This window comes from Heterocephalus glaber, unplaced genomic scaffold, assembly GCF_053883595.1.
Source record: "Heterocephalus glaber isolate CG9 unplaced genomic scaffold, H.glaber_assembly_v1.0 deba00000676, whole genome shotgun sequence".
Classification (NCBI taxonomy): Eukaryota; Metazoa; Chordata; class Mammalia; order Rodentia; family Bathyergidae; genus Heterocephalus; species Heterocephalus glaber.
Window position 1 is genome coordinate 7,315,287 of NW_028258156.1, and position 72,089 is coordinate 7,387,375.

At 40.6% G+C, this 72,089-nt stretch overlaps 1 long non-coding RNA gene and 2 pseudogenes across 4 annotated transcripts; 2 read left to right on the forward strand and 1 right to left on the reverse strand.

Annotated features, from left to right (window-relative positions):
• The first annotated feature begins 3,233 nt into the window (after nucleotides 1-3,233).
• LOC101698047 (ras-related protein Rab-18-like) lies at nucleotides 3,234-3,851 on the forward strand (annotated as a pseudogene).
• Nucleotides 3,852-13,080: 9,229 nt separating this feature from the next.
• LOC147829240 (uncharacterized) lies at nucleotides 13,081-24,370 on the forward strand. 4 transcript variants are annotated; one of them, XR_015449351.1, is made up of 4 exons: nucleotides 13,081-13,342; nucleotides 15,504-15,650; nucleotides 16,513-16,646; nucleotides 21,458-24,370. It is a non-coding gene; the product is annotated as an uncharacterized LOC147829240 (long non-coding RNA). The 4 variants fall into 4 exon arrangements; XR_015449349.1 differs by having other exon boundaries at nucleotides 13,085-13,342; nucleotides 16,517-16,646; nucleotides 21,470-24,370; XR_015449348.1 differs by having other exon boundaries at nucleotides 13,086-13,342; nucleotides 21,470-24,370.
• A 26,459-nt stretch (nucleotides 24,371-50,829) lies between these two features.
• Nucleotides 50,830-52,820, reverse strand: LOC101700843 (COMM domain-containing protein 3 pseudogene; annotated as a pseudogene).
• Nucleotides 52,821-72,089: the final 19,269 nt, after the last annotated feature.

The window sequence follows — 72,089 nt, forward strand, 5'->3', positions numbered from 1 at the left end:
CTATGGTTGTTCTAGAAGTTGAACCCCTGAATAATGTTAACAGACAACAGTTATACATTATATAGAGAAATTTAAAATCAAGATCCACACATAGTATTTTAGCATGACAATTATGATGACATTATCTTTGTAACACACTTAAATATCCATCTTAGTATGGAATAATCTTCTAGTCAAACACCTCCATCTGATAACAAGACATTAAATGACACAAAGAAAACTCTAATTTGTTATCCTTTAACAGGGTGTCATTTAAAGTGGACATACATATCAGCCTACAGATGTACCTTAGAAGTTTATAATGTCTAGCCTCTAATTTTAGTGTATGACATTGTTTGGACTGTGTGGTGTTTGAGCATCCCTAAGTGTTGTGACACATATAATATATACCTCATATAAAAACTATTATTTAGGGCTGGGGATTTAGCTCAGTGGTTTTGCCACCTGCTGTGCAGGCACAAGAACCTGAGTTCAATCCCTGGTACCAAGAAAACCCCACAAAACTATTATTTAACTGTTGATCTCATGCTGGCTTGCATGTACCTCTTATCACAAGTAGCTGGAGTGAAAAAGAAAGGTAGATACCTGAGTCAAAAAAGGTTATTACCATAAACAATATCTTAAAAGACCTATACATCCAGAAAGCATGAATGTATTTAGTACACCATGAAAGAACAATCCATATCACGGTAATATGGAACCCTTTGTCCTTTAATTTAGTTTTGCACCAAGAGTATCTTACTAATAAAACCTTATTGTTTTATTATTGTAAGAAAACAGACTTTTGACAATGACCAATGTAAATATGTCACAATAATATGTCTAGCAGTGTTTATTAGGCTATATTTTCCATAAGACTATGGAAATTGGGCTGGAGATTTAGCTCAGTGGTTCCACTGCCTGCTTTGCAAACTCAAGGACCCAAGTTTGATCCCCAGTACCAAAAAAAAAAAAAAAAAAAAGACTATGGAAATTATTGGGGTCTCCTTTGTGAACAAAGACTGGAATAAATATTTTCAGGCAGCTGCTCCTTTATTTACCAAAGGGAGTCCTGTCCAGTAGCTTTCTTAAGCCCAAGGGTCTTTATTTAATTATCTTAACAAATTTTTAGAAGACCTATGAGAACCAGATCATAATAATTAACACTTTATTTTTGACCATTGAAAGAGTCCTGAGTTATTATACACAGACAACAATATATTGTATTTGTAGAGTCAGTCTTGACACATTATTTTGATCAGCTAGCCTCTTGGGTGGAAGCATGTCTTTAACTCTAATGACATTTATCTATAAGCCAACTTAAGTTATAGGCAAACATCTTTAAAAATACAAAAGGGCAAAAGGAAGAAACAATTGTTGAGCTCAAACAAAATAGCTGTATATAGCTAATTGAAGAGACAGACAAACACACATAAGATGACTTGTTTATAAACCAGAGTTCACTCAGATGTATTTGGCCGAATCAAATTATAACAAGTCTCTAATAAGTTTTAGGTTTGTAACTATAAATAAGATTAGTCAGTACTTTGTAGGTCAGTTAATTGAGATCTCTTATAATAGGAATCAGAAGAAATAAAAAATCTTTTTCACTTGTGAAAGCAAAGACCATTTTAAAGATGGGCCCTAGGTTGTCCATTCATCTGATTGGAATATCTAGTTATATAGGCTTTTCATTGTTGTTTTGATGGCCATAGTTGTTGGATAGTCATACTTGATAGCCCATACTGTTGTTTTGGTAGCCAAATGTCTGTCCCTCTAAAGGGACAGACTGTTAAAGGCAATTTTCGCTATTTCCAGGCAGCGTGCTCAGGCCGGGTTTGGATGTAGAAGAGACTAGGTGACACTCTTTTGAGTTAAGTATGAATTCCAAACAGTGCTGCAGATGTCTACCTAAGACAGTTTTTTTCCCATTTTGAAAAGAAACCAGGGGAAAGAAGGTGTCTCTGTCTATCCCTCTTGTTCTGTGCCCAATCTAAGGTGTCTCTTAGACTTCACCCCATCCAGTGCTAGTGGTGCCAAACTGGAAGTTGGAAGAAGTGACCAGAGCCAGGTTAGCTGCTCTTATTGTGCAACTGGACCCTCTTCCTTGTGATCCTGTGACCCTCTGACAATACTTAGCCATAGGATTTCCTTTTTCAGACCCTCAGCATATCTCTGAGAATAGTGGCAGGGCTGGCAAGATGTTCTGGAGAAAAATCACGAAGAGAGAGGCAGTGCTCTGGGGACTGGGGCTGTGTCTCTTCTTTAATACCTGTTTCTGCTTGAAACTGTTATTAAACTCATAAGGTTCCCTAGGAATTTTTTTATTTTATAAACCAGTCAGCATCATTCTTGAGGAAAGTAAGAGGAATTAATCTCCAATCCTATCTATGGACTGAAAGACAGATAAATTTGAACTAAAATCTTTATATTTATTTTTTGAAAGTTTTAGAATTAAACCTAGACCAGTTTTTGATATATCTTTTCTTTCTTTCTTTTTGGTACTGGGGATCAAAGTCAGGACCTTGCACTTGCAAGGCAGGCAGCAGCACCACTGAGCTAAATCCCCAGCCTTAGGCCAGTTTTTGAATATGGCCTAGAGATAAATGGAGGCCAGCTTTACTCTGGCAGGGCACCAAGGAGGGGAAACTCACCATCCTGGAAGCTTTATCTTGAAATCTAGTAGCCACAGAGGAGGGAAGTGCCTTGAACTAAACACAGTTGAAAACTGTGCTATATTTTAGGGGCAAGGCAGTGGAGAAGGGACAGAAGAGTGACTCTAAGTATGGCACAGGAACTAAATCTTAACCATCTCAGGTATAGAAAGACAATGAAGATCAAGAACTTTCCCAGGTTGGGTTTACAATCCTTAGCAAAACATATCTCCAGAGACAAAAGCTATGATTGACTCCAACTACATTTCCAAGAAGAAAATTAAACCAATAATCAAAGAACTTGAATGGCTGCTTTTTTATCTATTGAAAGAGAGTAAGAGAGAATGGAAGTGTTCTAACCATATTGGTTAGGGCTTATTTTTAAATAATTACTCTGAATCTATAATATCTAATTCATGATTTAAATACCCTACAGGTTGTTGAGCAGGTGTCTGATCTTGTATAACTGTAGACTTGTTCTTTAGATCTAGAAACTGTTTAACCCCTATCTGTTAGAAAATTCAGCAGGGCTGCCCTCCTGGGGAAGGGTTGAGAGGTGCACATGGCATCCAGCTGGGTTTAGGGTGGAGCGGGGTCAGGATGGATGAGGATGTGTTGATCACTCTGAAGATCCTTATTATTGGCAAGAGTGGGGCGGGCAAGTCCAGCCTGCTCTTGAGGTTCATAGATGATACATTTGAACCAGAACTTGCACCAGTGATAGGTGTTGACTTCAAGGTAAAAACAGTTTCAGTGAATGGAAAGAAAGCTAAACTTGCAATATGGGATACTGCTGGTTGAGAGATTTTGAACATTAACTCCCACTACTATAGAGGTACACAGGATGTTATATTATTTTATATTGTCACTAGAAGAGACACATTTGTTAAACTGGATAATTGGCTAAATGAATTAGAAACATACTGTACAAGAAATGACATAGTAAGCATGCTAGTTGGAAACAAAATCCATAAGGAAAATTGTGAAGTTGATAGAAATGAAGGCCTGAAATTTGCATGAAAGCATTCCATGTTATGTGTAGAGACAAGTGCAAAAACCTGTGATAGAGTACAATGTGCCTTTGTGGAACTTGTTGAAAAGATCATTCAGATGCCTGGACTATGGGAAAGTGAGACTCAGAATGAAGGAATCAAACTGTCACACGTGGAAGAAAATCAGAGAGGAGGAGCCAGTGGTGGTTATTGTTTTGTGTTATAAATTCTGGGAAATTCCATCTCTTGCATATTTGATGAGATAGTGACATTTTTCTGTATATAAACTCTAACTGCTATTTTAGGGATCTTGCACATAATTGTTTTGTACCATGGCAGTAAATATTTTCAATAAATTCCACACATCAGCTTTCCCAGGTAAAATGTTATGGTACACATGCACAGCTTGTACTCTACAGTTTTTTATGTAACATAATATTTGATTTTATGATTTACATTTATCATGTAATTAAAAAAAATACCCATCTAGTATATGTTACTACAAAGTCTGCTTTTGGTCTCTTTTGCTTAAATACTCCTATTAATTAATGAATGACTTGGTATGTAGAACTCCTAAAACCACTGGGAGGTAAACAGATACTGCCAAACCTGTCAGATTTCCTTTGAGGAGTAACACAGCATGACTTCAGCACTTCCCATGTCCGAGAGTCTCTTTTACTACTAAGCAAAATCTCCATACAGACTGTAGCTCATACCACTTCATAATTAAATTTCTATTTGTTCTGATGATGCTTCCAAAATAGTGTTGGTATATTAATTACTTTTTAACTCATCTCATTGATTAGGTTGTTTGTAGTTTAGATCCTGTGATAGGTACACCGGATTCAGGTTCCTTTGTGCAGTGTTTTTAGTTACATGGTGTTCAACAGAATGGCAATAAGGTTTTCCCTCATTTTAGTTTTAGAAGGATATGAATAGTGTTGATTGAAACTTAGTCCTTACCACTTATAAAACCAACATCTTTTTTCATAAATGTTGGTTGTGTTTGTCCAGGTACCATCATTGCAACTTGTGTAATGTTTATGAATATCTGTATCTTATGGTTTTCATACATGGCTAGTTGATGTTCAAAAACCCATTTCTGTGTTTTGAGGGGTGGAAAAGAAAACTAAATGACAATTTAGAAAGGCATATTCCTTCCAGATTCTAACGTGTGGTAAAATACTGTTGCAATGAAAATTTTGATAATTTACTGTAACAAGTAACCATTAGTTTATCAAAACTAACTTTTACACTAACAAATCTTTGCCACAGTATTGTTTTCTAATTTTTTGCTATAGTACATTTTATGTTTTTTCACTCTTGTTCTTTAATTTACTTTGATCTCTGCTGTTTTAAGTCTATATGTAAATAATTCTTCAAAGCTTGTCACTATAATACCCTTCAGTAGGATTCCTATACTAATTTCTTGGCAGTTTATTCTCTATGTATAATTGCAAATGACAAACATTTTTGTGGACCTTTGCAATATGTGTGAAAATGATTCTACTTCAAGTTAGGTTCTTTATGAAATATACATTTTCACATATGAAAACCTCATGTTCTACTTGGTTATCCTTATTAGTCTATACTCCATATAAGTAAAGGTTTTATTGTGTACTAATTCTGCAATGTGACTGAAAGGTAGCTAACATGTGCTTACGATTTGTCCTGTTGCATTAAACTTTACATTTGTTAAAAAAGGGGGGGGGCAGTGAGCATTTAGCTCAATGGTGCTGTGCCTGACTTGTAAGTGCAATGTCCTGAGTTCAATCCCTGGTACCAAAAAACAAAAAAAACCCTTTATGTTTGTGTATTTATGTAGAGTACTCAGGACCTTTCTCTTGCAAGGCTGGTGGTGGAACCATGAGCTAAATCCCTGGCTTATGCAGATTGTTTTGACAAAAATTTTCTATTATTTTTTGCTCCTTTGGCTGTACAGTAATCTTTCTGTACATTGAATCATTGTCTTGATTTGGTCAGGATTGGGTACATACAGATCACTTGAATATAATTTTAAGAATTATGTTTGATTTATATTGTAACCTTTCATAGTTTTTTAATAAATATAGCCTTCTGTCCCTAAAAGAAAAAAAATTCCACAGAACACAAGTGCCTTGGCTAGAGAGCTCTTCTGAGGGGGCACATGACAGCGTGCCATTTACATATTGCAACCCTGTGACTTGGGAGAAACTATAGTATTTCCTTTTATCAAATCAAGAGCTATGGATGCCTTCATCTTTTCCTGATAAATAGTTGACAATTTAAAATGACTGAAGGGCTTAATTCTCATCTTTTTTAGACCTTTAAGAATACATGTCTGAGGGGCAACCCAATTTCCAGGTTCCCTCCTGTTCCTCTCAGGCAGGAACTGTTTAACCCTCAATAAATATTTCCTAATCTTAAAAAAAAAAAAAAAAAAGGATACATGTCTGAAAATTCTTAGGCCACTGAGAGGAAAGGACATACGAATTCAAATATTCCCACATTTGTCATTTACTTCCTGTAATGGGTATTGTCTTTGAGGGACCTGAACAACTTAGTGAAAGATGGATATAGCCTCATAGAGGTTTTAATTATGGCTGGCCTAGAAACCCCACCCTCAGCACCTGGTGGTCCAGGCTTAGAGTTATCTTGGAAACTGTTCTCAGGTTCTAAACAGCATAGAGTAGCCTCAGGCTCAGTGGCACTGAAAGCCTTAAGGGGGAGGTGTCTCTTTTTTTTTTCTTTTTTCCTGTGGCCCACATTTACATTTGAACATGAGCAAGGATTACTTTTTAATGTAAAGAAAGTCTGAACATAAGGAATTTTGAGCATTTTTTCTTACAGTATAATTCTAGTTGTGAAATAGCATCATAATCAATACTTTTCTCGGTATTTTATTTTGGGTCTAGGAGGTGGGCACACCATGCACAGGTATAAAAAAATACTAAATTGGGCTGGGGATTTAGCTCAGTGCTTCCGGCACCTGCGTGGAAGGCTTAAGGTCCTGAGTTCGATACCCTGTACCAAAAAAAAATACTAAATTGCTCTTTCTCAGCATGTGAGGGTGGAACATCTTCCAATGTTTAAGAATACATTACAGAAGAGCAAGAGGTTAAACCAGAGAGAAACAAAACAGTGTCTTATAAGTCTCTGCTCAATTCTTATGCCTCCAAGATATTCCCCAAGGTTCTTCCCTCCAGGGCAGGTAACTACCTCTGGAAAATAAAACCAGACTGGACTATCTACCCTTCTACCAGCACAGAATCTTATCTTCCCAGAAAACTCATGTCCTTACTCCCATAGGTACTTCTACAGCACAAGTCACAGTTGATTTTAGCCATAACAATCATGTTTAGAGAAGGAAACATTGCTAGCAAACCAAGATATTTAAACCATTACTTTCTAAATTTTTGAAAGAAAGTGAGAAAAATAGGTCAGTGGTCAAATTAGAGCACTTTTTGACTGCAAAAGAAATCACCTCTAGAGACAGGTAGATCAGATTCTTCCCTGGGCCCTAGAGAAGAGAAGCCTGTGAGACATTGTTGTCTATCTACTCACTTAGGGAACATTCCTTAGCAGCAAGATGAGGCTACTGCTTTAAAGTCCATTTTATTTTATTTATTTCTTTATTTAGGCACTGGGGATCGAACTTGGGACCTTGTACTTGCAAGGCAGGCGCCAGAACCACTGAGCTAAATTCCTGGTTAAAGTCCATTTTAAATTCACCAAGCATTGATCCCAGGCTCCTAGGGCAGAGAAGCTGAGCCGGTCCCAGCACCCAGAAGGAAGCTCCCTTGCTGCCATCCCAAGCTCCTAGGGCAGAGAAGCTGAGCCAGTCCCAGAACCCAGAAGGAAGCTCCCTTGCTGCCATCCCAAGCTCCTAGGGCAGAGAAGCTGAGCTGGTCCCAGAACCTGGAAGGAAGCTCCCCTGCCTCCAACCCAGGCTCCTAGGGCAGAGAAGCTGAGAAACTCCCAGAACCCGGAAGGAAGATCCCCTGCTGCCATCCCAAGCTCCTAGGGCAGAGAAGGTGAGCCACATGGGTGCCAGAAGCACCCCCCCCACACACACACACTGTGGAAATGAGAAGGCACATAAACAAGCCTGAAAAACAGACTTCTGGATCACCTACAGCAACCCCAAAGGGAAACAAGATGGAACAATCTGATACTCAACTACCTGGACTCTCTGAACTGGTAACAAAGAGGATCTGATCTGGGAAAGATGAAATCAGAAATAATTACTCAGATAACAGCAAAGATTTTGCTCATGGTGCAAGACATGATTAATAAATCTAGAGAGGACACAGATTAAAAAAATAGAGGATCTGAGGAACATGATAGAATTCCAACATAGGAAACAAAAGGAATCCATAAAACAGATGCAAACAGATTTCCAGGAGATTAAAAACTCCATAAAAAAAAACACAACTCCATCAAAAGTCTGCACAGCAGAGTGAACCAATGTGAGGATAGAATTTCAGATATAGAAGAAAAGATTGCAATCAGTGACCAGGAAAAGAAAAATTGCTTTAAAATTGTAAAGGAACATGAGAAATCAATCCATTAGCTGCTAGGCGATGCAAAGAAGAATAACATGAGACTGATTGGAGTCAATGAAGAAAGAGGAGAGAGTGCAGATGACATAAAAAAACTCTTCACAGAATTGATGGCAGAAAACTTCCCAAGGAGGAGGAAAGAACTTGACATACAGATACGTGAAGCATATAGGACTCCAAATAGCCTTGATCAAAAAAAATCTACACATAGGCATATAATAGTTAGGATTCCAGAAATCCAACAGAAGAACAAAAATCTACAAGCAGTGAGAGAAAAGAAACAAATCACATACAAAGGAAAGCCCATCAGAATCACAGCAGACTTCTCAATGCAAACCCCCAAGGCAAGAAAAGCTTGGAGTGATGTATTTCAAGCCCTAAAGGAAAACAGCCTCCAACCCAGATTGATGTACCCTGCAAAACTATCTTTCAAAATTGATGGAGAAATAAGACACTTTTATGATAAAGAGCACCTCAGGAACTTCATGAATATCAAACCGGTGCTCCAAAAATTTTAGACAATACCCTAGGAAAAGACAATGAGGATCACAACCCCAGGAAACCCAGCAGGATGAATCCATTGGGTGTGACAAATTAAATGCAAAGGGGGAGAATCCAACAAAAAGAAAATGTCATGACAAGGCTTTTAAAACTTTTAACTTCGTCTCCCTAATGAGTGTATAATTCAATCTTGTTATTGTACTGATTAGTATTTTTCTGATTCCAGAGTTGCACACATTTCCTTGTGCTCTACTGGCTATTTATCATCTTCTTATGTCTACTTTTTTTTTTTTGGTACTGGGGATCGAACTTGGAACCTTGCGCTTGTAAGGCAGGAGCCAGAACCACTGAGCTAAATCCCTGGCCCTTATGCCTATTTTTTAATTGGGTTGTCTATTAATGAGCTCTAAGAATTCTTTATGTATTCTGGTCATAGGTTATATGCATTGTAAATATGGATTGTTTAAGGACTACTTTTCATTTTAATGATGTCATTTAAAGTTCTAAATTTTGATGGAATGTCATTTATCAATTTTTTTCTTTTATACATCATGTCTTTTGTATACTAGGTCTTCCCTACCCTGAATTCATAAATATTTTCCCTTATAATTTCTTCTTAAAGTTTTATACTTTTAGGCTTTTATATTTAGGTTCATAGATCCCTTCAAGTTATTTTCATGTATGGAAAAAAAGGGTTGAGGTTAATTTTTTATATACGGATACCAGGTGTTCTAGTGCCATTTGCTGAAAACACTATCTCTTCCTCGGCTCCTGAATTGAGTTTATATTGTATAAAATGCTAATGTTAAATAATCTTTCAAAACTCAGTGGACCATATATGTGTGGTTCTAGTTCTAGATTCTCTGTTTTATTCCAATGATCTATATGTCTTTCCTTACACCAACACTGCCTTGATTACTGTAGCTTTAGAAGAAGTCTTAAAATTAGGTACTAAATGTCTTACACTGTTTTGTTTTGTTTTTAACTCTTCTAGGTCCTTTGTACTACTACATAACTTTTAAATTTCAATATCCAATTCTTCATTTATAGCAAGTATACACAGACCTGAATTTTTATGTATACCTTGTGTTTTCTAATCCTGCTAAATTCAAATACAAGTTCTAGGGGCTCCTAGAGATCTCTTAGTATTTTCTCTGTAGATGATCAATTCATCTACATATGAAGATTTTGCTTCTACCTTGCCAATCCTGTCCTAATTGTGCCATTTTGTTGCCAGACTATTTTGGTGGGGACTAGGTTTCAAAGTTTAATGGACAGATAAAGAGTAAGCATATCTGCCCTTGTTCCCCACCTTAAGGAGAAAGCATTGTCTCTTCTCCATTCATGCAAGGCGTTCTCCTGGAAGTATGGAGTACATGTCTTTAATCTGTCGAGAAGGTTCTCTTCTACTTCTAGTCTCCTGATAGCTTTTACCATGAACAGCTGTAGAATTTAGTCCAATACTTTTGCTCCAACTAGTGACAGGATCATATGGCTTTTTCCTTTCCTCTGTTAAAATGATGACTTTTGGGGGTGGATCTTCCAATGCTGAACCAACACTGCCATTCCTATAACAAAACTACTTTCTGCATACTGCCAGATCTGACTTCCAATAGTTTGTTTTGTTAAACAAATTTCTATCTATGTTCATACTTTTTGCTTCTATTATTTTTATCCAGTTTTAGGATTAGCACAATGTTGAGTTCCTAAAATGAGGGGAGAAGTGTTCCTTCTTTTTTCTGCTTTAATTGTTTGATATAATTTATCAGTTAAAATGTATATGAGCCTGCTGTTGTCATATAGGTAGGTTTTCAAGCTAGGAATATACTTTCTTTAATAGGTGCTATTCAAATTTTATATTTCCTCCAGAGTTAGTTTCATTAATTTGTCCTCCAAGGTACTTCTTAGAAGTTGTCAAATTTATTTCAAAACAGATTTTTGAAATATGCTTTCTATATCCTTTTAAATTCTGTAAAATCTGTGGTAATGTCTCCTACATCTTGATATTGTAATTTTAAAAATGTATAATTGATATTGTGTAACAGGAAGAAAAGGTCTAAAGGTGCAGGGGAAGTGGGAGGGGTAGGGGAAAGGAAAAAAGGGAAAAGAAAAAATATGAGAAAAGGAAAAAAATGGAAACAGAGTCTTTGCAAATAGAGAACGGTGGAGGGGGTGAATGGAGGGCAGGGGAAGGGGAAAAAAATAAGAATCAAGATACTCATGTAATGGTACAAGATCCCAATGATGAATGTAACTGTATTTTATACTGAAAATGTACCAATAAACTTAATGGGAAAAAATAAAAAATAAAAAAATAAAAAAATTTACCAAGCATTTAAAACTCACAGGTCCACCTAATAGCCACAATTTGCATGTGAATAAAGGCACCTTTATCAGTTTCTTACTAGCAGAGAGAAAAAATCCAAATAAAAATTAAGTCGTGTTTAAACACTCCCTGCCACCACCACCAAAATAAATAAATCACCACATAGCATTCTACAAGTCTACTGTGATAGCCAACCTGGCTCCATTTGTGTACCTGACTCCATTTGTGTAAAGCTGAGTGATTTTGGGTGGTCACCTTCCCCTCCCTTCCCCTTTCGAGTCCCTTCAGTTAATGCATAAAAGACCACCACATCCTGTGTGAGTCTGCAACTATGTGTTATCTTTACTAAGTGTAAGTGGAAGACCTCCCACCCGTGTGACATTTATTTTTAATTAAACTGTGTGAAACTGCCCCTGACGCCCACTGACTTTGCAAAGTTCTGCTCCTATGAAGTTGTGCTTGTGCTCCTTCTCTCCCTGAGCCCTCCCCAAACAGAAGAGCCCTTAAAAGGACCCTGCAAACCACCTTTCCTTCATCCAGAGTCTTTTTAGCAAGAGCCACTCTGGAATGCTGGCTATGATAATAAAGGATTCCCTTTTTTTTTTTTTTTTTTTTTGCTACTGGGGATTGAACTCGGGTCCTTGAGCCTGCACAGCAGGCAGGGAACCCACTGAGCTAAATCCCTGGCCCAAGGATTCCATTTAATTCAGAGTGTGGCGCATCTCTATAGTTCCAACTTGCCTGGCTTTACAATATATTGGAGGCCCCAGTGAGATGGCCACAACAGGTGGACTGGCCTCACTGGTCCCTCCCATCTGCTGTCTGCAGCAGCAACTACAGGGGAGGTGCCCTCACTGCTGACACCGAGGTGACTGCAGAGACACCTTAGACACCCTCCAAATTTTCTGGAGTCTATCTGGTCTCCTCTGAAGGTAAGGATCCTCCTGGTTCTGGTGGGGAACAGTAGTCCTTGACAAAGGCATTCCCCGGGGCCCCTCCTAAGGTCAGGATGCTGACTGAGGTGGCCCTCTGGTCTGGTCTGGTTGCAAGTCAGCTAATCTGAGAACCCCACCCTCAATGGGCTTGGAATGTTTTAGCCTCTGAATGAATGAGTAAATGTTCACAGACAGTGTAAACTATAGACTGTTCATCAGTGTCCCAAGACAAAGAGGGGAAATTCTCTCCCTTCGGAGTTACAGGATCTGAATGAAGTCATATTTTGATTCTGTGGATGCATCTAAGAAAGGCCAAGTGGGTGCTCTTGCAATGAGATAAATACACCCTGAAGCCTGGATGGTACTTAAAGTGGCTGAGAGGCCAAGGCCAGTCGATGGACTGAGTGGTTCCTCCCCCTTTGTCTGTCACAACATCGTTCAAGGGTACACAACATAAACACCAGGGGATTTTCTCTATGTCTGGATGCCCCCATTGTCCCCAAACACTCAGACCTGTCTTCTTTCTCTGAACTGTGGCTGATCTCTTCCTACTGGGACTCCCCACACTGCTTTCCTGCCGGTTGCCCATCAGTGACAAGTCCCCTCTTCTTTCTTTTCTTTTTTTTTTTTTTGGTACCGGGATCGAACTCAGGTTCTGGCACTTGCACAGCAGGCAGCGAAACCACTGAGCTAAATCCCCGACCCCTGAGCTAAATCCCCCGCCCTGTCCCCTCTTCTTTCTAAAGATCTCCACTGACTCCCTCAGGCTGGGAATTTCCACTCTACTCTCAGGTCTTTCTTGTTTTTTTTTTTGTACCTGGGATCGAACTCGGGTCCTTCTGCTTGCAAGGCAGGAGGCAGAACCACTGAGCTAAATCCCTGGCCTTCAGTTCTCTCTTATTCTCCCTCTGAGTGTCCTTTCTGTGCCCCTTCTTTTGCCTCATCTTCCACCCTACATGGTTTCATCAGGGCCCTGTTGTTTTCCTCCCAGGTTATCGTCATTCCTCTAAATGGCATTCTGACCCCTCCCTGACCCTCTGGGCCCTTCCAGATTTTGGCTCAAAAATCCCTTTCTTCTCTGTACCAGCCCCTCTCCCCACTCCTCTCAGCTGAGGCTCTCCTGGCTTGTTGAAGCAGCTGCCAAGCCTATGGGTCTGAAAGGAGCCACAGCTGCTGAGCCACGTTGCTAGTTTTAAGCATCTGGGGCTCTCCAGGGTGAATGGCTCTGGCCCATACAAGCTGGGCTCCCGGGACTCGGTTCCCAGGCCCTCTGTGGTGCACCAGAGGAAGAGAGGGATCCTAGGTGCCAGGGCAAAAAGGGACTTGCTGCCAAAATTTCTCTGGCCCTCTCCATCTGTTCTATCCATCTACCTGTCCCCTTCCCAGGGGAACGTGGAAGGGACTTTTCCTGCAGGTACAGAGAACAAAGGAAGAAAGGGGAAGCCAAACTTGGTGGCCACTGGCTTCCCAGTGAGGTCAGCTTTTCTGCTGCCAGCTTGGGAGGCTTGGAGGTCTGAGGTCAGAGCTGCTGCTGCTGGCTGCCTGTGCCTGGGGTAGTGGTGCTGTCTGCCAGGGCCTCAAGGAGCAATGTGTGACCCTGGTCCTGGTGACTGTTGGGGCAGGGCTAGTTGCTGTGATGATGAGAAACACTTTAAAATTTTAACAGCTAGAACAAGTTATAAAAAGTTTATAATAAATAAGATGAAAATATTAAAAAGGCTACAAAGTAAAAGAGATATACTTTTGATATAAAAAGATTTTGTATGTTTATCTTATTAGAAGGATAAAGGGAGATGTACAAGACCAGAAGGCTTATGTATATAGAGAAGATATACAAAAGTAATTATCAGAGCTGGGGTTTTAGCTCAGTGGTGCCTCGCTTGCCTTGCAGGTGAAAAGTCCTGAGCTTGATCCTTGGTACCAAAAGAGAGTAATTATCAAGGATATATATGTTTGCTTGCTGGTTCCAAGTTTGTTATAAAAGGTTTGCATTTACAGGCATAAAGTGCTTTTATTCCTTTTGATTCTGATTATATCTCTGTTAATTGACCTACAGAAGTTTTTGATTAGTCTTAATTAAAAGGGATGTTATAATTCAAATTGGCAAAATATATGAGTGCAGTCTAGTTTTATAAATATGTTTGTCTGTCTTATAGATAAATGTTATTAAAGACTTACCTTCCTTTTCTCCCAGGTTGCTAACTGATCAAAATGATGTCAAAGGTTAATTTTGATTGTAATGCATATTGCTGTCTACATTCAGTAACTCAATATATATATTCTTACTGGTTACAGATAATTGCTAATTATTATAATCTGGTTTTTACAGGGTAAAACCCCCCAGTTATTTCTGGTCTTTGTTCACTAATAGGAGCCCCAATAATTTTCATTATTGGGTCTTATGGAAAGACATACCCCCAATAAACATTGCTTAAATATGTTATTATAAAATGTTTGTATTGGTTCTCATCAAAGGGTTAAGTTCTAAATATGTTATTATGATATGTTTATATTGGTCATCTTCCAAAACAAAATTTTCAGGAGGAAAAAAACCAAGATGCTTTTAAAAGATGCTTTTGGTACCAAGCTACATTATAGGGCATAAGGTTTCATATAATTGTAATAATTATTATTGCTACTTTTCTGGTGTACAAAATGTGTTCATGTCTTCTGACTGTATAGGTCTTCTAACATTTTGTTTATGGTAATAATCTCCTTATTATCCAGGTATTAGCATTTCTCTTGTGCTCCAGCTACTTATGGTAAGATGTACATATCAAGCCAACCTGAGATAATCAAATAATAGTATTTCTTAAAAACTTATGTAATGGGTATGTTGTTATGTGTCACCATACTTGGGATGCTTAGGTGCTAAGAGGTCCAAATGATGTCACTCGCTAAAATTAAGGGCTAAACGTTATAAACTTCTAAGGTACCTTTATAGGCCATGTCCCCTTTAGGTAACATCCTATTAAAGGATAACAAATAAGGGTTTTCTGTGTGATTATTTTTTTGGTACCGGGGATCAAACTCAGGTCCTTGCACATGTGAGGCAGGCAGCAGAACCAATGAACTAAATCCCTGGCCCCTCTATGTGATATTTAATGTCTTGTAATCAAATAGAGGTGTTTGAACAAAACCTACTTCATGCTAAGATGAACATTAAATGTGTTACAAGGATAATGTCATCATGATTGTCATACTAAAATACTACGTGTGGCTCTTGATATTAAGGTTTTCTATGTAATGTATAACTGTTGTCTGTTAACATTTTACAGGGATTCAACTACTTTGCCATGGTTGATAAAAATAATAGTCCTTGGGCTGGGGATTTAGCTCAGTGGTTCCAGCGCCTGCCTCACAAGTGCAAGGTCCTGAGTTCAATCCCTGGTACCAAAAAAAAAAAAACACACACACACACAAATACCAGTCCTTAACTATACTATATATTTCAAAAGTGTTTAATGTCCAACAAAATTATAATAGTGACCTTCTCTTCTGGGTGTTCAATAACTAAAGTTTAGAGACCAAAACTAAAAGGTAACCAGGCTAAAAGACAACCAATGTCTTGGCAGCCATCAGAAGGGACCCAACTCTGGGAAGCCCAAAGGGCAGATGCCTAAAAACCAGGAGGACACCCACCATTGGACAACAATCAATTTGTCTACTGCAAGGAGAAAGGACACTGGAAAAATGAATGCCCCCATAGACCTTCTACCAAGGTACTGTCCCTCCCCACATCTGGGGAAAGGGAAGATTCAGACTGGGGGGGCTGGGGCCCCTTCTCTCTTGGCCCCCCGGGAGCCCATGGTAAATGCTAAAATAGGGACCCAACTGGTTTGCTTCCTGGTGGACCCTGGCACTGAGAGATGAACAATGTTAAACCCCCCAAGCTTTCTTCACAAACTATTCCCATCTAGGGGGCCCAGGAGCAGTCTAGAACTGCCCACAAACAAGGGAACGAACAGTGAGCTTGGGACCAAAACAAGCTACCCACTCTTTCTTGGTGATACCAGACTGCCAATTCCCCTCGCTAGGATGAGAATTCCTTTATGAGCTGAGGGCCACTATCTTCTTCACTTGGCCCAAGCTCAGATGTTATTCTGTTCTTAACTACTACTCTATGTGAGGAGCATCTCCTCTTGGGAAAGAGAGCCCAGAAGAAACGAGCCCTGAGGGCTCATTTTGGACAGACACGGGGCTGAGTTCCCAAGGTGTGGGCGGATACTAATCCACCGTGTTTGGCTGAACTCTTGTGGACAGCCATGCCTGTTTGAGTTTGACAATATCCCGTCTCTCAGAAAGCCAGACAGGGGATAGCCCCTCACATCAAGAGGTTGCTAGACTCTGGAATATTGACTCCCTGTCAGTCTCCATGGAACATTCTGCTCCTGTCTATACAGAAACCAGGGGCATCAGATTACAGGCCAGTCCGGGACTTGAGAGAAGTTAATTGGTGAGTGGTAATTCTGCACTCCACTGTCCCTAAATTGCATACTCTCTTGAGTTTGCTGTCTCCTGAGCACCAAGTGTATACTGTGCTAGATTTAAAAGATGCCTTTTTCCGTCTGCCTCTTGCCCCAGCTAGCCAGGCCATCTTTGCCTTCAAGTGGATTGATCTGACTTCCGATGATTCCTGTCAACTCTCCTGGACCTGGCTGCCTCAAGGATTCAAGAACACACCCACTTGGTTTGGTGAGGCCTTTCAGAAGGACTTGGTGAGTGTTTTATCCCATCACCCTAAACCTCACCCTACTTCAATATGTGGATGATTTGTTGCTAGCTGCTGCCAGTCTTTCAGAATGCCTACAGGGAATATGAGAGCTTCTCCAGTTACTAGAGGAGTCGGGCTATCCTGTCTTGGCCAAAAAGGCACAACTCTGTGCCTCCAGAGTATCATACCTGGAGTATGAGTTCTCAGAGGGAAAAAGAACTCTGTCTCAGGCCAGAAAATGGACCATGTCAACTACCAGGAAACGGGTATGAGAATTCCTGGGCATAACTGGATACTGTTGCCTGGGTTTAGATACCCAGGTTTGCTGGGATAGTGCAGCCCCTCCATTCTGCTACAGGAGGAGACCAACCCCTAGAATGGGGAATGAAAGAAGTAAAGGTGTTCCAGGATCTAGAACAAGCACTGGTATTAGCCCCAGTTCTGACAGTGCCTGATGCCACCAAGCCTTTTCATCTATTTGTCCATGAGGTGAGAGGAATTGCCAAAGGTGTCCTAACACAGTCCTTAGGGCCTGGAGGTGCCCTGTATCCTAACTCTCTAAAAGATTAGATCCTGTGGCTTCAGGATGGCCTTCGTGCCTTGGGAAGTAGCTGCCACTGCTTTGTTAGTCAAGGAGGCTGATAGACTGACCCTGAGGCAAGACTTGGTCCTTAAGCCCCCTACTCAGTAGAGACTCTGCTCAGAGGGGCTACTAATGCCCCTCCAGCCATGCTAATGCCAGATGATGATCCCAGAATTCTGATTTGTGACTGCAAGGAGGTGCTAGACTAAACTTGAGGGGGACACCCAGATCTGTTGGATGTCCTCCTGGCAGAGGTTGACACCAGTCTCTTCACAGAGGGAAGCAGTATGATGGTAACTGAGGTGCAGAAAGTGGGAGATGCGGTGACTACAGCTGACCAAATTATTTAGGTCCAGCCTTTGCCTGAAAGGACTTCAGCACAAAAGGCAGAACTGATCGCTCTAGCCCAGACCCTAAGGTGGGGAAAAGATAAAAAGGTTAATGTGTATACTGACAGTAGATACGCTTTCACTATGTTCATGCCAGGATATACATAGAGAGGGGACTTTTAATGGCAGCAGGGAAAACAATCAAAAATAAAGAGGAGATCTTGTCTCTCCTGGAGGTGGTATGGTTTCCCAAGGAGGTGGCTGTCATGCATATCCAGGGACATCAAAGACAGGATACTCCAGGAACAAAAGGAAACCGGCTCACAGATGGCCCACAATAAGCCCACCTCCCCCTCTGCTCCCAGCCAGTCCCATTTACAATAAAAGGGAAGACATAGAAGCAAGCCAGTTGTGAGCAAAAAAGGACCCCCAAGGCTGATGGAAGTGTCCAGATGGCCATATCTACCTCCCCCAGGTACTAGGGCTACAACTCATTCAGCAGCTACGTTCTGTTACACACCTAGGGGGTTCCAAGATGGCTGAGCTTCTAGCTCCAAGATACTGTTTCCCAAAATTACAAGAACTGGCTCACCAGGCCTCTCTTAGATCCCCAGGCTGCATGCAAGTGAATCTCTGCCAGGGCCCGTCTGCATCCCTCAGAATTTGATTCAGGAGAATGAGTCCGGGGGAACACTGGGAAGTGGACTTCACAGAGATCAAGCCACAAGCAAGCGGTATTGGTCGATACCTTCTCAGGCTGGGTGGAGGTCTATGCTGCTTGGCGGGAAACTGCCACTGTAGTGGTAAAAAAGCTGCTTCAGGAATTGGTCCCTAGGTTTGGGTTACTGGTGTCCATTGGATCTCACAATGGGCCTGCTTTTGTGGCTTCCCGGGCACTGGGTATAAATTGGAAACTCCACTGTGCCTACGGACCTCAAAGGTTGGGGCAAATGGAACAAATGAATCTACTTTGACCAAATTGATTTTAGAAACTGGTAAAGGGTGGGCCAACCTACTGCCCTGGCCATCCTTTGAATGAGATGCACCCCTTATAAGACTGGCTTTACTCCTTATGAGATTATGTTTAAAAGGCCCCTTTTTCTGCTCCCCTAAAAAGGTGAGATGCTAGAGGAAATTTCTTTTTTTTTTTAAGAGTAGGAAAAATTTATTGAAAGATAGCTTCTGAGACAGAAGAGGGACCAAAAAGTGGGTTGCCTGCCATCCCTGCTGCTCAAAGGTGTTTTATGGGGCAAAGCCATGAGGTAAGGTGGGTACAAAGTGGGACAAAACTATGAGATCCAATGGAAAATCACAAGGTGGGCATAAGGAAGGACAAAACCATGATCAAGCAGAAAGATTACAAGTACAGTCACTCAGGTAATATTGATTAAATGGGGATCAAATGAGAAAACATGTCACACAGGAGGAATTTCTGGAAAGGAAATAGGCTAGGGAGATTGATGTCTATTTAGAATATTAATTACTGCTATTCATCTCTAGAGGTAGTACCTCTTCTCTTTTTATAATGCTAACCAATGAAACCTTCTCAATTGTTTTTCTATGCTGCGGGCTAGCTTTGTCTAACTGCCTTATAATAATTTCTAACTAACTGAGATATCTGCAATACCAGCACTTTGGAGGCTGAGGCAGGAGGATCCCCACCAGTCTGAGACCAGCCTGAGCTACACAGTTAGACCTTGCCTCAAACAACAAGAAAGATACAATTATTATGAGTTTTTGTTTTTGGTACCGGGGATTGAACTTGGGTCCTTCTGCTTGCGCAGCAGGTGGCGAAACCACTGAGCTAAATCCCCGGCCCCAATTATTATGAGTTTTAAGGCTGTGGAGCACTAAACCAAGTGCGAGGGTCTTCCCGAGGAGGCGGGGTTTTCCCAAACCCATAGGATGAGTGGGGCTCAGCAGGGGAGGGGCGCCCTCTTGTGTTGAGACCCACTACACATTGCCTGTAAATGGAAAGAAAGGAACTGGGAACTTGAGTGGGGAGGTTAGTCTGTGTGCCCCCGGGGAGGTTTCTTTACCTCTCTAGGCCTTGGCTTCCTTATTTATACTAAAAGCACATAGCACTCTGTCCCTGTTAGCATCCTGGCTTTGAGCATTGTACCCTGGCCAAGCAAGATGTTAACTTTAGGGAAAGCCAGGTAATGTATTGTTAGAAACTGCCACTGGTATGTCTGCAGGTTTTCTGGAATTATAAAGTGTTCTCCTCAGCAGATGATTGGGAGGGAAAGGAGGGCAGCACCCTGTGTTGGGATAGGATGTGCAGGCAGGAGCTGGAGCTGGCATCTACTCCAGGTTTGTTTTTGTTTTGATTTTGTTTTTTGAGACAGGGTCTCACTATGCAGTTCAGGCTGGCCTTGAACTCATGGTGATCCTCCTGGCTCAGCCTCCTGTGATACCACTCCTAGCTCAGAGTGATAATAAAAGTCTCAGTCAAGAGAACACCCAAGTGCATGTCACCACTGCTGGAAGTTAAGACAGTGATGGTGTAGCATTTACTTAACTTTAGTGTGCTTGAACAGGTGCATATCTTCAGTCTCCGGGAGGGCTTCTCCCTTCCAAGGTTTGAGTTGGGAATGATGAATTCTGCAGGCAGGTCCTGGAACCTTGATGGCTTGAGGGAAGAGACCAGTACAGAGAGAGTCCTTCACTCAGAAGTTAACCACTGACTTTGTGGACCTCCCCCACAGGTGCTAACAGAACTCAGGTCCTTGCGCTTGCACAGCAGGTGGTGAAACCATTGAGCTAAATCCCGGCCCCAACAGAGCTAGAGTTTTAAGCTAATAGAAAGCTTTTAAATATAAGAGGGGGCCAGGGATTTAGCTCGTGGTTCTGCTGCCTGCCTCGAAAGTGTAAGGTCCCGAGTTCAATCCCTGGTACCAAAATAAATAAATAAAGAGGGGTCCAGTTAGGCCCAGCAAGCCTGGGCTCCACAGTGATTTCAAGAAGGTGTCCCCTGGCATTTGGTCACAAGGTTCCATTGATGTCCATATGCCAACAAGGGTCAGAAACCAACTATCTAGGACAGATTAGGAACAGAATTCAGTCCCACTGTGGAGGGGAAACCTGTGGTCTTCCCTGCAGTGTCCAGTGTCACCAGAGGCCCCATTCCACTGGTAGGGATCAGGCCAGCAGGAGCCTGGGGCCTGCTTATTCCAGAGCAACACCTGGGGCTCTGGACTGGGCGTCCTCCGGGCCTTGGGACAGTGACCCTCAGTGACCCATTGTGCCCATTCAGGGAAGAAGACTGAGGAGGCCACTTGCAGTAGGGCAGTGTCTTCCAGTGGCATCTGCCAGTAGGTGTGACACTCAGCAGGTAGCTCTGTTCTGGGGAAGCAGCCGGCAGGAAACACTGGGGGCCTCATAATGCAGCAAGAAGACTCTGGCTCCTTGGACTCTCCTTGTCACTTAATCTAAGCTTGTTTGCCACTTTGTTCCTCCTCTGTACTCTGTAATCCCACCATTCTGGGTAGCTGAGGCAGGAAGACCACAAATTCCAGCCCAACCTGGACAGCTTTGCAACTTAGACCCTTTAGTAAAGGTCAGCCATAATTCAATCCCAAGTTCATCTTCTAAATTCATGCACAGGGGCCTGGTGAGTGGAGCTCAGTTGTAGAACACTTTCTTAATGATACAGGGCCTGTGATATAGGACCAACTAATAATGTAAAGAAAGTACCATAACTCCCAACCTGCTAGATACCCGAAACTCCGGAGTTCATGTTCTCTAAAATCTAAGAGTGAATTCTAGGAACAATGGAGGTTAAGAATAGCAAGAGTTTATTGAGAGAAAGAAAGCTTCTGCCTAAGAGACAGAAAGGGGACCAGAACGTGGGTTGCCCCGCTAGAGGAAATTTCTAACCAGTCTCTGTTAAAGTACCTTTAGTCTCTTCAACAGGTACAGGGTTCTGTCTGCACCAGCATATGCACTATGCTACCCTTACCTGGCTCTGTACCCTGCTGCCCATTCCATCCAGGAGACACCATGCTCATCAAGGCCTTCCAGAAAGAGAGACTCACCCTGCCATGGAAAGGACCATACACTGTTGTGCTCATCCTACTTTTTCTCAGGCTCCTGACTCGGCCCTGTGTTCTTAATTGGATAATTAAGTTTGTAAAACCGCATATAGCCTCTGTTAAACTGTTGTACATGAGAACCTACTATAATCCCCTACCTATTCAGGAGGCTCGAGATCAGTCAATGCTTTGACATCATACTTGGAGGAGTTGGGAATGTGATAGCCAACCTGGCTCCACTTGTGTACCTGACTCCATTTGTGCAAAGTGATTCGGGGTGGTCACCTTCCCCTCCCTTCCCCCTTGGGAGTCCCCTCAGTTAATGCATAACATCACCACATCCGGTGTGAGTCTGCAACTGTATGTTATCTTTGTGACCTTTTGGTAGAGCAGTCTGCAACTATGTTGTCTTTATTACCTTGTAAGCAGAAGACCCTGCAACAATGTGACATTTATTTTTAATTAAACTGTGTGAAACTGCCCCTGACCCCCACTGACTTAGCAAAGTTCTGCTCCTGTGAAGTTCTGCTTGTGCTCCCCCTCTCCCTGAGCCCTCCCCAAATAGAAGCGCCCTTAAAAGAACCCTGCAAACCGCCTTTCCTTTGTCCAGAGCCTTTTTGGCAGGAGCCACTCTGGAATGCCAGCTATGATAATAAAGGATTCCATCTAATTCAGAGTGTGGCACATCTCTATAGTTCCAACTTGCCTGGCCTTACAATACTGCAAAGTTCCAAAGCCCGCAACCAATCAGGAAAGGTATTTTTTTTTCTACACACATGCAAATGATGAAAACCAGACTTAGGAGGGGAGAAACAGAAGCTTGGGATTGTCTCTTAAAATAAGAGATCTTTTCTTTTTCTAATTTTACATGCCTCTATTAGGAAAGGTTAAAGTGGCAGGGAAAGATCAGAAATGAGACCAGGAGAAGGAAATCTTTTTTTTTTTCATGCTCACATTGAGTTATTGAGGCAACTTGCTCACGAGTCATCAATCTCAGACTGGAAGGGCAGGAATGCGGAATCTCAAGAGCTAAGATTTCCTCCTCACCAGTGGAACATCAGACCAGTAAGGAAACTGAAGCAGAACAGCCCCAATATTTTCTCTAGAGTATAGAGAAGGATTGAACCAGAATGTCTCAGTGAAACCTGTCCCACAAGTCTTAAGAATGGCTATTGACTTTTCATCTTTTAACTGATGGATGGGGTCCCATCATTTATTAATAGGCATGTATATTTCTTATAAAAGACCTATTCTACAGCATTTTTAAGCAACTAAGTCCAAATGCAACACAAAACAAAAATAAAACATAATTTTAACAAAGGACAATGCATCATAAGAGAAACAAAGAATTTGTAAAAATTTAAAACATACAACTTAAAATTAAGACAATTTTGAAGCAAAAGCCAGAAATCTATGAAACAAAGTTAGAACCTATGAAACAAAAACAAACTCTTACCTCTGTCCAATCTTGCTGGGACCTCCAAAATGATATAGGGCACAAAGTAATCCAAAAATGGTATCCAAATAAGAAAAAATAATCCGAACAAGGGAAATATTTTAACTCCCAACCTGCTAAATATCTGAAATGCAAGTTCGTGTTCTCTAAAATAGAAGAATGAATTCTAGAAACAAAGGAGGTTAAGAGTGGGAAAAATGTATTGAAAGATAGCTTCTGTCTAAGAGAGAAAGAAGGGGTACCAGAAAGTGGGTTGCCTGTCCACCCCGCTTTTCAAAGGTGTTTTATAGGGCAAAGCCATGAGTTGAGGTGAGGCGAGTCCAAAGTGGAAAAAAACTATAAGACCTAATGGAAAATTACAAGGTGAGTACGAGGTGGTACAAAACTATGATCAACTAAAATTATTACAAGTAGAGTCATCCAGGTAATATTGATTAAATGAGGATCAAATGGGAAAACAAGTCACACACAAGAAATTTCCCAAAAGGGAATGGGCTAGAGAGATTGATGTTTATTTAGAATATTAATCACTGTAGGGGAAGTAGGTAAGTGTAGTACCTCTTCTCTTTTGATGATGCTAACCGGTGAATGTGCCTCAATTGTTTTTCTATGCAGAGGGCTCAGCTTTGTCTAACTGCCTTATAATAATTTCTAATTAACTTAGCTATCTACAATAGTTCAGCTTCTCTTATTCTCAGTCTCCTTAACTGTAAAAATAGATCCTACCACATGGAACTGGCATAAGGTTACAAAAATGCCAGCACAAGACATTCCATTTAGTTTGCTGAGTTAATGGTAATAATTATTATTATTATTATTTAATTCAGAATTTCCCAAAATTTATTCCTTGGAATATTAATCTTTTGAACCAACTTGTGCTCCTCCCCCAGAATTAGTTCTGTGGGAATACAACTGCAGGAGAACAGATCCCTAATGCTCTTAGCTGACCCAAATGCCCCTCTCCCATTCATTCCTCAGACTAACAACCTTGCAGCATTCTGAGATAGGGAGGTAATGTCCAGAACAATCAGAATTGTGTCCTTATTCTTCCCAGAACAGGATATACTACAATGCTTGATCTCAACTGATCCCAGTGATGCCAGGGCATAAAACCAAGAGCAGAGTGCACTCAGGGTTCCTCATCTCAGTGGTATGTGGGGCATAACTCCATTAACCCTGGGCAGCTTTCTTAAGCCTTGGAGAACTAGTTTGCCATGATTCCTATGCTTCTGTTTATTTTTGATCCTAATCTGTGAGTAGCAAGTCTGCTTTGCCTGATTAGTTGCATCAATATTGTGTCTGCATGTGTACAAATGGTAGTGAATCTTTGCGACAACTTTTGGAAATATGTAAGATATGTCCTTTTTGGATAAAATGCTCAAATATATTTGTGTATCAAATGTTTGGAGAAGGTTTGTTATTTCTTGAACTTATTTAACTTTGTTGTAGTCTGCTGACTTTTGAAATGTCAGCTCAGCCTACCTCCATTTTCCATAATTTCCATAAATTACTCACACCTGTATCCACTCATAGAATGGATCCCTAAAGCTGTACTTGTTCTGTGGGACAAGCTTGATTTTCTAATATACAGTTGTATCTTGGTTCATGAACTTAATTCTTTCCACCATTCTTGTCACAAACCAAACTGGACAAGAACCAAATCAAATTTCCCTATAAGGTCAACATTGAACCTAACCATTGAATTTGATTTGGTTCTCACCCAATTTGGTTTATGACCAGAATCATGGAAAGAATCAAGTTCATGAACTGAGGTACCACTGTACTTCCTTTACTATTAGGTAGTGTTGAAGTGGCTATGGGTATTTTGGGGAACTAAGGATAAATCAATCTGGCAATATATTTTGCTGTTGTCTAGTGGGATATATCTTTGTAGATCATAGTTATATACATACACTATACTCTTTTCAGACCTTCTAATTTGGGAATGGCACACAGGAATAGTCCTGACAATAACTGCATCAATCTTGACTTGTAATGAAAAGATGCAAGACCAGAGATCATATCACTATATGTCTTACAGTGTCCAGCATTGAAAGTATGTAAGTAGTCTGAAACAAGTTTGGTTGGCTGAGCCAAAAGCTGGTCTCTGGAGAATTCTTCCAATCAGTGGTACTCATTCACTTCTAGTAAAAACAATGAAAGGAATGTATGTCATGCATATATTTTATAAGACAGGATATAAATTATATAAATATGACCTCAAATTTCAGAATGTCAGAGTAAAGATCTCTGAAAAACCCCTATAAAAGCAACAAGAACACTGGGATATTGTCAGTATCAATGTTTTTTTCAGAAGGCTGGAAATTAACAAAAGCCTTGCAACAATCTAATGTTATTTATTTAAGAAAAATAGCTGAATTTCAATAAGAACAATGAGACTTGTGGAATTTTAACTTTCCCCAATCTCTTTTCCTTCTTCCAAAATTTGTGGGAGCCTTGAAAGTCAATAGCTTGATGAGTATGGTAGCTATGAGAACCAGAGGAGGCAGAATAGGTGAAGAGCCTTCCTTCTTCCATCAAAGCCCCATTTGTCAAGAATTTTGAGTACTTGACCTATCTGGTAACTTGTGCAAAAGCTCCATTCTTGGTACTTATCTTTGTTTGACCTTACTCAGAACTTACTTTGTACAAGTAGCATGACCAGCAAGACATTTGACAACAACCATAACTACCATTTGTTTAATACTGCTACTACCTAGGCAGCTTTACTAGTTAGGGCTAGCAAAAGGCTGCTCTAACCACTTAAAATGAACAACTGGGTATGAGTCAGGGTTTTCTAGACAAAAGAATCAGTAGGATATATATGAAGAGATTTATTGTAGGAATTGGCTCACACAATTATAGATTGAAGTGTGCCCTAATATTGACATCCATGAGTTGGAGAACCAGGGAAACTGGTGGTATAAGTGAGTTTGAGTCCAACGACTTAAGAACCAGTGGAGCTTATGGTGTAACTCTCAGTCTGAGGTAGAAGGTCTGAGAAATGGGAGGGTAGGGGGATGCTTGTTTAAGTCTCAGAATCCAAAGGCCTGAGAATCTGGAGTTCTGATGCCTGGAGGTAGGAGAACATAGATGTCCAGCTCCAGAAGAGACTTAATTCTCTCTTCCTCCATCTTTTTGGTCTAACTAGGACCTAAGAAGATTGGATAATGCCTGTCCACATTGGTGAGTGTGGATCTTTTTTCATTCAGTCTACTGACTCAAATACCTATCTCTTCTAGAAAAGCCCCCACAGATCTATCCAAAAGCAATATTTTACTAGGTCTCTCAATGTTCCTTAACCCAGTCAGCTTGACACCTAAAATTAACCATCACACTATAAAATGAGATGTTCATAGAGGGCTTTGAAAATTACGTAATTTTTCTAGAAATCTCTAAGGCCATGCCCATGCCCAGAGAAAACTTGAGAAGGTCTTAAACTCTCACCTATGGTTGATGTTTGAGTCTCTGTAAAAGTAGCAAGTTGTAGAGTTGTAAAACTGCCTACTGCAGCATTGAAGGTATACCCCAACAGAGCCCCTTTGAAGAGTGGGAGAATTATTGGTTTGAGGAATTTTAAGAAATCAGTGTGCAAACATTTAGCTGATGATCAGTCAGTTACCTGAGCAGAGACTTCAGTGAGGGCACATGGCAAAGAATCAGACTGTTATGGATGAGTGAGTTTGAACAATAGAGATGTGCCACACTCTGTGCCAGATTCGAGCCCATTTATTACAGCCAGTGGCCGAGGGAGGCTAGTGCCCAGAAAGTTTCCTCAGCAATGGGAAGCACTTTGATTTCTCCTTTTAAATCATACTTTCAGTTGGGGAAGGCTCAGGGGAGAGCAAGTGGAATCTTACAGAAGCAGAACCATGCCAGGTTGGGGGGGGAACAAAGAAGTTTCACACACACTAGGTGAGCTACAAAACATCATGCAACTGCCAAGCAGGATGTGGGGGTTTTGGGTGCTTTGTCCAAGCACAGGTACAAAATGGCATTGAGGCACAAGATGGAGTCAGGTTGGCTATCACAGTCCCAACTCCTCTAAGGATCATGTCAAAGCATTGACTCAATAAGAGCTTCTTGATTGGGCAGGGGGTTATACAAAGGATTGTAGTAGGAGCTCATATACATCAGTTTAACAGAGGCTACACGCTGTTTTACAAAGTTGATTATCCAGTTAAGAATACAAGGGCCAATCAAGAGCCAGAGAAAAAGCAGGATGAGGGGACCAGCCAGTCCAGTGGTAAGGGTAGTTACCCAAGGGGTCCAACTGAACAGGTTATAATGCCATGAGTTTTTACTTTCCTTCTCTTTCTGACATATATTTAGATTTTCCTTGAAGTTTTGAAGGGTATTGTGGATTACACTAGACTTGTTGGCATAGAAACAATATGCCTCCCCTAGAGCAGCACATAATACTCCTTGTGACAAGAGCACTAGATCAAGCCCCCTTCAATTCTGGAGGACCATCTCAGCTAGTGACTCTACTTGGGAGTAAAGAGTCTCAGCGGCATATTGCAGGCTTCCTAGGTCAGTGTCTACCTGTTCTGCCAAAGCTGAGAGTCCAAGTTTTCCACTACCCAATGGGGCAGTTCCAAGTGCCGCTGAGCCAGCTACCCCCAATCCCAACAAAATTGGAATGGCTATGGTGGTTGCTTCTGCCTGTACGGTAGTCCTGGAGGTGCTATGAAATCACATCCCTGTGGTCCTCTGTACACATAAACTTGAGGAAGAATTTACACCAGGATGCACAAGACTTCAGTTCTAGTATCTCCCTCAGGAATTCTGGCACACCTAGTGAGTCCTGAGGTACAAGCTAGCCAAGTGTCATTAGGGGAAAATAATCCTTCAAGGTCTCCAGAGTCATGGTTTGGCTATACACAGCATGGAAAGGGGAGTTACTCATATCATAAGAAGAAGTTGCCAGACAGGTTGCATTTCCATAAACTTCACCAATTGTCAATGGGGGCTTTGCAGAATTGCATGCTAAGGCAGTACTTGAGGCTTTGATTGAGCCCAAGACTCCCACACCCACACAATAAGGAATCTTTGCTTTTAGAAGAGCCAACAGTCCTGAGCCAGGTTTGGTTGAGTCAGGTTTAACATAGTGTGGATGGCTCCCAGCATGGAGAATAGGGAGGGAGGCAGCACACATGGGGGGTCTGCTTTATTGGTAGCTAAGAGCGGATGCTTCAAAGGAGGGATAACAGAGTGAGGCTCAAGTAAGGGGTCCTTTACCTTCATTAAGTGTCCTATTGGATGCCTTGGTGCTTGGCTTAGCAACCTGGTTTGAAAGGTAATGATTCCCCCGGGTCAGGAATTAGTCCTCCAGGGAGCCAGAAGCAGAAGCCCCAATTCATCCTGTGCCCCATTTAGAGTCCCAGGGCCTTTGTATCAGAATCGTGACTTGGAACCCATGTTTCCAAACTACATCATTAGTGACATTTGGTCCCCCACTATAGAAGGCAATCTTTACACAGCCCCAGTTAGGGCAGTAGAAGTCAGTTGGGGATCCACAACCCTTCTGTTCATATAGATTGAACCCTGGACACACATAAAAGTCATGGTTTCCCAGGTTTATGAACTGATAGTAGTAGCTTCCCCAGTCTCTTCTAACTTATTTACAGAGATTGACCTCAGGCAACCTGAGAGGTTGGCGGGGGGAAGGGGGGCTATGGATGGAACCAAAAGTGACATTACCTAGCATTTCTCCTGAGGTAAAGGGGTGAGGAGAAAGGAATGCAACTCTCCTCACTGCATCTCCCCAGAGTTCGGCCTCGTCAGCCCAAAGACAATAAGGACAAGCGTCTCAATCATGATTGGAATAACCTTAGCTTTAAAGGATCAGGTCCCAGTTCAGCAGTCCACTGTTTTGCCTGCTTGATTCATGAATTGTGAACCCATGTTGAGATTCCGTCAACCTTGAGAACTGAGGGCATTATGAGGATGACTGAGTAGGGTCCCTTCCAGGCTGTATTCAGCCCTTTACTCCAAAAGGCTTTGATGAAGACAGTATCCCCAGGCTGGAATGGGTGGCACGGTGTAGAGCTGGGCAGGGGCTAAGTAGCTCACACCTGCTAGTGAACAGTTTTCTGTACCTGTTGGAGAAACTGGAGATTCTTTAACAGGGAATGGATAGAAAATTCTTTAGTACCTCACTTTTAACCTTGGGGAGGGTATCTTTTAAGCAGGGGAGGGTGTCTTCCAAACATAATTTCATAAGGAGTAAAACCTGTTTTATAAGGGATGCATCTAACTCTAAGGACAGCCAAAGGCAGCAGGCTCACCCACCCTTCACTAGTTTCTAACATCAATTTAGTCAGAATAGATTTTAGGGTCCAATTCATCCATTCCACTTGCCCTGAGCTTTGTGGTTGGTAGGCACAGTGGAGTTTCCAATTTATACCCAGTGCTCTACTGACTGAGTTATAGAAGCTACAAAGGCGGGGCCATTGTCAGATCCAATGGACACTGGTAGTCCAAATCTGGGAATTAATTTCTGAAGAAGTTTCTTTGCCACCACAGTGGCAGTCTCCCACTGAGTAGTGCAGACCTCTGTCCAACCTGAGAAGGTATTTATGAAAACCAGGAGGTAGTGATAGCCATCCGCTGGTGATTTGATCTCTGTGAAATCCACTTCCCAGAGTTCTCCAGGAGTCCTACCTAGGAGTCTGACCCTAAGTGGTGCAGATGGGCCTTGGTGGGGATTTACTTGTACACAGGTTGGGCACCTCTGAGAGGCCTGGGGAACCAGCTCTTGCAGGTTTGAAAAGTAGTATCTTGGAGCTAGAAGCTTGGCCATCTTGGAGGCCCTCAGGTGCATGACCAAATGTAGCTGCTGGATGAGCTGTTGTCTTAATGCCTGGGGGAGGTAGAAGTGACCATCTGGATATTTCCATCAGCCTTGAGGATCTTTCTTTGCTTGCAGCTGGCTTGCTTCTTTATCTTCCTCTTCACTGTAAGTAGGGCTAGCTGGGAGCAAAGTGGGAGGAGGACTCACAGTAGGCAAGATGACTATGTATTGTCCTTTTGGTGACGTGGAACATGAATGGCCACCTCCTTAGGAAGCCAACCACCTCTATGAGAGACAATATCTCTTCTTGGTTTTTGACAGTCTTTCCTGCAGCTAGCAGAACCCCTGTCTCCTTGTAGATGCTCACGTGGACATGTAGAGTAGCAAAGACATACCTACTGTCAGGGTACACATTTATCTTCTTTTCCTTTCCCATCTCAAGGCCTGGGCCAAGGTGGCCAGTTCTGCCTTTTGGGCTGAGGTACCCTTGGGCAGAGGCTGGGCCCAAATGACTTTATCAACTGCAGTTATTGTAGCTCCCACCCTCTGTACCCCACTTACCACCATGTTGCTTCCATCTGTGAAGAGGGTGGCATCTGCTTCAGCCAAGGGGGTGTCTGTTAAGTCCGATCAGCCCCCCTGGGTCTGGTCCAGTACCTCCTCACAGTCATGAATTGGGATGTCTGGGTCATCATCTGGGATCAGTGAAGCCAGATTGAGAGCTGGTCCTGCTGAGAAGACTATGTGAGGCTGGTCAGGAAAGAGGCTTTGATACTGAGTGAGGCAGGCATTTGACATCCATCTGTTAGTAGCCCCACCGAGCAGAGTCTCTACTGAGTGAAGGGCAGTTAGGACTAGGTCCTGTCCGAGGGTCAACTTATCAGCCTCCTTGACCAATAAAGCTGTGGCAGCTACTGCCTGAAGACATGAAGGCCATCCTGAGGCCACAGGATCTGATCTTTTATACTCTTTTTTTTTTGGTACCAGGGATCGAACTTGGGACCTTGCGATTTCAAGGCAAGTGCCAGAACCACTGAGCTAAATCCCTGGGCCAGGATCTAATCTTTTAGAGAGATAGGCCACAGGGCACTTCCAGGGTCCCAAGGATTCCCTTAACAATCCCTCTTACCTCATGGATGAATAGATGAAAAGGCTTAATAACATTGGGTAGTGCCAGAGCTGGAGCTGATACCAAAGCTCTTTTCAGATTCTGGAAGGCTTCTTCTTCATCTATTCCCCATTCTAGGGGTTGATTTCCTTCTATGGGAGAATGGAGGGGCTGTGCTATCTCAGCAAACCCAGGTATTTATAGGCAACAGTATCCAGCTGCACCTAGGAATTCTTATACCTGTTTCTTGGTAGTTGGTGTGGGTATCTGGAGGATGGCCCTTTTCCTGGCCTGGGACAAGGCTTTTCTTCCTTCTGAGATTTCATAGCCCAGGTATGATACTTTAGGGGCACAGAGTTGTGCCTTTTTGGCTGATACACAGTAGCCCAACTCCTCTAGTAGCTGAAGAAGCTCTTACATCCCCTAAAGGCATTTTGAATAGCTAATAGCAGCTAATAACAAATCATCCACATATTGAAGCGGGATGAAGTTAGGGTGGTGGGATCGAAAACTCACCAAGTCATTCTGGAGGGCCTCACCAAACAGGGTGGGTGCATTTTTGAATCCTTGAGGCAGCGGGTCCAGATGAGCTGGCAGGAGTCACTGGAAACTGGATCAGTCCACTCAAAAGTGAAGATAGGCTGGCTAGCTGGGGCAAGGGGGACACTAAAAAAGCATCATTTAAATCTAGCACAGTATACACTTGGTGCTCAGAGGACAGCAAATTCAGGAGGGTATATGGATTGGGGACAGTAGGATGCAGAGTTACCACTCGACGGTTAACTTCTCTCATGTCCTGAACTGGCTTGTAATCTGATGTCTGCAGTTTCTGTATTGGTAGAAACAGGGTGCTAATGGAGACTTGCAGGGAGTTAATATCCCAAAGTCCATCAACCTCTTGATGTGAGGGGCCATCCCCTGTCTGGTCTTCTGAGAGATGGGGTATTGTCAAGGTCTCATTGCAGCAAGGGGAAAGGGCAGTCTGGTGTCACCAAAAAAGTGAGTAACTTGTTTTGATCCCAGGCTTACCAGTCATTCACTCATGAGTGGGCAGTTTTGGACTGCTCCTGTGTCCCCCTGGATGGGAACAGTTTGTGATGAAAGCTTTTCCAGGGGATTTTTAAACACTTGGTGGCAGTGTCCACCAGGAAATGGACCCATTGGCCCCCTATTCAACATTTATCATGGGCTCCCGGGGGAAAAGAGAGAAGGAGCCCTGACCTCCTCAGTCTGAATCTTCTTTTCCCCTGGACATAGGGGAAAAGTAGTACCTTGGTAGAGGGCCCGTGAGGGCATTCATTTTACCAATGCCCTTCTTGCGAAAGGCACAATGATTTCTGCCCAATGGCAGGTGCCCTCCTGGCTTTCTAGGCACTCACCCTTTGGGGTTCCCAGGGATGGGTCCCATGGGGTCCCCTTTGCTTGTTTCTTTGCTAACCATTCAGCCATGGCTGTGGCCAATTTTTGATTTTCTGAATTCCTATTGTCAAACACCTTTTGAGCTACTTCTAATAGCTGAGATGTGTTCATTCCTGGGAATCCCTCTAGTTTTTGTAATTTTCTCCTAATATCAGGTGTAGACTGAGTAACATAAGCCAAATTTATAGCTCTACTGTTCTCTGGAGCACAGGGGTTGAACAGGGTATAAACCCAGAAGACCTCTCTGTGTCTCTCCAGGAATGCACTGGGGGACTTCTCTGGTCCCTGTGTCACTTCAATAGTTTTTGACAGATTTATGGGTTTCTGAGCTGCTGCTTGAATCATGTTTAACAAGTTTTGGTGAAAGATGAGGAAAGTCTGCCTCCCCCCTGAAGAATTTGGATCCCATTCAGGCCTCTCTGAGGGAAACCTTTGCTTCAGCAATTCATAGGCCTCCTCTTCTGAGTGCCCCCCCCCCCATAAGAGCTTTCTAGCTTCAAAGCTAATCCTGTCCCATTCCTCATCAGTGAACAGTGTTTATAACAACTGCTGACCGTCATCCCAGGTCGGTAGATGAGTCTTGCAGATCAGCTCTATCAGGGAAATCAAAACCTGGGGCTTCTCAGAGAAGGGTGGATTCTGGGTTTTCCAGTTGTAGAGGTCAGAAGTGGAAAAGGGAACATATACCAGGAACAGGTGGGTTCTTGGTCCTGCCTCCCTCAAAGGCAAGAGAATCTCTGGACTGTGTCTTCCCGAGGTGGTGACCTCCTGCTGGGATCAGAGACACTCTCGTAGGCAGGGGAAAGTAGCAGGGGAAGTAGAGGAAGAAACAAGAGAGTCAGGGGCAGATGGGTCAGGACTGACAGGAGAGGAGGGTGAACTAGGGTTATACAGAGGTGGACAGGGGAGGACTTTCTCAGCATCTGACTGCTGCAGAACCGGTGTCTGTCTGTGGAGTTTGCCTATGAGGGGGAGAACAGCTTTTGGAAACAAGCAGCTTTGAATAGGCTTTTGCAGCACAGGCCTTTAGCCATGGAGGAGGGTGCTGCACTAAAGTAAACTAGGAATCAATGTAAGGGTATTGAGTGGAGTGTTCTGGTGACCTGGTAATAACCTTTCAAACTGCTTGAGCCAGGGCAGGATCCTGGGAGCCCTCAGAGGGCCAGCCCACACCAAAAGAGGGCCACTCAAGCTCACAAAAAGTGCAGAGTTTGTCCTTTGACAATTTTACTCCATAATCATCAGAAAATCCTGAGGAAAAATTTGTAACCATGCAGACCAGGGGTGTAACAATTTGTGAAGATGACGACCCCATGGTAGAGAGACTTAGAGCAGGCAGGAGATACCCAAGATTAGGAGCTGCAAGGACAAATAAAAAAAGAAGAAGAGGTCTGTACATAAAGAAAGAGGCTTTAGTGGCCTCTCAGCCACTTTAAGGACTGTCCAGGCTTTAGGGTGTATTTATCTCATCGCAAGGGCACCCACTTGGCCTTTCTTAGATGTGTCCACAGAACCACAGTATGACCCAAATCAAGTCTCGTAACTCTGAGATGGGAATCCCCCTCTTTGTTGCGGGACATGGACAGAATAGTCTATTGTTTGCACTGCCCATTGCCAGTCATTCATTCATGCAGCCATCATTCAGAGGTTAAAGACATTCCAACCCTCTCCCTGGGGATTTACCAGATTGGCTGGTTTATAGTCAGACTAGACCAGACCAGACCAAGTGGCCACCTCAGTCAGCATCCTGACCTTGTGGAGGGGCCCGGACATGCCTTTGTCAAAGACTGTTGTTCCCCACCAGAACCAGAAGGATCCATACCAGACCAGATGGGCTCTAGAAAATTTGGAGGGCATCTCTGCAGTCCCTTCAGTGTTGGCAGTGAGACTACAGGGCCCTGGAACATCTCAGGGGGCACCTACCCTATAGTTTGCTGCCAAAGATGGGAGGGATCACAGCGAGGCCAGGACCACCCAGTGTGGCCATCTTGCTGGGGCCTCCAGCTGTTGTGGACGAGTCAGTTCAGACAACAGAGATGCACCACACTTTGTGCTAGATTCATGCTCATTTACTATAGCTGGTGGCTGAAGGGGGCTAGCACCCAGAATGTTTCCTGAGCAATGGGAAGCACTTTGATTTCTCCTTTTAAATCATGCTTTCAGTTGGGGAAGGCTCAGGGGACAGCAAGCAGAATCTTACAGAAGCAGAGCTGTGCCAGGCTGGCGGGGGGAGGCACAAGGAAGTTTCGCACACTAGGTGAGCTACAAAACATCCTGCACCTACAGCAAGTATACTGTCAAGTAGGATGTGGGGGCTTGGGGTGCTTTGTTCAAGCACAAGCACTTTGTTCAAGCACAGGTACACAATGGCATTGAGGCACAAGATGGAGTCGGGCTGGCTATCCAAGACTGTACAGAATAGTCTAGGAAAGTTACAGACAACAACAAAAACAAACTCTGGGAAGGGAGTAAGTCTCAAAAAATACTGTACATAAAGTAGTAGAAAATTATGATTCCAAAACAGAGAAAAAAAGTCAATAGAAACTGCCTCACCTCACTAGAAAGAAAACAAACCAACCATTGTGGTGGGGAGGAACTGGGCCAAAGGAGAAGTGGGATGCATGTCTCCAAAGAATATACAGAGACAGTCAAAAAGCACATGAAAAGATGTTTAACATTATTAGTCATCAGGGAAATACAAATTAAAACCATAGTAAGGTACAGGTTCACACTTAAAAAGAGTCAAACATTTTTTTTTCTTCTGGCATGGGAGATTGAACCCTAGGCCTTTGCACTGAGCTACATCCCTACTCCTTATATTTTACTGTTTTATTTTGAGAGACATAGTCTTGCCAAGCTGCTAAATTTCCCAGGCTGGGCTCAAACTTGCAACTCTATTGTCTCAGCCTCCTAAAGTGCAGGGTTTACAGGTGTGCATCACGACGCTGGCTAAAACATGTCTACACTTTTAAGAGATTGACCATAGCAGGCGTTGGTGAGTATGTAGAAGAACTGGGGCTCTCCTATACTACCAGTAAGTGTGAAATACACACCTGCTTTGGACAACAATTTGGCAGTTTCTTAAAGTTGTTCATCTACCTAACTATAAGAATCAACCATTCCACTCTTTGGTATTTCCTTAAAAGAAATGAAAGCGTATATTCTTACAAAGCCTCATACAGAAATGATAAAACAGATGTATTTATAATAGCGAAAAACTAAAAACAACCTAATGTTCATGAACAGGTGAAAGGATTAAAAAGTGATATAGCTGTACAAAGGAACACAAGTTGAGCAGCCTTAATCTGAAAATCTGAAATCCAAACTACCACAGAATCTAAAATTTTTGAACACTGACATAACACCACAAGTTCTATAACATGAATCTTTGCTCCATGCACAGAATTTTAAAAAATGTTGTATGAAATTATCTTCATATGAAATGAATGGATTTTATGTTTAGGCTTGGGTCTCATGTCTAAGATATCTTATTCTGTACATGCAAATATTCCAAAATTTGAAAATAAAATCCAAAATTTGACATACTTCTGGTTCCAAGCATTTCAGATAAGGAAGAATGAACATATACTATGCAACTATACTATACTTGTAACAAATGGATGAAGATCAAAATCATTATGGAATAGAATTTATAAAAACTTTTAGACAAAGTAAAGTAATCTGTAATGACAGAAAGTAAATCAGTGATTTCTTGGGACATGGCTTAGGGATAAAGAAGAGTGAGGGGAAAAATTAAAAAGCATGAGGGTGCATTTTACACTTGATCTTAGCCAAAAGGCCGAGAAGTGATTAGGGAGGGAGCATTTTAGATAATGAATATGTTTGTTATCTTGATTATGGTGATGGTTTCACAGGTGCAAAAATGATCAAATTGTACATTTCAAGTATGAATAGTTCATTGTATGCACATTACACTTCAATTAAGTTGTTTAAAAACTATGATGCTATGGAGGTTTTTTAATATATGAGACATAACAGCTTATTATTTGAATTTCTGTAATACTTTTAAAACGCATCCAAAGATTTAACAGATTTAAGTTGGTAACAGCTTGAAGACATTGGGATTGCATTTTGTAATGAACTTTAAATCTGGATTATGACAGTGGAATTTTGAATTTTGGAAATCTTTATCAATGACGTGCAAATGTGATTTTTCAGTGTTATTTTAAATTTTTTTCAGTTAAACAAAAATAGATTTACTACTTTTATTTTTTATTAGTACAGTAAGTCCCTGACTTATGAAAGTTGGACTTGTGAAATTTCACAGGTGTACTGTACAAGACCCATAGGTTACTGTGTAAGACTCACTTTGTGGGATTATGAACAAACCTAATTTACGAATAGTTCTCCCAGAATGGAATTTATTCACAATTTGGGGACTTAGTGTATGTTTGTAACACATAATGTTTACATTTCTTGTGGGAAATTGGTACACAATACATCTTACACTTGATCTTAGCCAAAAGGCTGAGAAGCGGTCACAATACATCTTAATTCCTTTTCTCAACCCCTTTCCCTCCGCTACCTCTCCCCTCCCTCCCTCTCTTGATCCTTTCCCCTTGAGAAAGATCTCTCTACTTATTATCTATTTTTTATTTTGCTTCTTACAATTCTTGAGACTGAGCATCTTTTTGCATGTTTATTGGCCATTTGTATTTTTTTCTTTGTGAATTGGCTATTTGTTTATTTTTCTTTTGGATTTTTTTCTTATTAATTTGTAAGCATTTTTTTGCTGAGGTAGGTTTTAGGCAGATTGAGTTTAATATCATATATATGTAAAAATTTCCAATGTGTTATTGAAGATGTGAGGTGAAAATTTCCACGGAAAAGGAAACAGATGAGCCAAAGCAGATTACTGAATCAGACCTCAAGGAGTAAAAGGATCTAGCAAAGAAGTATTCAAAGTGACCTGGGAAAAGCATGTCCTCATATAACCCTAACCAGACACACCTTTTACCACTCAAGTTAGTATGGCATGTGTGACTGCAAGAAGTTGTCTTTTTAAAATTTATTTTTTAATTTTTAGTTTTCCTCCCTGAGTATATCCAAGGAGCCCCATGGGTGCTGATACATGTCCAGGTGTCTGCCCTTCAAGATGAAATTTTTTCTTAGCAAACTCAAAACTTGTGCCCTCTTGAGGCTACAGGATTCCACAGTGCTGCTTCGATGCTGGAACTCTAGAATGTGCTGCTGATGCAGTGTTGGTGAACATGTGGTGCCCTGCCTTCTGAAACCAGAGCAGCCTGAGGATTGCCCTGCCAGGGCCATTTCCTGTTGCCCAGTGACTATTCTCGCTGTTGCCACTGTTGTTAAGCTGACCTTCAGGGTAACTATGAACTATAGTAAGCCAAAAAAGCTACAGCTCAAACTGGGACACATGCTGTAATTATTGACGCCAGGGATATTGCAGACCCCAGCCCAGGCCATACTCATTCTTCACTGTGCAGAGCAGATGTGTGCTATTGGTAATCAGATGGAATCTATACTAAAAATACTAAACTCTTGCCACATTTGAATGCTTATTATTAACATGGGTACTTCCTTGGACTTTGAGCCTACTGTTGGGATGCCTGTGTTGGGGACACCTCCAATCAGTAATGGATCCAGATTGAAAGTTCACTTTCCTCAGCTGATCTCTTAATTTATCTTTTCCTGTCTTTATGGAAAATAATCTCCTAGGGATCTTGTTGCTCTTTCCTATTTCCTAATTTGGGTTATGCCACCCAACTCCTTTGAACAATTTTGATTCATTTAGACTAGAGATAGAAAGAGACAAGTTCTCACTTCCATTCCTGTCTAAGTGTACACCTATGTGAAGACCCTGACCAACATACCCTCATGGCCAGCAAGTTTCCTATAGCAATGTATATTTTTAGGGTAGAAGGAGGTGTCTGGAGCCATCAGAATGTATTGTTCTATCACAAAAGCACCTTCTGTCCCGAGTTGAATCCCCAGCAGAAGTGGATTTTCTATGACATTATTGAAGCTTAAGTATAGCTTGCTCGAGCTCCTTCCAAATGGACAGGGGAGGGCCGGGAATTTAGCTCAGTGGTTTCAATGCCTGTTGCACAAGTGCAAGGACCTGAGTTCAATCCCCGGTACCAAAAAAAAAAAAAAAGAAAAACCAAATGGACAGGGGAGGGGTCATAATCTGTTCATGTGCTCATATTATTTTTATAAAATTTGCAAAATAGGATATTTTGGCATTCATCTTCTTTTTTTGGCATTCATTTTCTTAAAGAATTTCTCTTCCTCAAATTATATAAACCTAGGCTCCACAAAACCTGAATCCATTCATGATTCCAAGCAAAACTTCATGAGAATTTTTGTTGTTGTTGTTGTTGTCTTAACAATTAGGAGGCAAGGTGGAATAGAATAAAGCTGACCTGAGTCTGTCCCTGCTTCTATTTCTTAGTATCTGTGTGATGCAAACCATGTTACTTAACCTCTCTGAACCTAGCTGAGGTTCCCCAGCTAGAAAACGGAGATAATAATGCATGTCTTGTGATACTGTTGTGGGAAAGTAGTACCTAATGGTGTTTGACATGTAGTAGCAAATCAAAAATGTTGTGTGCTACATAGTTATTGTGACTTTGTTAACTGTAAGAAAATCAGTCTTTGATGAGTGGGAAGTAATTACCCACGTTTCCTAAATATCTATTCATACCTCTTACCTAGATGTTATCAAACAGCCTTGAGCATGAAGGAAGAGGAAGTCAGAAGAATGGGACTTGGCTCTTAACTCTTAACTGAGCAATTCAATTGCCAAACACTATTTTTCCCTTGCACATCTCAAATTTTAGGTTTTCTGAGTGATTCATTTGCCTTGCCTTTCCCAATATTATATTTCTAAAAATTCATACGTAAGGAAAAATGCTCAAAAATGTTCTTTACAACTTTGCACTTTAGGTATAACTCTCAAATGGAATTTTGACATTAAAAGTACAATATAGGGCTGGGGATTTAGCTCAGTGGTTCCAGCACCTGCCTCGCAAGCGCAAGGTCCTGAGTTCGATCCCTCATACCAAAAAAAAAAAAGAAAAGAAAAGAAAAGAAAGTACAATATAAAGAGGTCAACATTCCTTTAAAAGTTATTGCAAAAGGAACAAGTAGTGGTTTTCAAATCACATGCTGCTAAGTCAATTCAAGTGGCCATGCCTGGGAATGTAATGACGTAATGGTTCCCTCTATCTCTCTCTAATTAAAGTACCAAACATATTTAGTCTTCTATTTTCATCTGATGCTGAAATTAAAATAAAGTATAATTTAGTCACAACATTAGTTTAAAATTTATGAATTCTATGCTTAAGTGTTCTAATGAAAAAGACTCAAGAATGAAAGGAAATTATCTCAAATATCCTTAAGGAATTGAAACCCAACGAGGTTGATATATTTCTTGTAATTGCTTAATTGGCTGTTTTCCTGTAATTCATACACTAATTCACTGTAACTACAGCTTATAACTGAAGTGCTGTTTTAGTTAAAGAAGACAACATGACAATAAATCATCCTATGGAAGGATTTCTGTTTAGGTTGTTTAGTTCTTCCTCTGATTTGCTAGCTACATGAATGTTGACTTGGATCTCCTGATACTTAAACAGATACATAGATACAGAATATCTCACAACCACTTTGATTCAAATGTATAAATATTTATGCAAAGCACTGAACTAGGCCAGTCACCATAATAGATTGCAAATGGAAACTTTTCTCAATACATGAATTAGCAAATAGTTTTACTTCCTTCTGTTTGCTGTTTGTTTATTGGTAATTCATTTAATAAATAGAACTAGTCTCTAGTGCCATAAACTACCTAGTAATATGGGCATTTAAACATAAATTATATAGAATAACTAATTGCCAAAGGGAATTCTGAATGTAGAAGCTATAGTCCTTGTCTCTGGGCACTTTCTAAAGCTGATACTGGAAGCCCAGTTGAGTGAATTGGGTAGTAGTGTTTCCCTGAAGAGCATAGATTACTTCCTATGGCAGACAGAAGATTATGTCTGCAGTAATACCATTAAAAAGATAACAGATATTGAGTGCTCACTAGTGATAAGTACTATGCTAAATAATACACATGCATTATCTCATTTAATGGGAACAATAAATATAATATAGGTATACTACGATCCATCCTCACTTTACAGATGAGGAAACAGAAATTTTGAGAGATTTAGCAAATTGCCTTAGCACACAGAGGTGGAGAGTGGCAGGGAATCCAACCCCAGATGCCCATACTCCTACCCTACTATACTGATCCTAAATAAAGAGAAAGGTATTTCTCCATTAGTGTCATGTACTCACCCACTGAGTGGGCCTTCCTCAGTATAACTGGACCTTAGGGGATCACCCCATGCCGTGGCTTCCCTGGTCCCCCTTGGAGCCATCCCTGCCTGCCTTTCCTCCCAGTGATGGCTGGGACTCCACAGTTGTGACTTTTCTTTCTTGCTGCTCCTGGGTGAGAGGTCAAGACCACAGCATAGCTCATCTCTTGCCTACTTGTTTGCCACCAATACCTACTTAATCCAATGCCAATTCAGGCTATTTAGGCAACGGTTATTATTTATCTACTATGTACTGGATAATAAGCAAGATACTGTATTTGGAATGGGATGAGTGTGGAGAAAATATCATTCATAAGGGCTTTAGTATGAGTATATGCAAAGTGATATGGGAACCCTGAGAGGGAAAACATTTACTTTGCTTAGGGCTGTGCAGAAAGTCTATGCTAAAAGATCTGGGTTTTAAACATGAATAGCAGTCAGCTGTCCATTCATCCATCTATCTATCTATCTATCTATCTATCTATCTATCTATCTATCTATCTGTCAGTACTGAGGGATTGAACCAGGGGGATGCTCTACTACTGAGCTACATCCTCAGTGCTTTTTATTTGGAGATAGGGTCTTGCTAAGTTGCCCTGGCTAGCCTTGAACTTGTGATCCTCCTGCCTTGGTCTCTAGAGTGGGCAGGACTCCAGGTGTGTGCCACTGTTCCCTCCTAAATAGCAGCTTTCTTGACAGAGATTATAGAATAATAATATGTGTGGCACATGGTTTCCGTGGTTACTTGCTTCAACAGTGCTTGGGCAGAATGATTGCTCAAGCCCTGACTCTGGCTAGACACTCAGAGTCAGCAGCCCTTTGCCACTTCCTTGAAACACACTTGGATTCCCTAAGGCAGTGCTGTCCATTGCTGGGCAGCTGCAGCTGCCACCTCTCCTCAGCCACAGACATGCTGATTACATCCTCCTTGAACAGGTGCCAGAACTTCCACCAGGACTGGAGGCCATCAACCACCAGATAACCTGGAGCTTTATAACTCCTACCTCTACCTGTCCATGTCTTACTGCTTTGACTGCAATGATGTGTCTTTAATGAATTTTGCCAAAAAAGTTTCTTCATCAGTCTCATGAGAAGAGGGAATATGCTGAGAAACTGATGAAGCTGCAGCACCAAGGAGGTGGCTGCATCTTCCTTTAGGATGTCAAGAAATCAGACTGTGAGGATTGGGCGGGTGGGCTGAATGCAAGGGACTGTGCATTACCCTTGGAAAAAAGCATAGATTAGGCATTAATGGAACTGCATAAACTGGTCACTAATAAAAATGGCCCACACTTTTGTGACTTTATTGGGACTTACCTGAATGAGCAGGTGAAATCCACCAGTGAGTTTGGTGACCACGTAACCAACTTGCACAAAATGGAGCCCTAATCTGGCATGGAAGAATAACTTTCTGAAAAGCACAGCCTGGGAGACAGTGATGATGAGAACTAATCCTTAGGCTGACTCCCTCTCAGCCATGGGATGTCAGGGCACAGAGGCAGAACATGAATGTTAGGTTTACTTTTATCTTTTCTGTTTGTTGTATCAAAACATCCACTTAAGTTTTAAAATTTGTACCATTCCTCAAAGTAAAGAAATTCAGTAACCCCCAAACCCCCAAGAAAAGACAACAGATAATAGTATACATCTTTAGCTATATCCTATGGTCAAGGTCTCCCATTGTCCTGGGCAAGCCAAGACGTTAAAGATGTGAAGCAGTTTCACACATGCCTCCTTGGCAATTTATGTCTTACTTGAGGACTGATGTCATTAAAAGGCTCAGTAAGAGGGAGAGTCCCTCAGCTTCTAACACAAAAAAGAGCTTTCAGAGTGTTAATTTGGTAAGTGGAGGTAAGGCTGAGTAGCATTTTCTAGAGGAGTTCTAGTGATAGGCTTCACTTATTTCGGTCATGGTTTAGGTTTAGAATCCCCCCCACCCCCGCCACTGCCATCTCATACGTATCAGATATGGGGCTTTTAGAAGGTAATTGGGTCATGAGGGTGTTATATTCAACAGTGGACTGAGCCACTGATGAGTTCATAGCTAAATGTGCAGTTATGAGGTGGGCCTGGTTGGAAGAGGTGTGTCACTGGGAGTGTGCCTTTGGAAGGTGTATCCGCCTGCCCAGATCCTCCTTCTGCTCTCTGCTTCATTTTTTTTTCTTCTTAGTACTGGGGATTGAACCTGGAGCCTCTACACTGAGCTACATCCCCAGTCCTTTTTATTTTTATTAAATTTAATTAATTAATTAATTAATTTTGGTACTAGGGCTCAAACTCAGGTCTTTGCACTTGTGCAGCAGGTGGTGAAACCACTGAGCTAAATCCCTGGCCCCTCCTCTCTGCTTCCTGGCTGCCATAAAGTGGGCAGCTTTCCTTTGCTATCCTCTTCCACCATTGTTTCTGCCAACTACAGACTGAATTCCCCCAACCATGAGTCAAATTAAACCTCTCCTTTATTTATTTATTTATTTATTTATTTATTTATTTATTTATTTATTTATTTATTTTTAGTTCTTTTATTGGTACATTTTAGGTATACAATACATTTACATTTATCATTGGGTGCTTGTACCTGTACATGATGTATCTTGGTTCTTATTTTTCCCCCATTCCCTGTGTGCCCTTCACTCCCTCCACCCTTCCCTATTTACATAGATTTTGTTTCCATTTTTTTTTCCTCATAAATTTTCCTTTCCCTCATTTCCTTTTTGCTTCCCCTCCCACTTCCCCTACCCCTTTGGATCTTTTCTTCCTGTTTCAAATTATCAATTATTCATTTTAATCATTTTAATTCTTATTTACACTTTCAGTTTCTCACACTAGAGAAACTATTCAGTATTTACACATGTGTGTCCTATTTATTTCACTTAAGAGTATCACCTCAATGTGCATTCATTTAGCTATAAATGTCTCTAGTTTGTCATTCTTTATGGCTGAGTAGTACTCCATTTTATAAAAAAACCACATCTTCTTTATCCAGTTTTCAGTTGATGGGCACTTGGGTTGTTTCCAAGCTTTAGCTATTACAAACTGTGCTGCTATAAACATGGGTGAACATATATCGCTGTGGTATGATTCTTTCAATTCTTTTGGGAAGATACCCAGCAGGGGAATAGCTGGGTCAAATGGGACCTCTAGTCCTAGTTCTTTGAGGTATCTCCATACTGACTTCCACAGTGGTTGCACCAGTCTGCACTCCCACCAACAATGGAGAAAGGTTCCTCTTTCCCCACAACCCCGCCAGCATTTGTTATTGGTTGACTTCATGATAGCAGCCATTCTTTCTGGGGTGAGGTGGAATCTCAGTGTTGTTTTCATCTGCATTTCTCGAATGACCAGCAATGTTGAACATTTTTTCATATATTTATTTGCTGCTTTTACTTCTTTGTCTGAGAAATGTCCATTCATTTCAGATGCCCATTTTTGAATTGGGCTTTTGAATTTGGGGAGTCTGATTTTTTTTCAGTTCTTTTTATATTCTAGATAGTAGTCCTTTGTCTAAGGTACAGCTGCTAAAATTTTTTTCCCACATTGTAGGTTGTCTCTTAGCTCTGTTGGTGGTTTCTCTTGCAGTGCAGAAGCTTTTTAATACAATGAGATCCCAGTTGTTGATTCTTTGTGCTAGTTCAAATGCTACTGAGGTTTTGTTCATAAAGTCTTTTCCTATGCCAATGTCTTCAAGAGTTCTGCCTAACTTGTCTTCCAGCAAGTTTAGTGTTTCTGTCTTAATATTTAGATCTTTAATCCACTTTGATCTTAGTTTAGTGCACGGTGATAGGTATGAGTCTAGTTTTAATCTTTGGCAGGGTGAAATCCAATTTTTCCAACACCATTTATTAAATAGGGTATCTTTCCTCCAATGAGGGTGGTTGGCCCCTTTGTCAAAGATGAGGTAGGTGAGTATGTCTGGAGTTGTTTTTGCATCTTCTAATCTATTCCACTGATCCTCAGGTCTGTTTCTTTGCCAGTACCATGCTGTTTTTATCACAGTAGCTTTGTAGTATAGTTTGTTTTGTTTTGTTTTGTTTTGGTACCAGGGATCGAACTCCAGTCCTTATGCTTGCAAGGCAAGTGACGGAACCACTGAGCTAAATCCCCAGCCCTGTAATATAGTTTCAAGTTGGGGATTGTGATACCCCCAGCCATGTTTCTGTTGCCTAGAATTGCTTTTGCTATCCTAGGTCTCTTCGGGTTCCAAATGAATTTTTGGATTGTTTTCTCTAGTTCTGTGAAGTATATTGTTGGAATTTCAACTGACATTACATTAAATCTATGCAGTAGTTTTGGAAGTATGGCCATTTTCACTATATTGGTTCTTCCTACCCAGGAACAAGGGATGTCTTTCCATTTTCTTATATCCTCCTCGATCTCCTTTTTCAGAGTGCTGTAGTTTTCAGTGTAGAGGTCTTTTGCTTCCTTTGTTAGATTGATTCCTAGATATTTCATTTTTTTGGATGCTAATGTAAAAGGAATTGTTTCCTTAATTTCTCTCTCAGTGAGTCTCCTATTTGTGTATAAGAAGGCTATTGTTTTTTGAGTGTCGACCTTATATCCAGCTACTCTACTGAATTTGTCAATTAGGTTTAGAAGTCTTTTGGCTGAGTATTTTGGATCTATGTAAAGTATCATATCATCAGCAAATAATGACAGTTTAACTTCTTCCTTTCTTATCTTTATTCCTTTTATTTCTTTCTCTTTTCTAATTACTGTGGCTAATATTTCGAGAACAATATTAAACGGGTGGTGATAGTGGGCATCCTTGTCTTGTTCCTGATTTTATCATGAAAGTTTTCAGTTTTTGACCATTTAGTATGATTTTGGCTGTTGGTTTTTCATAGATAGCCTTAATCAGATTGCGATAAAGACCTTCTATTCCATTTTTCTGTAGAGTTTTTATCATAATTAGATGTTGGATGTTGTTGAATGCCTTTTCTGCATCTGTTGAGATGATCATATGGTTTTTGTCCTTGACTCTGTTAATATGGTGTATTACATTTATTGATTTATGAATGTTGAACCATCCTTGCATCCCTGGGATAAATCTGACTTAGTCAGGGTGTATGATCTTCTTGATGACCCTCTGTATTCTGTTTGCCAGTATCTTGTTGAGGATTTTTGGATCTATGTTCATTAGGGAGATTGGCCTGTAGTTCTCTTTTTGTGTTGGGTCTTTCCCTGGTTTTGGAATCAAAGTAACACTTGCTTCCAGGAATGAATTTGGAAGCCTTACTTCCCTTTCAATTTCCTGGATGAGTTTAAAGAGTAATGGTGATAGTTCTTCTTTAAATGTCTTATAGAATTCAGCAGGGAAACCATCATTGTAAATTAGGATTGTTGGTAAATTTTTTATTACATTTTCAATTTCACTTATTGTAATTGGGATATTTAGAATTTCTATATCTTCTTCATTTAACTTTGGCAATTCATACGTAATCAGGAATCTGACCATTTCTTAGTACAGGTTCTCAAAGTAGGTACTGATGAGCCTCCGGATTTCTGCTGGGTCTGTGGGGACTTCACCTTTTTCATTCTTAATTGCATGGATTTGAGTCTTTTCTTTCCTTTTTTTGATAAGGTTGGCTAAAGATTTATTGAATTTATTTATTCTTTTGAAAAATCAACTCTTTGATTCATCAATTTTCTGTATCGTTTTCTTAGTCTCCATTGCATTGATTTCTGTTCTGATCCTTATAATTTCCTCTCTTGTATAAGCTTTGGGTTTCTTGTGCTCTTCTTTTTCTAGGAGCTTGAGGTTCTGCATTAGGTTGTTTATTTGAGTTCTCCCTGTTTTCCCAATATGGGCATTCACTGCTATGAATTTCCCATGTAGAACTGCTTTCATTGTGTCCCATAGATTTCTGTTGATTGTACTGGCATTATCATTTACTTGCAGAAACTGTCTAATTTCTTCTTTAATTTCCTCTGTGACCCATTGGTTGTTCAGGAGGGTGTTATTCAATTTCCATGTGTTTGTGGGAGTTTTGCCATTTCTTATGTTATTGATCTCCAATTTTATTGCACTATGGTCTGATAATATACAGGGGGTAACTTCAGTTCTTTTACATTTACTTAGACATGTCCTATGAGCTGGCATGTGGTCTATTCTGGAGAATGACCCATGTGCAGCCAAAAAGAATGTGTATTCTGATTTTGTGGGGTGGAACACTCTGTAAACATCTATTAAGCCCATTTGTTCAATAGCTTGGTTCAGTTCTAGAATTTCATTGTTAATTGTTGTCTAGATGATCTGTCTATTTGTGATAGTGAGATATTGAGGTCCCCCACTACAATTATATTAGTGCTTATTTGGTTTTTCATGTCCATTAATATTTGTTTTGTATAGTTGGGTGCATTCATATTTGGTGCATATATATTTAGGATTGTCATCTCTTCCTCTTGGGTTGTTCCCTTCACAAGGGTGTAGTGACTATCTTTGTCTCTCTTAATTAGTTTTGGTTTGAAATTTACTCTGTCTGCAAATAAGATTGCTACGCCTACTTTTTTCTGGGTTCCTGTCTTGTGGAGAACTGTCTTCCATCCTTTTACTTTCAGTCTATGAATTTCCTTTTGAGGTAGGTGTGTTTCTTGTATATAGCATATTGTTGGATTTTGCTTCTTAATCCATTCTGTCAGTGTATTTCTTTTGATTGGTGAATTGAGGCCATTAACATTGATAGTTATAATTGATAGATACTGACTCATCCTTGTCATGATGTTTTACTTTTGTTGGCTCTTTTATTTCTTATTTTTTCCCCCTTTCCCTATAGTGTCTTACCTTGTCTGGTTGCTTCCCTCTGTTGGGCCTCATGGAGTTGTGACCTTCATTGTCTTTTTCTAGGATATTGCTTAAAATTGTTTGGAGTGCTGGTTTGGTGTTCATGAAATTTCTCAGGTGTTCTTTGTCATGGAAGTATCTAATTTCCCCATCAATTCTGAAAGGTAATTTTTCAGGATACAACAATCTAGGTTGGAAGTTATTTTCTTTTAGGGGATGAAAATACTTGACTCCAGGCTCTCCTTGATTTGAGGGTTTGTGTTGAGTAGTCTGCCATGATTCTGATGGGCTTTCCTTTGTAGGTGATTTGTTTCTTTTCTCTAACTCCCTGTAGGATTTTGTTCTTCTGTTGGGTTTCTCAGATCTTGACCATTATATGTCTAGGTGTAGACTGTTTTTTTTATCATGGCTAGTTGGAGTTCTATATGCCTCACTTATCTGTATGTCTAGTTCTCCACCTCTGTCTGGGAAGTTTTCTACTATTACTTCTGTGAAGTTTTTTAATGTAAATGGTACTTTCTCCTGTTTTTTCATGGACTCCTATCATTCTTATGTTATTCTTCTTTGTATCATCTAGCAGCTGCTGGCTTGATTTCTCGTGGTCCCTTTCTATTTTTAAGAAATCTGTTTTCATGGTCCTTAACTGCAATCCTGTCTTCTATATCTGATATTCTATCTTCAGATTTCCTTAATCTGCTCTGCATGCTTTCAATGGAGTTTTTGTTTTTGTTTTTTGGTACCGGGGATTGATCTTGGGACCTTGTGCTTGCAAGGCAGGTGCCGGAACCACTGAGCTAAATGCCCAGCCCATTTCAATGGAGTTTTTAATCTCCTGAATATCTGAATCTGTTTCATGGATTCCATTTCTTTCTTATGTTGGGTGATCATGGTTTCTATATCTTTCTTATGCTGGGCATTCATGGTTTCCAGGATATTTCTGAGCTCATCTATTTTTTTTTTAATCTGTTTCTGTTCTAGAGCCTCTAAATCATGTCTTTCACTCTGCTCACCAACTGTATAGTTATCTGGGAGATTTTTTCTGTGTTGAATTTTTCTAGAGCCTCATTCATCTGTTTTGTTACTTCCTGTGCTATCAGTTCAGTGTGTCCAGGTGGTTCATCATCATACTTTTCCACCTTGTTTCCCCCAGAATTTACCTTTTGTGGGGTGGAAGTCACCTTACTTAAATGTCTTCTCATTTTTGTTTTTGGTACTGTCCTTGGTTTAGTTCCTGGGTTGATATTTTGACGTTGCTTATTGTAAGTATCTTTGTTGATGTATTTAGAACCCTTAAGGAATGACTGCTTCTAAGAGCTGTCTTCCAGATATAGCTGGTCTTTAGGTTTTGAGTCTCTAATGGCTCTGAGGCTATCTCATTTTCATTATACCAGGAAGGACAACTGATTAGATCAATCACAACACCTTAGCAATGAGGTTCTCTTCTACCAGCTCTTTCTCCCACATGCTTAGAAAACAAAACTGTGAACTTCTAGGCTTTCATCTCAAGTAAGAAATGAGAGACCTGTAAATCCAGCTTACATTTGGCTTTAGTATTGGCCATTCTATTAGCCAAAGGTAAATCAATGTGAAGTATAAATACTAAGAATCTGCTTTCTTCTCTGGCCTTCTCTCTCACCAACTTCCTGGGACTCTGGCTCTTGCCCTCAATGCTCCGGCTAAATGGATTATCATCACCAGACCCTCCCTGACCCAGGATGCTGAGGTGAGGCTGGGGTAAACTGGACAACCAGCTAGGTGGGATGTGGATAAAGATCCACAGCTAATAGGTTGAGTGAGATGGTGCCTAAAAAGAAAAGACATGCACAGAACACAGGACTCAAGATGACTCCAGGTTTATGGCTCCTGAGCACTGTATACAGGACCAATCAGAAAGCAGTATTCTCAATCCTTCATTTTTTTCCTTGTTTATTTATTTGTTTAGAGTGTTTAGTAGTGTTTAGTTTAAGAAAATGTTCAAATTTCTTCACAAAATGTCATATCTGAGAATGATGTCTTTTTTCCTCAGAGCCTACTAGTTTATATTAAAAAGTCGTTTATTTGAATCCTTCGTTTATATATGAGCCTGACCAATCAAAAGACACTGTTTCTGCTTCTTCAATTACATTGAGGGAGAAGTCAAGTGAGTTTTGATAGGACAATTTGTATCTGACATGAGGCCAAGTAAGTTTTGATAGGTCAATTGTCCCAATCCATATTTAGATGAGGTAGAAGCCAAACTAAGGGCCCCTTTCCCTACCCTCAGGGGCACTGTACACCTATTCATGGCTTATTCTCACCCTGTGTCTTCCACCTTCAGTAAATGTACAACCGGCTTCTTTTCTGTGTGCTTTGTCCATTTCTTTGTTCAGGGTACCAAGGTCCTGGAAAAAAAGCCTTGCAAGACCCTCATCTAGTTACAGTGATATTTTCTGCTTTTGGGTCTTGCTCTCTACTCTTTGCCTGGCTGGCAAAAGTTCTCACTTATCATGTCTAACTTATCATGTTTCTTCTTGCAGGAAGCCTTCTCTGATTGTACTTTCCTGCAAAAACAAATCAACACCACCACCAGCAACAAAATCCTAAGTTATTTGCTCCTCCTCTGTGCTTTCCTGCCTGAACATTTAAATAGTGTTTTACTTGTCTGTTCATACATCAGTGTTTTTTCCACTGGGACTGTCTTGTTAGCTGTGACATCTGTAATTTGGACATCTATACCGGTGGTGGCAAACCTAGGGCACACGCACCACAGTAGGCTGGTTTTTTTTTTTTTTAAATCACTGAAACCTCTAAAAGGTTCGCCATCACTGACCCATACATTGCCCATTGCCCAGCATAGACTCGATGAGCATAATTAAGTGCAAAAATGAGTTAGTTTGTTAATCTTGGTTTATTTCATAGGTCAAATTGGCTGCAGGCAGCAAGTGCTTTTTTAAAAATTCATTTCCACTAAGCTTCAACATTTACCTCTTTTTAAGTGTCCATCTGTGGTTCCTTCACAACTCACTGCAGCGTTTTTAGGATAATTGTGTTCTCCTGTGCTTATATTATCTTTTTTTTTTCCCCATGGGAACAACACTTTATTTATTCAGGGTGTAAATTTCTTTTCATAAAACTTGAAAAAGATCAAAATAGGAGATGTACAGGTAATGCCAAAGATGGGTGAAATGCACAGAATTCCCCTCAACTCTTTCACATACATTAAAAAATAAAAGTCAAAATTAATGGCAAATTCAAGAGGAAACTTTTTTTTTCTACTTAAAATGAGGACATCCAGGTCGCACCAATGACGATTCAAGGCATTTCTGGTTTTCTTCTAGATTCGGGAGGATCCTTAACTTCTCCAGCTTACAACTGAGTTGCTCTTTCCAGGCTTTTTGAAGTATCTTTAAGTTTCCCTACTAAGTCCTGTAATTGTTCCATGTTGCAGCTAAAACTAATCTCTGGGTAGGATTGGGAATCAGTGTTCTCTACATTAAAGGTCACCAAATAGGCAGGTCTTTACATCTTATGAAGTTGATTGGTCTTTATCTGATATTCCAAGCTCCAAGAAACATCAGTTATATGAGGGAGAGATCTGCCTTCCCAGTAGGAGTTCTAGGGAATTCTTATTATTCTGATATTCTGTGCAAAACAGTTCTGTTTGCTCTCAGTGAAATTTACAGTTTTCTAGATAGGTGCTCAGAGTTGACTTGTCAGCTCCGTGCTTTCCTGCCTCCAGTATATAAGTTGCAGCTGCTGCATGACGATGTTTTAAAACCACTGGGTTTTTATGTGTCAAGTCTGGGTGATCTAGCATAGCCTCGTCCGCCTGGGCATCCAGCAGGCCTTGGAAAGCCGCCCGGAGGAGAAGCGCGAAGACATTGGAGTCAAAGCAGCCGGGATCGGCCAGCATCTGGAAGCCTCTTTGCACAGACTCTGTGCTTATATGATCTTCATCCTGCCTCACCACTGTGCCCCTATCTGCAAACACAATCAGAATGACCCTTTAAAGGTGGTAAAGTTCTGATCTTTCACTCCTCACAGGCAGTCTTGTGGCCAGGCCTTTTAGCTCCTCCAGACTTATTTTCTATCCTCTTCCCTACCACACTTCCACCTACTTTTAAGTCTCTTTACTTCACAAGCATATCCAACAAAAGACAAAAACAAATAAGTTACATAACCATGAATTTCTAAATCTCCAACTAGGTTGAATACAGTTCCCAAGTATTCCACCGGTATATCAACATTCAAAATCTTTCATAATTGTGAGGAAATGATTAAAAAAATTGAAGGCAGAACATATTCACAACACACAGAAAAACTGTGTGGGAACGTATTATAAACCAAAGTGCTAACATTGGTCATAAGGAAAAGATAGGAAATGTAAGGACTAAACAGAGAAAAATGTTCTCAAACCTCTCACTGTAGCTCCTTTCATTTTAAATTTTACCACTGATTTTTAGGGAAACAAATAAGGAGTAACAGATAAACAGCGAAAATAAGGAAGTTGCAAGTATTACAAAGTTCTTTCTGAAAGGGCCCATGAGCCCATTTCTCTTGGCACAGAGCTTTGTTATTTTAACATAGTGAGATTTTGGCATTTTATTATAGCGTGATGGTTGTACTGATATATCTAAAGGATCGAGGCCAGGTAATTTTCTATGTCTCTTCTCCATGTTGGCAGTTAGGCAAGGAGAGGCTGTGAAGAGAAATCTCTCCCTCTTGGTTCCATCCGTAAAGACACCAAAATGGTCAACAAAGCCATACTCTGAGGTGGTCGTTAAGACAGCTCCTTCCTAGGAGTGAAGGCTAGGAGTGAAGAAGAAAGCCAAATTCTTGTGAACTCATCAGTCTTTATAGACTGAAGGGCAGATGGGAATCTCAGAAATGTGTGGAACAGACAGAGCTTTATAAACAAAATTCGTGAACAAAGTTATTTGTTAGAATATATCAAAGTTTTATTTAAATCATTAGTGAAGAAGTGGGAATTAGACAACCAGACAAGAATTGGTTTCCCTGAATGCAGACATAGACACATAGACACACACACACACACACACACACACACACACACCACACAGAGTTAGCTGAAGAAAACATTGCTAGTTTAGATACAAAATTGCCTAATGTTCTTCTACACGGCAAAAAGTCTATTCAATCTTTTTTTGGGGGGGGATGGGTACCGGGGATGGAACTCAGGACCTTGCGCAGGCAGGTGGCAGCACCACTGAGCTAAATCCCCGGCCCTCTATTGAAACTTTGGGATTAATTTCTCTAAAGACTTTACAACATCCATCCTGATCAGTTCCTTCAGGGGGACCCCTGACTTTCCAGTCATATAGCACCATTTCCCCTTTTATCACTTGTGGGTTGTAAATCAAATATACTTTGGAAACAATGTGACAAGGCCCTCTAGAAGGAGATGAGGCTAAACCTTGACTTCATTTGACTCTGCCTCCCTGCTAGAGTCTCCTTTCAGTATGAACTTTGTAAGTTTTGAACATTTCTCATTATAAAGGAGCCAGTATGTTCCTATATCACAACTGCTAGAATTGTGTACATAATTGGAACACATGGGCTCCTGGCATCATGTGTAGGACTTCTATCCATGACTTTTAGTATTTGGAATGTGTGAAATCTGTTTTGGCTGCTTAGAAACATCTTTTGCTTACCAGCTAATTTGGTACTGAGTTCTATTTAGGCAAAATGCCCATTCCTTCTCTAGATACCTTTGCAAACAATGCTGGTTCTCCTAAGTCTGTCTGTCTCCCCCCACCACCTCCTCTGGAGTACTGCAGATTGACTCCTTGTACTGAGCTATAGCCTCAGCCCTTTTTAATTTTTTAAAAATTTTGAGGTAGGGTATTTCTAGCCTCTTTTTTTTTTGGTACCGGGAATCGAACTCAGGACCTTGTGCTTTCAAGTCAGGCAGTGGCACCACTGAGCTAAATCCCAGGTCCTCTAGCTTGAGTCAGAGAACTGTTTATAAAACTGGGACTGAGAGTGGTCTTGGAAGAAGCATAAAAGGAACTTTTATTTTTCTACCTATGGTGCTAACATAGGAGCTGGTGCATAGTAGACATTCAGTAAATGAAGAATTCTTGCTAATGACATTTACCTAGTGCTGGAATGTGATGAAATTGGATCAATGGAGTTTGTGAATTGCCAATTAAGATTTCAGTGTCATGCAGGTGGGTATTGTGATAACTTTACCCTTAAATCCCTGATTGTGCAAAATATCTTAATTTTTTTCATTTCCTTGTATTTGTGAGACCACATTCTCCAAATTTTGTGCCTTATGAATGCTCCAAAAGAGAGTAATATGTGTTCCTAAATTTAGCTTTTTGCAATTTTTAAAGGATAATTTATCTCTTTTTTGTTAAACAATATTAACTTTTCAATGACTAGAAATGACTGAAGCATTTCATGGTTTTGTATTCACTTGGCATTGACTGCTACTTGCTTTAGATATGTAAGGAGAAAACATTTTCAAGACTGAAATATAATACATCCTTTAGCTGGTAATCTGTGATGTTGTCTTAGACTCTTACTGAGACATAACAGCCTTTAACTGTTTTGTGGTAGGGGGAGATAGGAGAGGGAGAGAAGAAAGATCTTAAATGCCTAATTGTGTTTGAGAACAATCTAGTTTTCAGAGACAATCCCAGATCACATGTGCTGTATGCTAAGCCACAACCAATCAGACAGGAGCTCTTTTCTACTTTCTGGCTGTCTTACCAGGGCGTTCAGAGGCAGTTTGAGCCCTCTAACTCAGATGTGGCCATATTTAACACTGTTGGGAACAGCTTGTAGATCCAAAAATCTGGCTTTAGTCATTGGTCTGGTCCTCTGGATGGGGCAGGATGCAATTTTGGTCTGACAAAACTGTACCTAAGGGGGGGGGCGGATTAGGAAACTTTAGAATCAAGTAAGTGAAACCTGATTTTCATAGACAAATATAAAAACCCACAGTGGAAAAAAAATATTTCCTGCTTTAGAGAAAGCTCCAGGGGGTTTTAGACACAATTCCAGCATCTTTGGATGTAGGAACCAGCCTACAAGCTGAGCTCCAACCTGACCAAGGGGTGACGAAGATGAAAAATAAAGAGACACAGAAACAAGTTAAACTCTGGAAGGCCAAGGGGCTCACGTCTCCCTCCAACCTCGAGCCCCAACTGACTGGCGCACCTTGGCTTTATTCACTCAGAGCAATCAGAGTTCCACAGGCTTCATCTGCCTCCCACCCTCCACCGCACTTCTCCGGGTAAACAACTTAACCTCGGGTGTTTTACTTCTCCCTGCAGCGTGTCGGCACACTTGCCTGCCCTCTTTCTCCTCCGTGCTCACTGAAGAGGCCAATTAGGCCTCATTCTTCCCATTTGATCTCCACACTTGGAGACCATGCCCATCTCTGCCAAGTGGGAGGTTAGTATGAATATTTTACTTCTTCCAGCAAACTGGAACCCAGTCTGTACCCAGAGGAATGGGATTTGTTTGAGACAGATTGTTTGGTTTTTCTTGTTCATGGTTCATGTCTCATCCCCATTCTATCTCTAACGTAATTTTCCTGAATGTTTGTGGTTTCCGACCTTCTCTTCTTCTCTGGTCATATGTAAATACAGGATTACAGCAAGGAAACAAATTAGAATTCAAATAGAAAATTTGTTTTATAGCCCTCCCCAAATGCTTCCTCTTTGTATCTGGTAACCTATGTCTTTAGTAATTTACAAAAAATTAGGGTCGGGGATTTAGCTCAGTGGTTCCGCTGCCTGCCTGAAAAGCACAAGGACCGGAGTTCAATTCCTGATACCACCCCCCCCATTAGTCTAGCACATTTTTTGTTTTTTAGAAAATAAACATATAAAAGTCTTGGGCTGGGGATTTAGCTCAGCGGCGTAGTGCTTGCCTGGCAAGCACAAGGTTGTGAGTTCAATCCCTGGTACTAAAAAAAAAAAAAAAAAAGTCGTAGAGGCCAGTGGAACCCTAGACTATAAGAAAAGTATGGTATAGCAACTTAATATGTTTGGGGAAAAGCAGCATAAACTCAGAACTTGAAACAGACACTATTTTCCAGCTATGTGATGTCTCAAATGGTCCCACAGCAGTGGTGGCAACGGCACTTGCCATACAATCTCAAGAGTCTGTGATGATTTTCACCACTAGAGGGAGCCTGAACTCCTTAGAATATTTAGCAGTTTCCAAGACTTGAGATAGAAAAAAAAATTTAAATGGATCAAGAAATAACCCTCTATTACCAGAAAACAAGGATTCTTTAAAAAATATGTTAGGGAAGTGCTGAAAGGGCAAAAGATCCAAATTCAAGATGTTCGAACTGGCTAAATTTTGAAAAGTTAAGAATCAAAGGATTATTTGCCTTAAGTTCATGAGGAGACTTAAGAGAAAGAAGTTAAAGTATAAAAAGAGTGGGTATAAGTCAAGAAAATGGTGAAAATGATTTAATTTTTACTTATTAGTGAAAGTAGTAAATAAGACAATACTACTTTTTTCCAATTAACTATATGTCTGAATGAAGGTTATTTTTAAAAAGAGGGTATTATATCCATATGACTCGCTTATGTATAAAATCAATCCATGTGAGAGATTTTATTTAAACCATTAGTTAATAAGGGAATCGGTGCTTTCTTACCATTTAGTCAAAAGAGGAGTCAAGGAACCACATATACAACTATAATCCCAGCTGCTCAGAAAGCTAAGGCAGGAGGATTGCAAGCTGGAGGCCATCCTGGGCAGTTTAGTGAGACTTGGCCTCAATTTCTTCTTTTCAAAAGGTCTGGGGGTATAGTTCAGCAGAGTACTTGCCTTATCATGTGTGAGACCCTGGGTTTGATACCCAGCACCACTAAAAAAACACCTCTGTATGTGTGTGCACAAAAAATAGACCACTTGAGTTTACAAACAGATGCAAATAATAAATATCAATAATCAATTGCATTCCATTGGGCAATAATATTGCATTCTGCTTTAATTTGCATTTCTATGAATAAGAATTCTTTATAATATTAGTTCACTACAATTTACAAAGGTGTAAAATAGTTCAAAGGCATGGTGGCTTGTAATACAAGCACTCGGGAGGCTGAGGCAGGACTGTGAGTTTGAGGCCAGCCTGAGTGCATAGTAAGACCATGTCTCAAAAAAATACCCCAAAACAACAAAAACAAACCTGGAAAGGTGTATCACCCAGGCTGCCAATAAACTTTTTTTCTTTTTGTCTTTTGAAAACTTTCCTGACAGTTTTCTTATAAAGTATAGAAATGTTGGGCCAGGAATTTAGCTCAGTGGTTCTGTTGCCTGCCTTGCAAGCGCAAGGTCCAGAGTGATCCCCGGTACCAAAAAAAAAAAAAGTATAGAAATGTCTTTATTTCTTTGTATACAGGAAAAAATACATACAGGGAACATTCAAAGAGGTAGATATTATCCTAATAAGGATAAAATTTGTTCACCACATTTAATAATCATGTGGGAAGATGAAGTGTTTCTAGAAAGTAAAGAATCCAGATATCCCAAGGAAGATAATTGTCCACATAGACTCAACCCATCACTACCCATAAGAAAATATCCTTACATCTTTGCTGTGCAGCACATGGTTCAACAACCAGTTTCACTGGCATCACTTGTGAGCTTAGAGATGCAGAATTTCAGAGCCTCTACCAGACTACTAAATCAGGCTTTATTTAAATAAGATTCTCCAGTGATCGGGATGCACCTTAAACTCTGCGAAACTCTAATGTAGATACCCTACTAATTACAATGAGATGTTCATAAGACAGAAGTCTCCAGTTATGCCCTAAGGCCAGACTATTATATCTGTGTGGTAAGACTTATGGTTAAGTACTGCCAGGCATAGAAAACATGAAAGAAAATATCAGTTTATAGGAGAAACCATGTATCAAGAAATTTAAATTTGTAGGAAAGGCAATTAATTAAAAACAATAGTAGTGAGTTTTAATTATAACAGATTTTTTTTTTGATACTGTGAGACCTAACTCCATTTTAAAGTTTGACTCCATCTTGAAATAAGACAGTAAAGTGGCCTTGACATAAATTCCACTTCACTGAAGTCAACTATTCCCCTAGTCTCCTTTGTGCACATAAAATAATGATAAAATGTCCTTGCTGTGGGACAACAGATAAAAAAAAAAGACACAGCTCCTAACTCAATCCCCTGTCTGCCCAGAAAACAGACGCTCCCGGGCCCATTATCTATAAAACATTCTGTCAATGTGCTGATTGTTCCTTTTTCCCATAAAATCTACATGTAGCCACCCCTCACTCCCCCCCCGCCACCATGTACACCCCATGCTTGCTAAATATCAACCAATCATGTAACCGCTAAATGGAAAATCCCCAAACCTTGCTGTAACCACAATAAAAACCCTGCTGATTTAAAATTCGTGTCTCTCAATCCTGATCCGCTGTGTCGGTGACGGTTGAGTGCCCCTGCTCGAGCTTGAATAAATGACCCTTTTGTGTTTACATCGGAATCGGCTCCTTGGTGGTCTTTGGGAACTTCGCCATCTGGGCACAACAATACTGGGGATCGAACTTGGGACCTTGCACTTTCAAGGCAGGCGCTGGAACCACTGAGCTAAATCCCCGCCCCGATAACAAAATTTTAATAACTAGTAGTTTGAGATTAAATTGCACTGGACTGTGTGATGTGATTTCAAACCCAATTGAGAAATAATCATTTAACCATCCCAATTCTGCTATGCTGGTAATCAATATAATGTTTGGTGTGTGCTTTGTCTTTATTATAAGTTGTTTCAAATATTTACAAGAGACAGATATGTTGAATTTGTGATTCTTAAGTAGTTATTTAAAGAGTAAGGTAAGTTTATAATCAATGTTTGAATTTTAAATGATTAGATGTGTGATTTGGCCTACCAGTTCCATGAAAATTGTATGAATGTTTTGAAGAACCAATTATTTCACATTTAAGAATGTTTGGGCCAGGGATTTAGCTCAGTGGTTTCGCCACCTGCTGCTCAAGCACAAGGACCCGAGTTCTATGCCTGGTACAAAACAAAAACCAAAACAAAACAAAAAACAAAGAATGTTAATTGCTTAATGTATCAGTCAGGCTTTTGTTGCATTATAGGTGTATGAAAAGCAAGTCCCAAATCACTTTTTTTCATATTCATGTGGGTGAGGGCGGCTCTCCTGGGGACCATGAGGTGGGTTTAGGCATGTTTCATGTGTTTCTATTCTGGGATCAGTGGCTACGAGGGCTATTTTCAAGGCAGATGGGAAAAGTACCAGGGAAGAGAATAGAAACATGATGCTTCTTAATTCCTTGCTCAAAACTGACATATCTCTTTTCCCTGTCTACATTCCATTGTTTAGAACAAGTAACATAGCTAGCCTCAACATCAAAGGAGTAGGGGAGAATGTTTTGCCTATGGTAAACCATAGAAAGGTGGGGGGAGGGGTATGAGCAAATAATGTAAACTACTACACTTAATAAATCCATGAGATTAAAATGTTAGATATTTAAGCACAAATAGTACTGATCATTCTTCATACCCCTCATAAAAGATTTTGCCTATAGTTGGGCTGGGGATTTAGCTCAGTGGCACCCACACCTGCCTTAAAAGCACAAAGTCCTGAGTTCGATCCCAGGTACCAAAAAAACAAATACACAGACACACACACACACACACATAAATATATAAATTTTGCCTATAGTGAAATAATTTATTTTATTTTTATGAGATTAAATGCAGAATGATGTGAACTAAATATTTATCTGAGTATTTTTGTCACCAAGTTGCAAAATTATTCAGGATATAGAAATTGAGGAGATTTAATTTATTTAATTTGTTTATAGCTGATTTGTTCTTGTGATCTGGTAGATAATATGAGAAAGGAAAATATCCTCACCCCTGTCTCACCTGCAAGTAAATGGGGGAGGTGGGTATAGTTTTTAATATTCTTACCACCCTCTCTCTTACCCCCCAACCCAGCACTGAGAATTAAATATAGGGGTTCCCCATGCTAGGCAAGTACTCTACCACTGAGCTACATCCCCAGCTGCCAGGTTATTGTATTCTTATGGTATAAAGTAGGAGAGAGGTCCTTATGACCTTGACCTGGTTCACCAGTGCACATTTGTTAGTGCCTTGGGTTAATTGACTTAAGTTTTGGCTACAGATTTCAGTGGCTGTTAAAGTGTTTTCCTGGTCCAATCAAGGCCTAATCACCCTTCCTTGGTGGCTTGGCCTACATTTAGCTTCCTTTGGCCCCATTCAAGGGAATCTCCCTTCACTCACTATCCATCCTGAATACTCCTGCTGAGGGACCATCTCTCTCCTTGTGCAATGGCTGGCTCCTGATTCTCAACTCTGTGTCTAGGTGACATGGATTCTGAGGCAGGCTTTGGAATGTAAATTAGTCTCTGTCTCTGTCTGTGTCTCTGTCTCTCTCTCTCTCTCTCTCTCTCTCCTCAGTACTCTACTTTCCTAATTATCCTGAGGCATCTCTTTTTGAGGTGAAGCCACTCAGCATAGCTTTCCCAGAATCCCAAATAAGCAAATGACCACCTTAGAGGATGAGTTTCTTACCATTCACATTTCCCTTCCTCCATTTCCTTTTTAACTTCTTACCATCCCCTGGATCACAAGAAGTTTCTTTTTACTTTTCTTCCATCACATCCTGTTTCTAGCACAGTGAAAGACATTTTTTATAGTGTCATAGGAAAAAAGAGGAAATACTTAATGATTTGTTTGCCAAGTCTGGCTCCAAACATGTTAAGTTGGAGCCAAGAGCAATAAAAAAATCTCCTTTTTCCTTGACAGGTGTCTCACTGCAAAGTTCTGGTTTGCATGACAGAAGTTATCTACTACTTTCAGTCCTAATTACTACCCTTCACCCAGCATGCTGCTGGAGATATGCTGACCTCTTTAAAGAAAAGACATAATTAAGATGATAAAGAGAAAAGCAATAAAATTTTCAAAATACTGATGCTATTACATTGGAGCATTAAATTTGAAATATTCTGAATAACATTTCAGAAAATCATATTTGTTTCCACCTTTAGGCCAATAATATTTGTGGGCAATCTAGAACATACATGACATGAAGTTGACAAGCACTTGTAAATGCTAATTAAATTTATGTTTTGTTGTATTTAGGGCATGGAGGACAGCCAGGGATGATGAAAATTATCAAAGAATAGGAAAGAGAAATAAATGATGTGTCATTTCCAAATTACCTTCTGTAACATGCTTCTAGGCAATATGAGTCCTTGTCATGTTTGTCACCAACCCTTAATCTCTGATCAAGAGAAGTGTCATTTGGATTGTTATGCTTCCTGTGTCCTCTCTCTATTGCCAGATCCTAGGATATACAACGTTAGGACAAACTGCTACTCAGTGGTTTTCAGTAGCACAGACAGAAATTCCACCTCTTCCTGTGGTTGACTGCCATCTGGAAAGATGAAGACATTGATTAAGGGCATTATTCTAAACTGGACATAGTGGCACATGCCTGTAATCCAAGAATTCCAGCTACTTGGAAGGCTGAGGCAGAATTCCAAGTTCAAGGCCAACCTGGAAAACATAGTGAGACCCTGGCTCAAAACAAACAAACAAACAAACAAACCCCACTATTCTAACAGGAGCCATAACTCACAGAACTAATGCCACTCTTGCTCTTCAGTGCTCTCAAGAAATGGAAACCGCTTTTTATGTCCTTCTTCAGGGCATACAAATTTTATCTAGACAAGAGTTTGTAGAATTTCCTGCAGGAGGATTCAAACCAATTTCTAACTCAGGACTGGGAGATAAACTGATTTCAACAAAGAGAGCAAAAGTCCTCACCTACTGCTTCTGTTCTCCAACAATGCTGGCACCTGAGGCTGACAGAGATACCTTGGTAACAAAACACTTTGATAGCATCTTGCCTTGTGCAGTGATACTCTGAGAGTTATGGCCTTCTCAGTAGAAGATTCTGTATCCCTCCTCTATCTCTCTTATAAAACCCAGAACCTCTTTGTTGTCAAGTCTGTGGGAAAAGCCAGACTCTTGCATTGATTATTCAGTGAGGAAGAGAGCTGCATGTATTTTAGAGCCATTCTGGGCAAAAGGAGAGACAGCATTACAGAAACTTTGTTGTATTACTCACTGCTCCCAGTTGTCTGAGCTTAACTGGTACAAACACGAGGCTTGTGAAGCTAAGTTGTGTGTTCAAATGTCCACGGTGCAGTCATCATCTCAACTCTAAAGAAGCTTCTCTTTGCTCCCAAGGAAAGTGAGCAAGAAAATGGCAGGCACTTGGCTATCTCACAGCTCAGGCCTTTTCAAGTGAGTGCTTCTTGTTCCCTGAGATAAGCTGAGAGTGGTTCAGGGGCCGATGCCTTAAGGCCTTTCTGGTCTTATAAAGCTAGGAGGCTTTAATTGTATCTTGGCCTCAGGGACTCAACATTTTTAGTTTTTGCCACAAACCATATCAGATTCTACTGCCATTTATAGCTCACCAAATTTAAATATTTTGTTGTACCTAGACAGAGGTTCCTACTGGTCTTTTTATTCTAGGCACCAAATCTGGGTGGGCTCAAAGATGCCAGGAACCCCAAGAAGATCCTAAAAAAAACTCTTAATTTTTTTTATACATAAAATAATGATCTTCCTCAATTAGATGGGAAGTGGGTTGTAGGGGACAGGGGAAGGGGACGTTACCAGAACCTCTGCAGTTAGTCCTGGTCTCCTGCGAGCCACGGCAGCACACGGCGAATTACAGGAAAGGTAGAAAAATGAGACCGAGAAGAAGCTGAGCTTTGGGTCTGATCAGTGCTGCTCTGGGCAGCAAAGACAAAGCCCCCAGCTTACCACACCTTTTATTCAGTACATCGGGAGAAACAAATGTAACAAATGACTTGCAGAGAGTTCAACAGTTCACATTGGGATAAACAAGGTGTAAGGGAAGGCTTGCAGAGAGTTCAGTACATCTCCGGCAAACAAGATGTTAACAGTCCAAGAACAATGAGGAACTGAGCAGATGTTTGTTCTCCCAGGATGTTTCTTGTCCTGGAGAATCACAGCATCACTGGATCACTGAAGTCTCAGTTGTGAGCGGAGGCCAAACTGGAGTTATTCTGTAGCTGGGCTGTAGGCAAGAGAACTAGGCTAACCAAATGATTTATCCCTAGAATTATGTAGCATTGCTCCCAACAGTGGGTACCACTCCTGGAAGGGCCATTTAAGAATCTCTGGGAGAAGATGCATGTAAGTTGCTCACTGTATAGTATAGTATACTTTGGAAATGAGATTTTTACGTGAACTTTTCCTGTTACCTAGAATTTTGGCAGAGGCATCAAAGGGCAAAAATAATACAATCCGTATCAAGTAATTTAGTGTCCTAAAGAAAAAGTTAGGCCATCTTAAGGTGGTCTTATTCTTCTGGTATCAGGCTCTGACCCACGTTTAGGCTATTTTAGAGGAACAATAAGCAGTCTACTTTCAAGAGACATGGAAGAGGGGAAGGCTGATATGCGTTTCTACTTCCTCCAAAAAGGGAAGGTGCAGAAGGAAAAGTTTCACCTGCTTAACTTTATCTGAAGCCAGTGAAATAGGTTTTCATGAAGCCATTTGGAGAACTTGACGTTTCACCACTTTTCCCACAATCTATTCCATACCCAGTGAGAGAGGATTATACAAGAGAACAAACACTATGAGATGGGGACCCAAGGGACATCCTAGAGAATCTGCCACATTTGGAAGAGAAGTAAGTCCTGCAGAGAGGTTGGGTGTTAGATATGACCACAGTTTTGGGGTTTGGGGGTAAATTGCATGTACCAGGAGAAGGTAAAGGAAGGAGAGAAGGAAAAGGAAGGAGAATCCAGCAGACAAAACAAAGCCGGGATCAGGAAAAGCCAGAGAAAACCCACAGTAGTAGCATGACCAATTGGCCTTGGAAGAATGACGGTGTCTACTGTTTTCAGCATATAACTCCACTCCTCCCGCATTTCCTGAGTTCTTCAGTAATGTCTACTACATGTAGGAATGTTAGACATGAGGGATTTTATTTGTGATGTTGTGGGAACTGAAGAAAGTCTCCATTTTATCTCATGACATGAGATATAATGAGGTGCAAGGTAGAAGTAGGTCAAGAGAATATGAGAAACTAGAGTTTCGGGAACCTTGTGGCCATAGCTCACTGAAATCTTGGAGAGGTCTCCAACTTCCCTTGGCCATAGAAATGGGAGGAGACTTGAGGGGCTGGGAACTCCTCAAGACATAATTGGGGTTCATGTAAAAATGAGGGGTTTGAACAAGATTATTTCTAAATTGGTATGGGAGGGAGGAATAGAGGAAAATAGGGAGAAGGAAGCAGGGAGGGAGGGAGAGAGGGGGAGAGGGGGGAGGGTGGGAGAGAGAGAGAGAGAGAGAGAGAGATTAAAGTGGGGAAGGAGAAGGCGACAGGGAAGGGAATTCATTGATTAAACCTAGGATGACCATATGTCTTTTGTCACCTGGGCCAGTCTCAATTTAGACAAGAAATTATGTGGTCACTGAATTAAACTCCTCCTATGTGCCTGAGTCTGTATAGTTGAAAGGGAAATCAAGTAAGTTGCTTGGCTTCACACTGCTGGTAAGTGGCAGAACCTAGATTCAAGTCCAAACGTGTATCAGCTTGAAGCTCATCATTTTTTTTTCCCAGTTCTGGGGCTCAAATCCAGAATCTCACTTGTGCTAGGCAAGTGCTTTACCACTAAGCTACAGTCTCAGTTCTTTCATTTCCTTTTTCATCCTAGTGTATGAATAAAATTTTGGATATATGACCTGGCAATGTTAATATGACTGATTATGATTCATTCCCAGAGGGAGAATCTACCTTCCCTGGGTACACTGCTGCCTGCTACTTGAACAAATTTGGTTTAGATAGCACCAGGGAAGGGACAGAAGCAGTTCATTCAGTGTCTGCTGCAGGAGTCTGTGCCAAAGTCTTCTTGCAGTGGGCCTGAGTGGACTGAGTGGTGGTGCTGACTCACTGTGCTCCTGTGTTGGAGAAGATTCTCCTTGATAACTAAGGTCCCTATCATCCCTGCCCCAAGGCTTAACGCAAAATGTTGGAATCAAAAATTTCCAACCTTTCATTTGTGAGAAATAGCATTCTCTCATTCTGCCATTCTTTGGTACAAGGTGTTTCAACATAAAGTAGATCATTGTTCCTAGTCCTTACTATTTTGCTTTGAATGTTTTTGAAGACAGAATAATATATCTTCTTTCACAGGACTTGGAGCATATCTCCCTTTGAAAATAGCACACAAATATATAACCAAAAATGGAAAGTGCTGTCATCATGTTTTATGTTGCTAGTGTAAAATAGTAATATAGTAATAGTAGTAATGATGATGATGATAATGACAATGATAGTTACCATTTAGTGAAGGCTGCCAGCCACTTAGATGAGAACACATATATTTTTTATCCTCATAACAATGACATGAGATAGGATTGAATATGGTGATTTCACAGAAGAGGGGAATGAGAGTTGGAGAGATTGTAGGACTGGCCCAATTATACGCAGCTGGTAGCTGGACTTTGCATCCTGTGGGGTGACTCAGAGAGAGCCAGCAGAATGACTGTGGCATCCTATGGTCCCGGGGCTCAGGACCTCACTGGCTACAGGTCAAGAACCAGGAGGAGACAGGGAGTGGGAAAAAATATGTTCCCCAATGGCTAAAACTGCCACGGGAAAGGATTTCAAAGTTCTTTCCTAAGAAGACAAATTTTGAGTTAAAGTCTTAGGGAAACATTTTGTATTGTCAAGTCTGCCTGGGGTCAAATCCCAGCTTTATCACTTGCTCAACCTTGGGCAAATTATCTCAGCTGTTTCTGCCTCAGTGTCATGTGGATAATAATAATGCCTACTTTATGGAACTGCCAGTACTGTGAATATTAAGTTAGTTAATGAATATAAGACACCTAAAATAGTGGCTGACAATTGGTCATACATGTGGAAATAATGTAGACTTCAACTCAGAAAGTCTTGGGTTTGAATCCTACATCTGCCATTTACCAGCAATGTAACCTCAGCCAAAATGCTAGACTCTCTGGGGCTAATACATAGCTCATGTTAATAAATGGATTTTTTAAAATATGGTCTGTTTTATAAATACACCTGGAGTACTCATTCCCTAAAATTATTTCCTCCTATTTTGATAGGTCTAATTGATACCAAATGACTTGTTAAAGTCAAATTGAGGACTAGAAATACAGCTTAGTGGTAGAATATTTGTCTAGCATGTGAAAGGCCCTGAGTTTGAACCTCAGCACTGGAAGAGAAAAATCAACTTAATACTGCTTTTTTTTTTTTGGTTCTGGGGATCGAACTCAAATCCTTCCGCTTGCGCAGCAGGCAGCAAAACCACTGAGCCAAATCCCCGGCCCAATACTGCTTTGAATAAAGTAACTCAGGCTCCTATTTAAAAGATAACTAGACCTACTGCCACTACTGTTTAAACTCTTCAATGAAATTGAAAGGGAAGCAATACTCCCGAATTCATTCTGGAAGCAAGCATCACCTTGAACCCCAAAGCAAAGAAAGACCCAATCAAAAAAGAGAACTATAGGCCAATCTCACTAACGAACATAGATGCAAAAATCCTTAATAAGATACTGGCAAACAGAATGCAGAAGATCATCAAGAAGACCATACACCCTGACCAAGTGGGATTCATCCCAGGGATGCAGGGATGCAAATCAATCAATGTAATACACTATATCAATAGAGCCAAGGACAAAAACCATATGATCATCTCAATAGATGCAGAAAAAGTATGTGACAAAATCCAACATGCATTTATGATAAAACACTCCAAAAAACTGGAATAGACAGTCTCTACCTCAATCTGATAAAAGCCATCTATGAAAAACCAACAGCCAATATCATACTAAATGGTCAAATACTGAAATCCTTCACACTAAATTCAGTAACAAGACAAAGATGTCCACTATCACCACTCCTGCTCAATATAGTTTTGGAAACATTAGCCATGGCAATTAGAAAAGAGGAAGAAATAAAAGGAATAAAGATAAGAAATGAAGAAGTCAAATTGTCATTACTTGCAGATGACATGATACTCTATATAGAAGACCCCAAGAGCTCCACCAAAAGTCTTCTAGACTTAATAACCAAATTCAGTACAGTAGCTGGATACAAGGTCAACACACAAAAACGAATAGCTTTTCTGTACACAAAATACAGACTCACTGAGAGAGAAATGGGGCATTAAATTCCTTTCACAATAGCATCCAAAACACTGAAATACCTAACAAATCAACCTAACAAAAAGAAATAAAAAAGGAATCAACCTAACAAAAGAAATAAAAGGCCTCTTCTCTGAAAACTATAGCACTCTGAAAAAAGAGATTGAAGACAATATCAGAAAATGGAAAGACATCCCTTGCTTCTGGGTAGGAAGAATCAACACAGTGAAAATGGCCATACTTCCAAAACTAATATACAGATTCAATGCAATCCCAATTGAAATCCCAACAGTATCTTTCACAGAACTAGAGAAAACAATCCAAAAATTCATTTGGAACAAGAAAAGACCTAGAATAGCAAAAGAAATTCTAGGCAACAGAGACATGGCAGGGGGTATTACAATCCCCAACTTGAAACTATACTACAAAGCTACTGTGATAAAAACAGCATAGTACTGGCAAAGAAACAGACCTGAGGACCAGCGGAACAGATTAGAAGATGCAGAAACAACTCCAGACACACTCAGCCACCTCATCTTCGACAAAGGAGCCAAACACCCTTACTGGAGGAAAGATAGCCTCTTTAATAAATGGTGCTGGAAAAAGTGAGTTTCAACTTGCCAAAGATTAAAGCTAGACCTATATCTCTCACCATGCACTAAACTAAAATCAAAATGGATTAAAGATCTAAATATTAGAACAGAAACACTAAACCAGCTGGAACAGAGGTTAGGTAGAACTCTTGCAGACATTGGTGTAGGAAAAGATTTTATGAACAAAACCTCAGTTGCCCGGGAACTAGCACAAACAATCAACAAGTAGGATTTCTTCTTATTAAAAACCTTCTGCATAGCAAAAGAAACCACCAACAGTGTGAAGAGATAACCCACAATGTGGGAAAAAATTTTCACTAGCTGTACCTCAGACAAAGGTCTACTATCTAGAATATATAAAGACCTTAAAAAATCAGACCTCCCAAATTAAAAGACCCAATTCAAAAATGGGCATCTGAAATGAACAGACATTTCTCAGACAAAGAAGTAAAAATAGCAAATAAATATATGAAAATATGTTTAATATCACTGGTCATTTGAGAGATGCAGATGAAAACAACACTGAGATTCCACCTCACCTCAGAAAGAATGCATGAAATCAACCAATAACAAATGCTGGTGGGGCTGTGGGGAAAGAGGAACCCTGCTCCACTGCTGGTGGGAGTGCAGACTGGTGCAAGCACTGTGGAAATCAGTATGGAGATACCTCAAAGCACTAGGACTGGAAGTCCCATTTGACCCAGCTATTCCCCTACTGGGTATCTTCCCCAAAGAATTAAAAGAATCATACCACAGTGATATGTGTGCACCCATGTTCATAGCAGCACAATCTGTAATAACTAAAACTTGGAAACAGCCCAATTGCCCATCAACTGGAGACTGGATAAAGAAAATGTGGTTTTTTAATAAAACTGAGTACTACTCAGCCATAAAAAATGAGAAATTAGAGCCATCTATAGCCAAATGGATGTACATTGAGGCGATACTCAAGTGAAATAAATAGGACACACGTGTAAATTCTGAATAGTTTCTCTAATGTGAGAAACTGAAAGTGTAAATAAGGACTAAAAGGTATAATAGATAATGTGAAAAAGAAAGAAAAGGTGCAAAGGGGAAGGAAGTGGGAGGGCTAGGGGAAAGGAAAGAAGGGAATGGAATTAATATGAGAAAATGAAAAAATGGAAACAAAGACTTTGTAGATAGGGAGGGGTGGAGGAATTGAAGGGAGAGCAGGGGAAGGAGGGAAAAATAAGAACCAAGACAGATTATGTAAAGGTGTAAATTTCCCATGATGAATGTTATTATATTGTATACCTTATGTGTACGTATAAAATTAATTTTAAAAAGATAACTAGACTTTAGGACAGTATCTCACATTAATATGTGGCCACAGAGTGTTCCAAATAAAATACTTAGTGCTAAAAAGAAGGGAACATTGGAAAAGGTGATCAAATTATCTGCTAGGAATTTTGTCCTTGAACTTTCTCAGTGATGGAATCTGGGCACCTGCGTAGGAGGCAAAGCTGTGCGAAGTGGACCGTGAACTCTTTGCAGCTGCTGCTCATCAGGCCTCGAAGCAGGGCTGCTGCTGTGGTGCACTTGGGCAATCTCCTCAGTGTTCTGATTTCTTTTTCTTTCAAAATTACTCTTCCTCTCTATCTTCAATAAGCATATTGGGGCATATGGTTGAATTGGTTTTGTTTTTTCAAGACAGGGTCTGATTATGTTACCGAAGCTGGCCTTGAACTCCTGGGCTCAGGTGATTCTCCTGCTTCAGCCTCCCTAGCAGCTGAGACCACAGCATATGCCACTGCACTTGTCTCATATATATGGTTTTATTAGGGCCCTGTGGTTGGCCAGATGCTATGGAAGAGTGAAATCTGACAAATGAATTCATCCAAGTGTTAGTGATCTCTGTAATCTCAATATATAGTGAAGGACCATAAAGAACAGCAATCTACAAAACAAGATAAAGAAATGTGTTCCTAATAAAGACTAGACCAGTAGAGATTTTATGATAGGAGACTCACCCAAGGCCCCTCACAGCTCACAATGTCTACTCTTGTGGTCTGAATGGTTCCAGAGGTCTGGAGGCTTAGACTGTAGCATGCAGGATGCATGAAGTTACTCCATAAGCAAGCTAAGTGCAAGGCAGGACCCTGGTGAGGCTGCAGAGTCACTTCCTCTGGTTTCATGTCTTCCTCTGGAGCAGTCTTTCCCTTAAATACAAACTCAGCACTTTTGATTGCATAATATCAAAGCAGTGTCTTTCCTGCTTTAATTTATTTTTCTCAAGTCATGGTGATGCAAGACTGACTAACACCCTGCCATTCTTACTAGGATGAAATGGTCATCAATTTTAAAGACTAAGTTTTTTACAACCGAACTGACAAGTCAAAAGCAATTTTTGGTTTTCCACAAGGATCTAGGGAGTAGAACTTTCTACCACACTATTAAACATTTCTTGGCAGTGGCTTACTGAATATGCCTGACAGCTCTTGGCAGTAGCTGTAATAGAATCGTCCTTCTTCCTTCTACCACTCTAGCAATTTACAGGCGATTTACAGAACTGTCTGGGAAAGGCCATTTTCAGTCCCAAGGGACAGTAGAATAAAAAACACAGCAAATTAAGTGTTTAATTGTATCAGACCGAAGGATTAAAAGCCTTTTTCTCCTTAGGGTTCATACAAGCAAAATATCCTCTGTTAGAGAGACTTGATTACATGAGCACTTTAAAAATAAACTTCATTTATGGATTTTGTGTCATTTAAAATTGTAACAGAGAAAAACATTTGAATACAAACCTGTTCAATGCATTTTAAGAAATGTAACAAATAGATCCTAAAATATATCCCTTTTTTTTGTTAGCCTTTTGTGTGCTTTTTTTTTTTTTAAAAATTCTTTTATTGGTACATTGTAGGTATACAACACAATTACATTTCTCATTGGGAATTGTACCTTTACATAATGCATCTTGGTTCTTATTTTTTCCCCATTCCTAGCCCTCCCTTCACGCCCTCCACCCTTCCCTATTTACAAAGACTTTATTTCCATTTTTTCCATTTCTCAGCATTTTTCCTTTCCCTTCTTTCCTTTCCCCTGCCCCTCCCACTACCCCTACACCTTTGGACCTTTTCTTCCTATTTTGCATTATCGATTATTCATTCTAATCATTGGTACATTTTAGGTATACAACATAATGACATTCATCATTGGAAATTTGCACCTTTACATAGTCTCTCTTGGTTCTTATTTTTCACCCTTGCCCAGCCCTCCCTTCAACCCCTCCAGTCCTCCCTATTTACAAAGATTTTGTTCCTATTTTTCCATTTTCTCATATTAATCCCATTCCCTTCTATCCTTTCCCCTAGCCCTCCCACTTCCTTCCCCTTTGCCCCTTTTCTTCCTATTTCACATGACCTATTATACATTTAGTCCTTATTTACGCTTTCGGTTTCTCACACTAGAGAAACTATTCGGTATTTATACATGTGTGTCCTATTTATTTCACTTAAGAGTATGGCCTCAGTGTGCATCCACTTAGCTATAAATGTCTCTAATTTCTCATTTTTTATGGCTGAATAGTACTCCCTTTTATTAAAAACCCCCGACATTTTCTTTATCCAGTCTCTAGTTGATGGGCATTTGGGCTGTTTCCAAGTTTTAGCTATTACAAACTGTGCTGCTATGAACATGGGTGCACATATATCCCTGTGGTATGATTCTTTTAATTCTTTGGGGAAGATCCCCAGCAGTGAAATAGCGGGGTCAAATGGGACTTCCAGTCCTAGTTCTTTGAGGTATCTCCACACTGATTTCCACAGTGCTTGCACCAGTCTACACTCCCACCAGCAGTGGAGCAGGGTTCCTCTTTCCCCACAGCCCCACCAGCATTTGTTATTGGTTGATTTCATGATAGCACCCATTCTTTCTGGAGTGAAGTGGAATCTCAGTGTTGTTTTCATTTGCATCTCTCGAATGACCAGTGATGTTGAACATATTTTCATGTATTTATTTGCTATTTCTACTTCTTTGTCTGAGAAATGTCTGTTCATTTCAGATGCCCATTTTCGGGTTGGGTCCTTAAATTTGGGAGGTCTGATCTTTTTAAGTTCTTTATAGATTCGAGATAGTAGACATTTGTCTGAGGAAGAGCAGGTGAAGATTTTTTTCCCCACATTGTGGGTTGTCTCTTCACACTGCTGGTGGTTTCTCTTGCTGTGCAGAAGCCTTTTAATAAGAAGAGATCCCACTTGTTGATTGTTTGTGCTAGTTCACAGGCAACTGAGGTTTTGTTCATAAAATCTTTTCCTACACCAATGTCTTCAAGAGTTCTACCTAACCTCTGTTCCAGCCGGTTTAGTGTTTTTGTTTTAATATTTAGATCTTTAATCCATTTTGATTTTAGTTTAGTGCATGGTGAGAGGTATAGGTCTAGTTTTAATCTTTGGCAAGTTGAAGCCCAATTTTTCCAGCACCATTTATTAAAGAGGCTATCTTTCCTCCAGTGAGGGTGTTTGGCTCCTTTATTGAAGATGAGATGGCTGAGTGTGTCTGGTGTTGTTTCTGCATCTTCTAATCTGTTCCACTGGTCCTCAGGTCTGTTTCTTTGCCAGTACCATGCTCTTTTTATCACAGTAGCTTTATAGTATAGTTGCAGGTTGGGGATTGTGATACCCCCTGCCATGTTTCTGTTATCTAGAATTGCTTTTGGTATTCTGGGTCTCTTCTTGTTCCAAATGAATTTTTGGATTGTTTTCTCAAGGTCTATGAAGTATGCTGCTGGGATCTCAATTGGAATTGCATTAAATCTATATAGCAGTTTTGGAAGTAT